This window comes from Asterias rubens, chromosome 7 (genome assembly GCF_902459465.1).
Source record: "Asterias rubens chromosome 7, eAstRub1.3, whole genome shotgun sequence".
NCBI classification, from domain to species: Eukaryota; Metazoa; Echinodermata; class Asteroidea; order Forcipulatida; family Asteriidae; genus Asterias; species Asterias rubens.
Genome location: NC_047068.1, coordinates 4,130,306 through 4,202,394, shown reverse-complemented (window position 1 = coordinate 4,202,394; position 72,089 = coordinate 4,130,306). Strand labels below are relative to the sequence as shown.

Below are 72,089 nucleotides of genomic sequence, written 5' to 3'. Positions count from 1 at the left end.
GTTGTGACTGACTCGTCGACGTCATTAGTCATTCTAAAAAAAAAATTAAAGTATGTATTGCTTTATTATTATTATTAACTTGATATAGAAAATAATTTGTTAACACGAGAAAAAAAGAAAATAATATTAAACTTTCTTTATAAAACATCTTAATAAAAGTCATTTATTTGTTAATAAAATGTTTAATTGTTTACCCCCCCCCCCCTGTGTGTTTGTGGTGTTGTACCTATAGTTTAAGAAATATTGATATCGGCAGACTGACCGGTCTTGCGTTCTTCATATATTTTTATATCTCTTTTGTATGTCATTTTTGTTAACTTGTGGAGAGAAATAGAAAACTAATAATAATATGATATACCCTCCGGGATATGTCTTTTTTTAATTGGTACAAATTTGTGTTTCATCTATTTATTGTATGTATTACTTTACTATTTTCCCTATTTTATCTTGTCTGGCTGTTTGGTGTTTCTGCTTACATTTTGGGACCTTAGTTTTAATACAGTGGTTCTTGATGTGTACTGCTTTTACTATAGCCATATTTTGTTTTAATTTTCTCTACAATTTTAGATTTCTGTATTGTAGCAGGCTTAGGCCATATAAATGAATTTTACTCTTTTTTTATGAGCAAGGTCTGGGAGGGCACATCTTTTTTATGACATTTTTGTTTTACTTTTGCCTTTTCCCGGACGGCCTTTGCTTGTGAGAATAATTATTGTATTGTCCAACGAATTAAAATAAAATAAATAAACGCCCATTATTTACTCTGACGCTCGAGGAGTAATTGTTTTGAAAGTAATGAGTCATTTTAATCTCACTTTTGAATACAGATTTTGTCCAAAGACAGTGTGACTGTTACTGTTGACGCTGTGGTGTACTTCCGCGTGTCCGATCCCACCATGGCGGTGCTTAACGTGGAGAACTACAAGCGGTCAACAGAGCTCTTGGCTGCTACCACGCTGCGTAACGTCTTGGGTACCAAGACCCTAGCCGAGGTGTTGAGCCAAAGAGATGTGATCAGCAGCACTCTTCAGAATCTACTTGATGATGCGACGGACCCTTGGGGAATCAAAGTGGAACGGGTTGAGATGTAAGTTTGTTGCTCGGTATTTTAAACTTCTCACCTTTATACCGTGTCATTGTTATGATCAAGTCCCAACCATGCCTGGCATTTCTATCAACTGAGTTATGCTCGGCAAATAATAACCAGTTTTTATATCGTGATTTACACACCCGGAAGGCGTCTTAAAGCGCTTCCAACATTATTACCCCTGATCACTGCCGGTCCATTTAATTCATTACTTAAACCCATCTCAGCTCACTCAGGAGTATACAGCAAAAATCTTATTATTATGGAAACATCACACCAACTTCTTCTTTTTTGAGAAGACAATGAAGATGTGTGGGAGGAACACCCCTATAGGGAAAATCCACGCAGACAGTAACTGATAACCCCAAATTAAAGCCATTATACACTTTCGGAACAGAAACACACAACTAGTTCACAGATTTACAAATAACTTACAGGGTTTACAGAAGAAGGACTTCTCTTGAAATATTATTCCATGAAATGCTTTACTTTTTGAGAAAACATTTAAACAACTATAAATTATCGATATCGAGAATTACGGATTTATTTTAAACACGTCATGACACGGCGAAAGGATAGGTTTTCCCGTTATTTTCTCCCGACTCCGATGACCAATTGAACCGAAATTTTCACAGGTTTGTTATTTTATATATAAGCTGTGATAAACGAAGTGTGGGCCTTGGACAATACTGTTTACCGAAAGTATCAAATGGCTTTAAGGCTCTAGCCTGGGCTCGAACCGGGGTCCACAGAGATGAAGGGCATGCTCGAGAGAAAATCATTGTACTGAGCAAAAGGTACTGCCCGATTTTGGGTCATATTCACATAAAAACTGTTGTCTATACTTTCTACCTATTTTGTTTGTGATGCCCCACTTAAAGAAGGAAAACAAGATGATATTTTGCTCTTTCATTAATCAGATAAATTTTGTGTTTTTTTTCTTGGCTACAGTAAGGATGTGCGTTTGCCAACCCAGATGCAGCGAGCGATGGCTGCTGAGGCTGAAGCTTCCAGGGAGGCACGTGCTAAGGTAACCAATTTATTTATTTATTTTCATAAAATAATATTGATTGTGCTATTAATGTTTAATTTTTATTTATCAGCACTGTTATTTTTCTAACTGTTCTGTTTTTGGCTTTTTTTTTTTTTTTTTTGCCTGAACTTATCTGTTTGATATTACCTTGTATATTATGCACTCTAGTATGCTGTGTTTTTGACATAATGGGAAATAAATTTGAATTTAATTGAATTGACAAATATTTATGTTGACAGAATTATGTTTATTTGAATTGATTATTTTGAGTTTATGTTTCTGTACGGTAAAAACTATTTGTTCAGTAAGGGCAATTGTTAATTATATTTCTCTTGTAATATTTATCTTCACCAGGTGATTGCCGCTGAGGGAGAGCAGAATGCCTCCCGGGCCCTCAAGGAGGCAGCTGACATCATCGCTGAGTCTCCCAACGCCCTCCAGCTCCGCTACCTCCAGACTCTTAACTCCATCTCGGCTGAGAAGAACTCCACCATCATCTTCCCGCTGCCCATCGACATCCTGTCAGGGTTCATGAAGAAGTAGTGGGTCCCGAGATTTAGTGGGCAAAATGCTTAACAATTCTTGTATTTGAATGTCGTTCTTATGGCACGCGACACGTTTGATAATATTGTCAAAGACCAGTTTTCTCACTTAAGTTGGTGAATCCCAACAAAATCATACAATAATCAACTTGTGGAAATTTTGACTCAATTGGTCATCGCAGTTGCAAGAATAATGAAAGACTATAGAAAAAAAACTGGCATAAATTTATGTGCTTTCAGATGCACACAAAATGCTTTCCCGCTGAAGTCTTTTATTATTTTAGTGAAAAATGTTCTATATCTCAAAAACTACTTTCCTTCTGTATGCCAACAGATATTTTGATAAATTACCGACTGTGCCCAGGTTTCCAAAGCAACCTGTCAGAAGATCAACGAAATCAATATTATGTCTGACGTTTCTGTTAACTGGGGGCCCAATTTCATAAAGTTGTTTAGCAGAAAATTCTGCCTTGCAAGTTCAATAAGCTTAGCAAGAAATGACTTGGATGCAGTCACAGCAATTTACGGTATTTTTATTGATAACTTTGCTGAGCAGAATTTCTTTTTTGCTAAGAAAGTTTTTGTGCATGAACATTCTTGATGAAACTGGGCCTAGATGGCCCAAATGGCGTGGCTTCGTAAATTAATGGGCGCACAATGTGTGTGTGTGCGTGATTTCATAGGCTACCAAGTATAAGCGACCAAACGCTGAATGAAAACGGCAAGCCTGTTTTGATGTGGGGGTGCGTCTCTACCCTTATATCGAGGATCTTAAGAATTCATCGATTTCATTTTGAGTTGTTTCATCGTTAGTTTGCTGTCATTAATTTATTTTGTTTCAGTTAGGCAATATCATTTTTTTTCTCTTTATACCACCACAATAAATATCTGGAAAAAAATAATGTAGATTACGGTAACCCTAACATTTCGTTATTTTAATTTTAATATAATTTTTTAAATATACCGAAACCAGTCAGTTATATTTTACTTAATATTTTGTAATCAATATATAAAATTAACTTTTGTAAATATTCTGCATCAGTTTTAAAGGCACTTTAAACCTTTGGTAATTGTCAAAGACCAGTCTTCTCACGGTGTATCTCAACATAGCTTAAGATAACAAACCTGTGAAAAATTGCACTCAATTGGTCGTCGACGTTGCGAGGGAATAATGGAAGAAAAAACACCATTGTCTCACAAGTTGTTTGCTTTCATATGTCTTGAATTCGAGACCTCAGCTGAGGTATCGAATTCAATCCAAATATTTTCATGAGAAATTACTTCTTTCTTAAAAAAATACTCCTCACAATGTTTTGAACATCAACATCTCGCCATTTCTCGTTACCAAGTAAACTGTTATGCTAACAATTATTTTTGAGTAGTAACCAATAGTGTCAATGTCCTTAGCCGCTTCTTGGTCATTTGACACGATTCTTCTGGTCAGCTTGACCCAGAATGGGTCAGGTACGGAATCCTGGTCAACTCTGTCTCAGACAATCCTATATAGAGTGTGCTATTATTATTATTTGTTGTATTTGTTATACGTTGTACTTGTACTACATTGTCATTAAATTAACCAAGTGTTTCCGTGTACAATTTTATATTATTGCCTTTTGGCTTACAATTTTGTTCTACTGTTTGGATTGCCATCCTATTTTTGTGTGTGCTAAATTTGGTTAAGGATTCCTTTTTGAATCAGTTTAGAAGAAAACAGTTTCACTGTGGCAATTTCGTAGTGCCGAAATGAAAAGAAAAATTTGCACTGATAACTGGGGGGGGGGGGTCCCTGTCTTTCTTAAAGAATCGAAGTGTTCAGGTTGGCTGGGTTGGGGTTTCGTCAAATTTCTGCTCCTCTCGCCAGAGCTCCAGTAAAATTGAAACTAATTAGGCTACATTCATTCTGATAGTTCTATTGAGAAATTAAAGTCAACTTAGTGTATCAATTAATGCAGAGTGAATAATTTTGAACCAGTGTACCCAGTTGGTACATCGGGTGAATAAATTAATGACAAACTTCTGGAAATGTTCGCTCATTGGTGATCAAAGTTGCCCCATAGAAATAACAAACGGAAAGCACCCTCAGTTCATACGAATGAACGGTTGGGAAAAGATTAATCACGAGCCTTTCTAAAAAAAAAAAAAAAAAACACGACTGATTTAACCTTAAAAGGTCGACCTGTAACACTATTGGTCACAATTGTCAAAGACTAGCCTTCACAGTTGGTGTATCTCAATATATGCATAAAATAACGAACCTGTGAAAATTTGAGCTCAATCGGTCATCGAAGTTGAGAGATAACAATGGGGAAAAACCATCCCTGTCACACGAAGTTGTGTGCTTTCAGATGCTTGATTTCGGGACCTCAAAATCTTATTCAGAGGTCTCGAAATCAAATTCGTGGAAAATTACTTCTTTCTCAAAAGCTATGGCACTTCAGAGGGAGCCGTTTCTCACAATGTTTTTTACCATCAATCTCTCCCCATTACTCGTCACCAAGAAAAGTGTTATGCCCATAATTTTTTTGAGTAATTACCAATAGTGTCCACTGCCTTTAATGACTATTTTTCTCGTCTTCGGTTTTTTTTTTTTTTGGGGGGGGGGCGGGGGGCTCATACACGTTTTATGTCTTGCGATTACCGATTGCGGATGAGACCTATAACAATAGTTACCTCCGCGTGACTGTGACAGGTAGTAGGCCTATTGTTATGCCGTTGTTATTGCACAAAGTCGGTTTCTATCCTACACAACCGGTCCGCTGATGTCGATCGATAAAGTCGTGTGTACTTGTGTACAAACAATATTGTGTATGTACATGTACGCAGTGTATGTACATGTATGTTTGACCTTTTGACTGCGCAACCTGATGCCTAGCTAGCTGCACAAACGTAATTATTAACGCTACATACCGCGCCGTGTAAGTACCCCTCTAACCTCCGGTCGGTGAGGTACGTGGCGACACAACCAGCTTTACTCCGTCCGAGCTGCAATAACAAACATTGTCTCTCTAAAAGATTGCCAACACTTTCGCCATGGGGAAGACGTCAGGAAATCAAGTTGAAATGGAAAGGATTGACCAGCGATATGGTGGCCAAAGTAAGTAAAGTAGAAAGTGAGCTGTCAAAGTGAGCTGGTGGAGGAGCATCTTGGAGGTGGAGGTAGGACCTCCATGCTGGGTGGAGCAATGTCTTCAACTTCAATTCAGTTTTCAGGGGCCTCAATTCAAGTCAATCCAACCATTTCTACCTCCATGATCCAACCATCCAACGGAGGTTGATTGTTTTACCATCGATTGGAGGAAGGAAAATGGAGCAAAGCTGCATGGTTTTACCATAGAGTACCATGGTCCATGGATTTTATAGATTTTACCGTATTCCGATTCTGACAATACTAAAATATAGCTGTGTTACTGTATTTAAGTCTGGTGCATGTAGACATTACATTATTAGCATCTTTCGTATAAAAACTACGTATGTACATGCAATGAAAGGGACAAGCTCAAGCTAGAGTCGATTATTCGCTGATCTGATATCTACCTCCATGATCTGACAGTTATGACACTCATAAATAACACTCGGGTCAAATTGGAAAAGGCACTACTTTCTTAATGGTCTATTTCGTGGGGCTGTTATTATAAACAACAGAAGGCAAATTTCCATCATTTTCTATATAATTATTTGTGAGTGTGGAGTCCCTCCCAGCATGCCCAAGTCAAGTCATAAACATCGATTATGTCAACAGACCAATGTGACTTGAGTGATTGAGTCCGAGTCCAAGTCTGAGTCGTTGACCAGCATGACTTTAGTCCGAGTCCAAGTCAGAATTATAATTGACCATCGTGACTGAATTGAGTCGAGAAGCTTGTCCAAGTCAGAATTATTGACCATCGTGACTGAGTCCGAGTGCAACTTCAAGTCTGAATTACTGACCATTGTGACTTGAGCATCGTGACTTGAGTCCGAGTCCAAGTCTGAATTATTGACCATCGTGACTTGAGTCCCAGTCCAAGTCTGAATTATTGACCATCGTGACTTGAGTCACAGTCCAAGTCTGAATTATTGACCATCGTGACTTGAGTCACAGTCCAACTCTGGTATATTGACCATCGTGACTTGAGTCCCAGTCCAACTCTGAATTATTGACCATCGTGACTTGAGTCACAGTCCAACTCTGGTATATTGACCATCGTGACTTGAGTCCCAGTCCAAGTCTGAGTCATTGACCATCATCACTTAATTCCCAGTCCAAGTCTGAATTATTGAACATCGTGACTTGAGTCCAAATCCAAGTCCATTATTGACCCTTACAGCCCTCATGACCCAAGTCAGAGTTCATTTCTGAGTCTTTGACCATTGTGACTTGAGTCTGAGTTCAAGTGGGGGGGTCTGAGTGATTGTGAATTGAGTCTGAGTTTAAATCTGAGTTTGACCTTGTGACTTGAGTCTGAGTCCGACTCCAAGCCTACATGTAAGTCATTGTGACTTGAGTCCAAGTCCAAGCTCGAGTCAATGACCATGGCAACTCAAGTCTGAGTCCAAGTCAGTGGGATGGACTAATCATTGTGACTCAAGTCTGAGTCCAAGTCCGTGGGATAGACCAATCATTGTGATTCAAGTTCTAGTCCAAGTTCAGGGCGGGGATAGACCAATCATTGTGACTCAAGTCTGAGTCCAAGTCCGTGGGATAGACCAATCATTGTGACTCAAGTCTGAGTCCAAGTCCAGGGGATAGACCAATCATTGTGACTCAAGTCTGAGTCCAAGTCGGTGGGATAGACCAATCATTGTGATTCAAGTCCGAGTCCAAGTCGGTGGGATAGACCAATCATTGTGACTCAAGTCTGAGTCCAAGTCCGAGGGATAGACCAATCATTGTTACTCAAGTCTGAGTCCAAGTCCGTTATTGACCATCGTAAACCCAAGTCCTAGTCATCAAAACTGTGATCATGGGTTGGACTCAAGTCAGAGTTTTAGTCATGGGTCCCACAACTCTGCATACAATGAGCCACCCATGCTCTTGTTTGAGATTGACATTGTTGATTAAACTTGATAGGCTCTACTGAACAGATTTTCTTGTTTCTTTCTCTGCATATTAGATAAAGTGGATCCGAGCCTTGGATCGGATGTCTACTGTGCAATGTTCATATCAGGCTTCATACTATTTATGACATTTCCTCTGACTATCTGGTTCTGTTTTAAGGTATAGTTACTGGTTTGTTATCTTATCTATTGTGATTTTTATTCTTATTGTTTGTCAACAAAACTGTAAAATTAAACAAGCATTTAACTATTCATAATAACAGGAACTGAAAACATCAACCAAGGAACTGTTGTCTTTGAGGAGAAAAAAAGGAGAACAAAATGTATCTCAAATATTGACTGTATGGCTCTGCCTTGACAGTGATACCCTGGCCAAATTCTAGTCTTATTTAAACACCTGCAAGGGCCAGTCAACTCCAAGTTGTTTCAAATGGCTTTAATTTTAAAAAGCATCACTTCGGGCTGATGTAAGCTGATTTGGACTAATGAAGTGACAATCTGCTGGGTAGTCGCAGGACAAATTTAGGGCAAACCATAGGTTAATTTAAACATGAAAACAAAACATTTCAAATCATTGGATATAGTTGAAAAAAAGTCCTGTTATTTTTTTATTTGCAAATGACCAATACATATGCGCAAGGGCCAAAATCATGATTAATTATCAGGCCTGTATGCTTCGCTTTTGAAAGGGCAAGGGCACCAAGGCATTTTTTTCTTGGTAAAGGGCACCCTATGAGGAAATTGTAAATTTCTACTGGAACGCTTCAAGGGCACCAAGGCAATGACCAGGGGGCACAGAGGCAGTCACCTTCGTTGCCTCCGTGAAGTATCAGGCCTGAATTATTATTACATTATTTTGGTAAATTATATTTGGTTTGTGGTTACACCATGTGTTTTTACTTGCGAGTAAATTTGGTTCTTTAGAAAACTTTGTTGCTATAGTTTTCTTGAAGAGACAGGCATGTCAGTGTGCCCATGTGACATGCCCGCTCTTCACAATGTAAAAATGCTTGTATCTTTGTGAAAACGGTGACGTCAATGTGTAGATACCAGTTGGTTCTGAAGCACCTTAGTATGTTGGGTGATCATTGTCTTAGGTATAATCCTATTGACCATCTCCACATCCACAGTATACACCATTAAAGTCTCACGTTTTTACCCTTCTTCAAGACGGTTGCAGAGTATGAGCGAGCCATTATCTTCAGAGCCGGCCGTCTGTTACCCGGTGGACCTAAGGGACCCGGTCTGTTCTTCATCTTCCCGTGCATCGATGAGTTCAGAGTCATTGATCTCCGGACACTGTCTTTTGATGTTCCACCTCAAGAGGTTGGTCCTATCTTTTTTTTTATTCATGAGTAATTGCTTTTAGCTATGGGTTGAGCAAAGAAGAAATTTACGAGAGCAGGATTTGTCTCCTAAAGTCCCCCTATTTAACCAACATCTATCTTCACAAGTACACAACAACAATTCGCATCAGTTGACTTTTACTGAACTCCAGCAATACATTCACTGATAAAACAACTCTGTGACGTCAAAACTCGTATCACATTTGCATTCTTAAGAAGTAGAACCAGGCTTAAAATGTGGGGTTGAAATTCATCTCATGTTCTTTCCTCAGATCTTGTCCAAAGATAGTGTGACAGTGACAGTTGACGCTGTGGTCTACTTCCGTGTGAGTGATCCTTCCATGGCCGTGCTGAACGTAGAGAACTACTCGCGATCTACGGAGCTTCTAGCTGCCACCACCCTGCGTAATATCCTGGGCACCAAGACCCTGGCCGAGGTGCTGAGCCAAAGGGACGAGGTCAGCGGCAGCCTTCAGACCCTGTTGGATGATGCCACTGACCCATGGGGAATCAAGGTGGAACGGGTGGAAATGTAAGTCTCCCATCTAAAGGAAAACCTATCCAATACTCTCAAGTTACACATGTTTCCATTTGCTGCCAATTTATTGGTTTTTAAGTAACTCAATGTTATAATTTCTCAATTGATTTGCAGTGGTTCTAAAAAAGAACTGATGGAGTATTATACCAACCCAACTCTTTGAAGATTGATTTTTTAGTGGGGAGGGGCACCCCTTCATAGCAGAATTGAATAGTACTGATCCGATATCCAAAGAACCATTCCAGAAGTTATTTACAAGGGTACAGGGCTAAAAATTCATGGCTCTGCTTACTGCCAAATTCTGCGCTAACGATCACCATGCTCCGATTGCAGGGCAAGCACTGAATTTCTGCACTAGCTGTGTAAGCAGAGAATGACTAGATGTAGTGACGTGGAGTACGCACGCGCACAAGTCGAAATTCCCTGCTCACCCGTGAAATACGCTTGGTGTAAGCAAAAAATTCCCTGCTTCCGCAAGCGCAGTTTTTTTCCTTACGTTAAGCAGATCTAGCCATGATAGGTAACCAAAATTTAATTAACACCTGACCAGTAAATTGTGTAGCTTTGTACATTTAAAGTAACTTGAAGAAAAATCCTCCTCCAGGGGAGATAAATTAAAAAAAATCCTGACCTTTTTCAGAATTCGTGAAAATTATTTGTCCCTTTGCTGTCATTACAGTAAGGACGTCAGTTTGCCTAGGCAGATGCAGCGAGCAATGGCCGCTGAGGCTGAAGCCTCCAGGGAGGCCCGAGCTAAGGTAAGCCCATTATTTGATGATAACGCACCTTTGGTGAGAGTTGAACCGTCTGAATTTGTTTTTCAAGCGGCATACAAACACAAATTTGTTTCCTCCCTGCTGAGTTGAATGTAAATACCTCCCTCATTATTGCACAAAATCTACAAGATGCAAACGGCAGCTCTGCTTTAAAGGGTTGTGATACCTTTTGTAGATCAGGTTTTTGGCCATGACATAATCTGTAGATGTTTTTGAGAAAAAAAAGGTGAAAATCACGGTCGATGTTTACAGAAGAGCCGTTAAATCCATTGTACATAATTGTTCGTCTCACTTCAAAAAAAAATATTTCCTTAAATTGTTCATTTCTCAAAAACTACAGTACCTCAGCAGGTAATAAAAGGGAAGCTTTCTACCACCATTATCTTAAAATAGTGTATTAGGGTAAATCTGTGGACGTATGTGTTTTGTGTCTTACAAAAAGTACCCAAACCCTTGATAACACAAATCAGAGTGGGATGTGAAAAAGGCTTTTAATTAACCTTGTTCAATCAAGAATCAAGCTGCGCAAATATAAAATGTGTTTTATATTTGTTTGTTTTCTGAACAGGTGATTGCCGCTGAGGGAGAGCAGAATGCCTCCCGGGCCCTCAAGGAGGCAGCTGACATCATCGCTGAGTCTCCCAACGCCCTCCAGCTCCGCTACCTCCAGACTCTTAACTCCATCTCGGCTGAGAAGAACTCCACCATCATCTTCCCTCTGCCCATCGACATCCTGGCCGGCTTCATGAAGAAATGACAATCAACGTCCACTACAGGCAAGCCTCGTGTGCAGAAGGATGAAGGTATGCCAATGCTTGACATGTAAGTATTATTTGGTAGTTTGGAAGTTTCTACTACTGTTTGTTATGTTTGAGCATTTTATGAATTGTTTTTCACTGTTTTAAAGCTCTGGACACGCTTGGTAATTGTCAAAGACCAGTATTCTCACTAGGGGGGCGTTTCTCACAAAGTTTTGTACTATAAACAGCTCTCTATTGCTCATTACCAAGTGAGTTTTTATGCTAACAATTATTTTGAGTAATTACCAATAGTGTCTAGTGCCTTTCTTAGTAGACCAGTTGGCTGTGATTTATTAGTGTGGAATCAGATTGAATTATTAACATAAAAACATGAAAATGCAACCAGAGCTCTCCCAAGGCTTTTTCAAAACTGTGGTTCATTCTGGACCCAACTTTTGGAAGTTTGTCCGAAGCACGCTGAATTGAAACAAGGTTCTTGGAATGAGTGCTTCTTGGTATTTAGCTTGGTTTTTAAATACCCCACTGTGTAATCTGCAGCATTCTTAGTGGTTTTTCTTGAAGATTTCTTTAAATTGTATATTAGGTCAACAAGGTTTGTTTTATATATATTTTTATGACGTACATGTGTTGGCCGTTATTTGTGCGTATCGGCACACAATTTGCATCGGCCTGATCAATAGCTTGTACATTGGGAGAGCCCTAGCCACTTTTCGATCTTATTAATCATTACGATAACGAATAACTGACTTGGGAAATTTATAAATTATAGAATATTCAGTTCCAGTTACACCAAACAACAGCATCAGAATAGTGGCTTGTTTTAAATAATGACCAAAAAACACAGATTTTAAGAGTGTAAAAATTGTTAAATAAAAATAAAATGTTCTTACCAAAAGTTTGAAATCATACAGTGATAGTTTTTCATCTCTGCATCAAAAGCACATGAATAGACATCCAATATGTTGAAGGCACTCTGGGGGCTTTTCCAAGGTGTAATGAATGTTACAGGATTCAGATTGGTAGAGCTGACAAAAGAAGGCCTAAATAAAATCTTCATGTCTAGTTGGTACATGTGTGCCACACTGCTCTAGACTTGCAAAAATTGAGTAATATGCCTGTGATTTTTTTTCACAGAACCCAGTAAAGTACTGAGTATACACATTGGTGTAAAACAAACATAGGCCCTATGGGTCAAACCAAAATGAATCTTTCTCCCTGATGGAAATTAAACAAATATATTAACTTCATGTTTGTTAATAACGCAGAGATGGAAAATTATCTTTCTTTTGATGAGTGTTTGCTGAGGAACTTTTTGATGGTTTTCGATTCTTTGTTCATGTTGTTATTTATATAGGCTATGCAAGAGATACAATATACATGTTATACATCTATATCTGTATTTGATTTGTTACCGAATGCTTACATTTTTCCTAGTACAATTTTTGTTCTACATGTGCTACATTTATTGTGATTGTAGAAGTAAGCTTCTAGCCATGATTTAAGCCTGGTTCATACTTTAATGGAATGCGACATGTTTGACGTCGCAGGTTGATATATTGGCAGTGAATGTTCCGCAAGAGTTGAGCACATTTAAACATTTCGGTAAATTGTTCATTTTGAATCTGTGAAATGAAATGCGTTGCGCATTTTCACAAAGTATGATCCAGGTTTCACTCCGTCCAATCTTATTTTGTTCAATAAGTATTTAGAGAAGGGCAGGTTTTAACAAGAGCACATTTAGATTTTTGCTTGTGTACATATAATTATTTCCAAACTGGGTAGGTGTTTTGGGTAGGTCCCAGCAATACAGTTCAGGGATGGGATTCGCACCATGATAATTTTTATTTAGGGAGGTGTCTTCATTAGGCTCCACCCAGTTTTCAGGGTCGATTGTAGGTTTCTAACCAGTATATTTATACCAGGGTAGATTTATACCTTGGAAGATTCCATCTGGGTACATTTTAGGTGTCCCTAATGAGTCTCCACCCAGTCATTTATTTTTCTTCACAAAAGTGGATTTCAATCAATAAGAGTTCCGATGTCGGATTCCATTGGGGTAGGTTTCTACCCAGGTGGGTTTCCACCCAGGTAGGTTTCTACCCAGGTTGGTTTCTACCCAGGTTGGTTTCTACCCAGGTAGGTTTCTACCCAGGTAGGTTTCTACCCAGGTAGGTTTCTACCAAGGTAGGTTTCTACCCAGGTGGGTTTCCACCCAGGTAGGTTTCCACCCAGGTAGGTTTCTACCCAGGTAGGTTTCTACCAAGGTAGGTTTCTACCAAGGTAGGTTTCTACCAAGGTAGGTTTCTACCCAGGTAGGTTTCTACCCAGGTAGGTTTCTACCCAGGTAGGTTTCTACCCAGGTAGGTTTCTACCCAGGTTGGTTTCTACCCAGGTAGGTTTCTATCAAGGTAGGTTTCTACCAAGGTAGGTTTCTACCCAGGTTGGTTTCTACCCAGGTTGGTTTCTACCCAGGTAGGTTTCTACCAAGGTAGGTTTCTACCAAGGTAGGTTTCTACCAAGGTAGGTTTCTACCAAGGTTGGTTTCTACCTAGGTGGGTTTCTACCCAGGTTGGTTTCTACCAAGGTTGGTTTCTACCAAGGTTGGTTTCTACCAAGGTTGGTTTCTACCAAGGTTGGTTTCTACCTAGGTTGGTTTCTACCCAGGTTGGTTTCTACCTAGGTAGGTTTCTTCCAAGGTTGGTTTCTACCGAGGTTGGTTTCTACCAAGGTTGGTTTCTACCAAGGTTGGTTTCTACCAAGGTTGGTTTCTACCCAGGTTGGTTTCTACCCAGGTTGGTTTCTACCCAGGTTGGTTTCTACCTAGGTAGGTTTCTTCCAAGGTTGGTTTCTACCGAGGTTGGTTTCCACCAAGGTAGGTTTCCACCCAGGTAGGTTTCTACCAAGGTTGGTTTCTACCAAGGTTGGTTTCTACCCAGGTTGGTTTCTACCTAGGTAGGTTTCTACCAAGGTTGGTTTCTACCTAGGTTGGTTTCCTCCCAGGGTGGGTTTACACCCAGGTTTTTTTTGAGGGTATAGTTTTATTCCATCTGGGTAGGTCTCATTGGTAGGTCTCACAGTTAAGTTTTTACAAGGGTGTTTTTTCACCTGAGTGCCTTGCAATATTAAGTTATTGTCATAGAAATTCTTCCTATGTTATAAAGAATCAACATAGTTGTATTTTGACACATTCCTATTTCAAGTTTCAACCGTTGAAAGTATAAATTTCTTTTCAATATTATAAGAAATAATAAAGTGTTTCTGTTTTAAACAAAGATTTCTGATCAGTCTCAAAATTATTGTTAATTATTTTTAAATTACCTTTTGAAATACCAGGTTTCGTCTTTCTTGGGCCTTTGTACTGTGCCACAGCTATGTCAATTGAAATAGGAGATAAAAACTCAATTAAATTGTAGGAATGCTGTTTCAGGGTCTGATTTCATTACAATGCTAAAATGGAAATTAGTGCTTAAAATATTTCTGCTAAACAAGGGTAAGACGGATACCAGTGCTTCAAGTGAAGTAGTATTTTAGCTGGTAATCTTTTTGCTGGTAAGCATATTTTTGGTATGCTTAGCTAGCTTTTAAGCAGCTCTATGAAATTTGGGCCCTGATATTATGGAAGGTTGCCACTCCTTGTCAAATTGAGGATCGCTACTTGAATACTGCCTAACAAACTTATTTTGCTAAGCAAAAATTGAGTCGGACACCAACCAACAATGCAAACTAATGTAATTTGGGCTGGTAACCTTATTCTGCTAAGCAATACTATTCTGTGTTTGCTTACAGGCTTTATGAAATTTGGCTCTTGCTAAATTAATCACGTCAAACCAGCAGATGTGAGCGCCGTATAATTATGTATATTTTTAATAATGGGTTGTCGGTTTTTCTAAGTTATTTATGGACATATCAGTTCATGCGGGTTCTTTTGAAAGCTAACAGGAAAGCGGTCATCTAATATGATTTAGATTAATGATAATGGACTGCTTTTTGGAGAAAGCTCTCAAGCTATCAGCGTATCATGAAGCGTCATGTACCTTGCCTCAATCATTAGCCCTTTGTTTGCCAATCAATCAGTCAATCAATCAAAATCAATCAATTTATAAAGTGCTCAAAGGTTTGCTAAAAGGCGTCAAGAAAACTTGTAAACGCTCATTTAAAACTTGTGCTTTAATTTCGTTTTATATAGTTAACAGAATTGGGAAAGTGTAATGTCACAGTACAAATCATTATGGTGATACTGACAAGTTGTCTCACAATTGATCTTATTGCTTGTAAAATCAAGCCCAGAAGAAAGAAATAAGTCATTGATAGTAGGCCTCCTGAACCAAAGGGCTTTCGGAGTGTCCTGAATGTGTTGAAGGAGGATGTGTCCTTGCTGTAAGTTTATTCCAGAGTTTGGGTCCATATACTGAGAAGGCTCTATCGGCAAAAAATTATGTGGCTTGTATTTGGCACAACAAAATATGTTTAACTTGAGCTATTAGATCGAAGGTATCTCTTGGCAGAACCATTACAAACAGAGTATAATGTTCACATCTCGTCAGATTTACTAATAATTCAACATCACAGTTCAATTAGCGTCATCTCATTTTCATCATCTCCATAGAGTAAATTAATTCCTGGTCGAATGAAGTAGGCTACGTCAATTGCCGCATTATGTGTAAGCCATACCACCATGTATCATCATTAAGCCATATGTACTTCAGTGCTCTTTCTGTTTTGCTGGGGGAAGAACAAAAAAAGTGGTTTTTATATAAAAAAATAGTTGATCTGTTGTTTCAATCCTAGCAAAGTCTTTCTCAAAAGCTTGAAAGCCTAGAAAGCTCACTTTAAAGCCATTGGACACTTTCGGAACAGAATTTTTTTTTAAGTTCACAGATTTACAAACAACTTACAGGGTTTACAGAATGTATAAGTGAGTTGTGATACACGGAGTGTGGGCCTTGGACAATACTGTTTACCAAAAGTGTCAAATGGCTTTTAAAAAAAGTTGTTAACTGTAGTTATTGGTCTTCAAACTTGTTTTTATCAGATACTGTAAAATCATCCTGTCCAGTGTTGACCTTAATTACAAATGCGTGGGATATAACCTGTACTATTAAAAATGTATGTGTATTAAAAAAAGGGAAAAAAAGTAATAATAGCTGCTTCTTACATAGCGCTCATTTCTTTCACTCAGTGTTCAGTGACGCTCAAGGCACTTCATTACTCAGTATTTTTCTGCAAGGTATATGGGACCCTGTTTGAATTTATGAGACCTACTCCTTTTACATAGCACCATGTAATGGTTTACAAGGCTCTGTGGCGCAATACATACAGTATGTATACAGCCAATAAAACCAGGAGCACTTTCTCTACTCGATAACTGCACTGGGTTCTTTTACGTGCGTTGCACAACACACGGGACCACTGGCTTTACGTCTCATCGAAGGACGAAGCATCATGGTTAAGTGTCTTGCTTAAGGACACAGGTGTCACGTCTGGGACTCCAAACACTCTGCTGAACAGAAACACCAGAGTCTGATGCTCTTAGCCAGGTCCCTTTTTTGGCGTGATGAGAATCCATGGCAGAAATCATTAATGCTGTAGTACACGGGGGACCTGACAAAGATGGCGGCAGTATATGTAGGAGACAAGACTACAGAGGTAATTTATTCCTTGGTGTGATTTGGAAGCAAGAATTCCCCACCTTTCTTCTTATATTTTGTTCCAACGTTCCTCTGGTAAAGGGGCACTTCTATCTGTGAGGAAAATTTAAATTTGTATTCTATCTTTGGAAATGCACTGCAAAAGTACAGGGCACCAGGGCACTTGCTGTTGGTGCTTTGGGGTATTTCAAGGCCTGCACATACACCAAAACATGAGTGCTCAACTATATTATAAATGTACATAACATTATCGCAGTAACTTGCAACATAGAAAGTTTCCAAAAAGCACAACTTTTTGACTGGAGACTTCTCCAGAAACAAAAGCAATAAATAAATGAAAGCTTGTTATGAAAATCATAATTTAAAATTGAATGATATCAAATGTCTTTGAGTTAGTGGTTCGGAACATTTGCTGTCGGGTGAGAACAATTGATTGATGTCATGAGATGACGATTTGATTAATTTGATTGCGTTGGGCAGTAACTCAAGCATAATTCCTGAATGAAGTTGCTCTTTCCAAAAACTATTGCCTGTGTTTTATGAAGCTTAAAGGCACTGGACACTATTGGTGGTTGTCAAAGACCAGTATTCTGACTTGGTGTATCCCAACATAGATGCATAAAATAACAAACCTGTGAAAATTTGGACTCAATTGGTCATCAAAGTTGCAAGAGAATAATGAAAAAGACACCCTTGTTGCATTGTTTTGTGTGCTTTCAGATGCATAATAAAAGGCTTCGTTCTCAAAAATTATGTTAATTTAGAGGGAGTTGTTTCTCACAATGTTTTAAACTATCAACAACTCCCCATTGCTCATTACCAAGTAAGTTTCTATTGTGAGTAATTACCAATACTGTCCAGTGCCTTTAACGTATGAGATATAATACTTTGATTTAGTTTTAATTTCTCCACTGAAGTCTGACGTTACTTCTATTATTATTAATATATTACTTATCTCAACAATGCCAAGTACATATTAATTTGATGTAGGTGTCAGTTACCTGTTGAATAACCTTTCTTCTTTTTCTTTTCTTGTCATGAGGGGGTGGTTCAATTCCTCCCCCCCCCCCCCAGAAGCGATGGGTATACCTTGTAAAGAGTCACTGCATATCTCCTCACTTTGATGTGCGGCAGCGATAAACGTAAGTTCCCATGAGGTATGTTAATTTGTGTAGTTGTACATAGGCTTTTTCATTTGGACTTTAAAAACATATTGTAGTGCGACATTGGACTTAAGACATCCCTTGAATCCCTTGCATCCCTTGCATCCCTTGCATCCCTTGCATGGAGAAAAACCTGGGTGTGAGTTTTTTTATGCACATTAAAATTGCCATCCTGAACAATATTCCGGATGATTGTTTTCTTAAGGTTCTCATTTTTTAACCAAATTGGAAAAAACGAAATTCCCAACTGGAAAGCACTACGACTGGTAATTTCGTTTTGCAAAAGAAAAAAAGTTACAGGCTGGCTCAAATGCGGCGATTCACTGCAACATGTTTTGTTGTCACGACATCAGGGGTCGATTTAACAAAAAGTTAAGTCTAGTCCTAACTTAGGACTTGTCCTAGGAGATATTAGAAACGTATGGCTAGTCCTAAGTTAGGCTGAGTAACTCGTCCTAACTCTTTGTGAATTCCACCCCTGTACCCGGAGCTTGTGCCAGTTTTAACTTTGCTTGCTAACTTTACTTCATACAGGCTTGAGATTGTACTTTCAAGAGAAGGCCTTCGTCAAAGCTCATGGCATCTACCACTGAAATGGAAATGATGAATTCTGGAGAATCAAGAGAGATCAGCTTTGCACCTGAGAAGGATTTTAAAGGTAAGAAATGTTTTAATGCTTGGTACCTTTGAAAAGCAGTATTGTCTATGAAATGTTTCCCAACGGTAAGTTAGAAATATGTAGCACAAAATAAGAATGGTTTTCAAGCGATTTTTTTAGGACCTGAGTTGGCAAATATTGCCCCCATAATGATTGATTTGTGTACTGGCAAAAGTCTGCAGGCCAAATATTGTAAAACCGTTGAAGAGGGGCCCAAGTTTTGTGGCGCTTTCATTTGCAAAGTTTTGTGATGCTCTTAAGTTTGTGGTTCTCTTACTTCACAGTTTTTCAAGGACTCATTTTGTTGTGTCTGTTTTTTACTTTTGTCATCAGACTAAATACTTAAAATGTGTATTTTAAGTACTTGAATCAGTACTTTCCAGTTTTCCATTGGTGCAAGGGCGAAATATTAATTGTTCTGTATACCGACCCAACGAAAACGAATATCTATCAAATGCATTTTGGAAAATCATTTTGTAGTCGTCAAACTGACATTCGCTCCAGACTTTCGGCGATGCTCTCGAACACTTGACCACCTTTGAAATGAAATTTTCACAAGTTTTATTATATACATCTACATGTACATCTCCATTTACATAGGACTACAACAATCGAACAGTCAAATAAAACAAAGGTATATTTTGGTGTAAAACAAGTGTCTGATCGCCCTCTGGAAAAAACACATTGTGAACGAGCGCTGTCGTAGAATTGTTGATAAATTGGGGATAATTTTTACCTTTTTTCCGAAATTCACAGTCCCGCTGTCGACTGAAATCTCTGATGAGGCAGAAGCCCTCCTGAGGGCGCATGTTATTGGCAGATCATCGATCGACACCAAAAGTAAACATGATCAATGATAATGATACTGAACAAAATGTAACCATATTTAAAAGGAGGCTATTTTGTTTTGTTTTTGAATTTGTCTCACCATTAACAATCCAATAGATGGAAATTTGCATTGGGGATAAAGATAAACATGTATTTGTTTTGGTTTTTACCCAATACATACACCAAGTGTTAGCACTATATACTCAATACTTTCTAGAGCTCAGTGAAAATATGACAGGCATATTACCCAGGTGGGATTTGAACCCACAATCCAGTTTAAAGAAATTCTTTATACACTTGAAGTTAGTGGTTCAAAATATGTTATGAATGTTGAAGGGTGTTTAGGGTTTTAAAGAAAAAAGTATTTTAACTTGTTTTTTATTTTTGATATGCCAACTAAAGTGGATGCACAGAATATAGGTACGGTTTTGTCAATTATTTGAATTTTAAATTATTTAAATCAATCAGTCATTCAATATCCTTTCAGACGGGCATCTTTGAATGTTTCACAGATAAAGCGCGCCTTATAAGTGCTGTGATGTTATTATTATTTATATCCTATTTTTGCATAGAACCCTTGCATAAGACAAGTAGTGCTTAAATAGTGTCCTCACTGAGGTCCATAAAGATCTATTATTTGCTGAGAGTATGGGTTTGATTCCTGATCATGATGCTTGTGTTCTTGGGTAAGACTCAGAGAATTGCTTCTCATCATCCAGGAGTTATTACCTGTGAGGGTAGAAATTGAAACATATAAATGATTCGCAACCTGAGAGCCCATTTTGCTGCCGATGCTGCATACTCCTAAGGAGTTGAGATGGTTTTAGGAATGCTTGAGGTCCAATAAACATGGGGCAGTAATAGTGTAAGGCACTTTGATAATATGTTTATTTCATATTTCAGTTGATTATTATTACTATTAAACATTCTTCTGAAGACGATTCGAGCATACTGATCAAATTGTTTATTTGTTATAACCACCTGTTCTTTTTAGAACCAACACTACTCAAAAAGAGATATTCACTTCGTCTTACCACAAATCTCTCTTAGTAAAGCCTAGTTCGTACTTCCTGCGAATGCAAAGGTTGACGACACATGGCTGTTTTTGCTGAGAATGTTTCGCAGGAGTTGAGCCCACTTCAACAGGAAGAATGAACCGGGCTTAATACTTCCACCTATTAAAGTTTCAAATCCTACTTATTAAACTAATGTTATTTTTGACAGAGAAAAAGCAGCCAGGTACTTGGTGCTCGTACATCTTGCTGCTGTTCGCTCTATTTCTTGTAATCTGTACTTGTCCACTCACCATCTGGTTCTGCTTCAAAGTAAGTCTTTCCAGTCATGCAGGGGGTGTCGTGGCTGAGCGGATAAGAGCACCGAACTTAAGCTCTGGTGTTTCTGTTCGGCAGAGCGTGGGTTTGAATCCCGGTCATGACACTTGTGTCCCTGAGCAAGACACTTAACCATAATTGCTTCTCACCACCCAGGGGTAAATGGGTACCTGTGAGGGCAGAGATGGTTCTTGTGGTTGGCTTAGCTTAGTGCGCTACATATTTGGCGGCACAGGCTGTATACTCCCGAGGGAGCTGAGATGGTTTAAGGAATTATTTAAGTGACCGGGGGTAATAATCTGGAAGCGCTTTGAGACATGGTGTATAAAGCGCTATATAAAAAACAGATTATTATTATTATGCAACTTTAAATAGCTGATCAGCTGATTTTCTTTTTTACTTTTCAAAACAGTGCCGTACTTTTTACAATTAGAAAGTTGCATGTCTGTCTATCGAATAACTCATTTTTAAGTTGGATTTGAATAATATCTGTTACCATCACTGGCTAGTCATGAGCTCCAAAGAAGATCGGTGTATCACCTCTGCTGATGTTAAAAAGACAATGGACGTTATCATGGTTATTACTTAAACGAGTGAATTTCTCACTCAAATAATAAAAGACTTCAAGCCTGAAGCATTTTATTATGCATCTGAAGCAAACAAATTTGTGCAACAAGGGTGTTTTTCTTTCATTATTTTCGATGATCAAATGAGCCCAAATGGGTATCAAATTAAACAAACATTTTCTCATCATGGTAGTTGACTTTCTGTTTTCTTGGTTGATTGCAGACAGTCGCTGAGTATGAGAGAGCAATCATCTTCAGGATGGGCCGTCTACTTGGCGATGGACCTAAAGGACCTGGCTTGTTCTTCATTATCCCCTGTATTGATGATGTACAAGTCGTGGATCTCCGGACTCTGTCGTTTGATGTGCCACCTCAGGAGGTGAGTATTGTAGTGTGTCGTGGTTGAGCTGTCAAGCTCTGGTGTTTCTGATCAGCTGAGTGTGGGTTCAGGTCCTGGTCTTGATGGCAGGACTCCAGTCGTAGCATTTACTAAAAGTGGTTTATTCATTACCTATGACCTCATCATACAGCAAGGCTATGGTGGCCTATCAAAGCAATTCCATAGCGGGTAGGATCCAGGGATTGGTTCAGGGTGTCTGGACTTCTCACTTCTCTCTATGATTCTGTGGCCAGTTTCTTGATCATGGCTTCAGCTATTTTAATTCCAGCAGTTACACTTCTCTTCGCAATAAGTGTAAATCCCTTTTCACAAGTGAGACAAAGACCAAGGTCCCTTGTTAAGGTTGTGGGCGCCAGTTGTCTCTCCCAAAGATTGTTTGCGATTTCATAACAAACATTCACATTCATTTACTGGGATCAGATGCTCGTCAGTTGTTTTTTAAAACATATAGGCAGACGGCGCAAAAGTCAAAGCCTCCGTTATATAGGAAAGAAGCGTAGAATGTTAAGCAGAGCCGCGAAGCTGGGCTCAGATGTCTCAACTTCGAGACCACCAAGCTTGCTTAGATTCATTTCTGCCTTCGCTCTCATCAAGTTCCCACCCTCCATACTATTTTAATCAAATCAAAGCTCTCCTCAAATCTTTATATATACATGTAGATCCTTTCAAAAGACAGTGTGACTGTCACTGTGGACGCAGTGGTCTACTTCAGGGTTTCCAACCCTACCATGGCTATCATTAAAATAGAGAACTACACGAAGTCCACAGAACTCCTGGCCGCAACAACGCTGCGCAACGTTCTTGGAACCACGACCCTGGCTGAGATGTTGAGCCATCGTGAGGAGATCAGCAAGACTCTTCAGACACTCCTTGATGATGCGACGGATCCCTGGGGCGTCAAGGTGGAACGTGTGGAAATGTGAGTCAAAATATAGCTGGGAAAATGGAATTAATAGATGTTATATTTGCATCGGGATGAAGAATATTCATCTTGTTTTTACCCAAATACACCAATATGTGTCAGCACTGTATACTCAGTACTTTCTCGAGGTATGTGAAAAAAATCACAGGCATATTACTCTAAAAAAGAATTAGCTGTTGCAAACTGCTTACCAACCAAAAGGACATATGGTATAAATGCAAAAAATAGTTCATGGCCTGATGTTTTGACCCTAGTAGAGTCTTTCTCGGAGGCTAAATTTAACTATTTTTTGCTTTATTCAAACTATAGTCTTGAATGGTTCTCAGGGCACAACAACATTTACTTCCACCATCTGTAAAAAGGTTGTTGGTCAGGGCGCGTTTGGCTATAGCGGTCCACACGTATAGAACAAACTTCCTCCAGAAATCCGCCAGTCTGACTCGATCATGACATTAAAAAAACTGTTCAAGACTTAACTGTTCAGAGCTCACTTATTTGTAAATGGTAAATTCTTTTTGCTCAGCGCCTTGATCTAGTGTTTAGGATATGTGCGCTTTATAAGAACTCTGTACTATAGTTTATGTTATTATTGACTCCTTTTATGACTGTAGAAAATATTTAGTATTCAATAGTTTGTGGAAACCATTTTGTGTTTGCAGCAAGGATGTGCGTTTGCCACAGCAGATGCAGCGTGTAATGGCCGCTGAGGCTGAAGCCACCAGGGAGTCTAATGCCAAGGTAAAACTAAATTGCATTGATGTCTGCAGAATGGCATTCTCATTTTTAAGTGTTTTTTCCTTAAAACTGAAATGAAGCAAACAGCTGGGCAAATTTGCCTCAAGTTAATTTGACTCTGAAAATTTAGGGTTTTCCAGACCATTCGGTTTTCCTCTCTCTGGAAAAATATAGCACTTTTGATCTCTGGCTGTGCTGCGTGGTCATAATAGGTTGATGTTGCTGGCTGCCAAAGGCCCCTTGCATGCCTGCTTCTCGAACATGTGTAGCCACGTCCTTTGCAATTCAGCTCTTAGGTACGAGTAAGGATGATTAGCCTCCCAAATTATTATTATACGTAAGTTTTGTGTTTGTTCTCTCACTCTCTCTTGCTACAGGTGATTATAGCGCAGGGTGAGCAGAACGCCTCGTATGCCCTCAAGGAAGCAGCGGACATCATCTCCCAGAACCCTGTTGCCATCAAGATCCGCTACCTCCAGACTCTCAACACCATCTCCGCTGAGAAGAACTCCACCATCATCTTCCCGATGCCAATCGACATGTTATCTGCTATAATGGACAAGAAATAAAATGTATGTTCGGTTTTGTTGACGCTTTGATTACTCAGATTTGTATGGGAAAAAATTTGTTTTTGCATCAGGGGCAAATATCATAGAGCTGCTTTAGCACAAAATGTTGTAAAATAATGCTTACAAATTTTCTGCTGAGCAAAAACAAGCAGAGTACCAGTCATAGATTGTACATGAGAAATGGCATTTTGGCTGGTAGTCATGTACGGGTAAGCATAAATTTGTTGTGCTTAGCTACTTTTTGTGCTTTAATACTACAAATCTGGTAAGTGTGAGTTCAGTTTATGCTGGGAACAAGACCTAAATAATGCCTTTGCTTTTAAAACCAAATCAACATGATGAGTCTCTGTAGATATCAAAAAGAGCTAGGATTGATCTTAACATCTGGTCAATCTTTAGCTGCTAAGCAAAGTATGATGCCACAATAGAAAATGCACAGGCTATTTCATTTTTGACAACACTTTTTTAAGATCATACTTAGTGCTTTGTGAAATCGAGCCCCTGCTTTGAGTTATGATAAGGGACAAGATATTACTACATGCACATAGTGCTTTATCTATTTTACTTCAAAATTTTAAGGATTAGTATCACTTGCAGAATTTATCAAGGCCCAATTTCATAGAGCTGCTTAAGTGAAACATTCTGCTTAAACATAATTATTTGCTTAGTAGTAAAACCAGCAGGATACCAGCCACAGATAGTGCTTGTGATATGGTATTTTGTTTGGTAACTTTATTCTGGGAAGCACGATTATTTTGTGCTTAGCTACTTTTGGGTTAAAGCAGCTCAATGATTGGCCCCAGTACTTGTGCTTTAAATTTTCTGATAACTTTTGTTACATTACAGTTTTAGGCAAGTAGAAACTTCCATTTTCATTATATTTTTAAAAAGCATTACTGGTGCGACATAAGATTTTGATATTTTCCAGGTTGATGTTGATTGACTCACTGTGACATGTTTCCTGATTTAATAAATGTTAATTTGCATCGTGGACAAAGACTATTCATTTTAGTTTCTAACATTATACACTGATGTTAATCCAGAATTACCTTGTATGTCTGGCTCCAGTGATGTAGGAAATCTGACAACCAGCTAATTAAAAGAGAAAGATTTATGGGTTTGTCTTGGGCAGAAATTAGAGTGATTTAGGTTTGATGCAAGACATTAATGATACTCATTTAATTAGTCTCTGCTTCATGGAAAGATTAGGTTTCCAGTAACTATAGCCCCCACTCCCCCACCTGCCCTGAAATGCCATTGTTTGTTTTGTCTTGTTGGGTTTTTTTGTTTTTTTTTGGGGGGGGGGGTTGCACTTATCAAATTGACTTGAGTTGAATTGAGGGATTGATGTATTAATTGCATCCTATACAAAGGATAATTATTATTTTATTTTTTAAGCAGTAGCCTAAACAGAAGGGTTGGGACGGGGGTGGGGGTAGATGTCTGTAATGGTTTCATATAACGTGTCCAATGCAGAGAAGAGTACATCCATATAAGTTACACATCAAACAGCAATCTTTATTTATCCACCGACAGCAGACAATAACACTTTTTTTCGTGGTTGAGAACTGGGGTTGTTTTATTAAGTTAAGTAATAATGGCAATTTGCCACCTTAGAATAAATCGTGGAACCCCGTTTAGAACCTGGTATATTTTTTTGCAAAATTTAACTTTTTGGGGGTATGTTGTTGCTGTTGCTTTTGTTTTGGGTCCCCCCCCCCTTTTTTTTAATCTTTGGTTGTTATTATTACTACTACATGATAGTAATATTTGGTGAACTATAATGCACATTGTACAAAGGTGCATTGTCAGATGTTTCGAAAACCAAAACATATGAATTCATTTTATTTTAATACATTTTGTCCTTAGTTTGTGACAAATAACAATGTATGAAATTGTAATATTTGGTGACCAATGCTACGCATCCTACAGGCGCATCCGCCGATTAAAAAAAAAAAATATATATATATATATATATATATATCAAATAATAAACCACAAGGGAAACTGACTGGGAACATTTTTAAATGATTTTGGATTGAACAAAGAAAAATTGACTAGAGCGGGATTTGAACCAACGACCTCCGGTTTAACGTGCCGGCGCTCTACCAACTGAGCTATCTAGCCCTATGTTGGTGGTCTCCCAATTTTGTCAATATCTTTGTTCGTGGGTGCCTGTCAGAAGCCATTAAACCGCAAACTGCCGTGTAGCCAGGGATCACACCCGGGTAACGATACAACCTGGGAAGCGGCAGACAGGGGATCACCTTAAGGGGATGCGACTTTTTATATCAGATATCAAATAATAAACCACAAGGGAAACTGACTGGGAACATTTTTAAATGATTTTGGATTGAACAAAGAAAAATTGACTAGAGCGGGATTTGAACCAACGACCTCCGGTTTAACGTGCCGGCGCTCTACCAACTGAGCTATCTAGCCCTATGTTGGTGGTCTCCCAATTTTGTCAATATCTTTGTTCGTGGGTGCCTGTCAGAAGCCATTAAACCGCAAACTGCCGTGTAGCCAGGGATCACACCCGGGTAACGATACAACCTGGGAAGCGGCAGACAGGGGATCACCTTAAGGGGATGCGACTTTTTATATCAGATATCAAATAATAAACCACAAGGGAAACTGACTGGGAACATTTTTAAATGATTTTGGATTGAACAAAGAAAAATTGACTAGAGCGGGATTTGAACCAACGACCTCCGGTTTAACGTGCCGGCGCTCTACCAACTGAGCTATCTAGCCCTATGTTATATATATATATATAAATAAATACAAATTTAATTAGCTACATTTCTTCCAAAGTGTGTGCAAAACCACAATATATGAAACTGTAATAGCCTATCTCATTAATGTAAGTTTTTGAAGTTTGAAAGTTTTACAAAAGTTTTACAAAAATGTTTTTGCAAGAATAGAAATTTTCTTCCATGATGATCAAACATTATATATGTACTCTTACACACAGTCATGTACTCACAGTCATAAACTTCGTGCAAGGGAGTCGAAAACGAAGCCGTACGCGCATGCAGGCACGTGTATGCATGTGCCACGTGCAAAAGAACCAAAATTTTAAACATGTCAGTTAAAACATGGCTGTCACGAGAGATAGTCAGAGATAGTCAGTGAGATAGTGTGGAGATTCGGTAAAAAGTCTTTATCCACGACGAATCATTGATGTGGTTTTCGTTCAAAGTCTGAAATCAACTATATTTTTTGCCTTACAAATTGTTAGAATTATGGCAATTAGGTTCGTAAATTTGACTATATTTATTTTTGTTTTGTTTAATTTATATTTCTTTTTAATTGTATTTATTTAGTCAATGGATACTAAAATCAATCAAATGGGCGTTACTATTCGGACCTCTTGATGATAATTTTTTTCAGGAGATATTCTCCATCTATCACATCTTCAAGTAAAAAAATAAACAAGAACATGTGTCGGTTTTCGTTGTTCGTTTTTTAGTTGAAAGTAATTATTTTGGTTAGTATTTTGAAATAATATTTTTTTTTAAGATTTAGTAGAGGTAAACAAAAAGAGTCAACAAATACCTGAAATAAGTTGAATGTGTTTTAAATACCAGCTTGAACGAGCATCAAAACAAGTTGCTGAAAATAATTTTGAACATTTTCAATCAATATTTACATTTTAATAACAACAAATTTAATTATTTTGAACACTTTTCCCCAGTGCTTTTCAGAAAGATTCTCGAAAGGCCTTGTTTGGTCATCACACAGAATTATTCCTTCATTTGTTGCAATATGGAGGTATAACTTAACCTCCCACAAATGACGTGGTCATTTTGACGCGCCGCCGTTAAAGGCAATGGTGCAGCTAATTATTTTTTTCAAAGCCATGATTTTTAGCTCTAATGTATCGATCGATACTTGGGAAACATTCAGATGTATCAAACTATCAAAATTACAATAAATTAATGGCAAACAAGTAAACAAAATTATTCAATTTGTCGCTCAATCAAGTTGTTTAAACATTAAATTATTTTCTGAGTGTTGGTGCGAGAAGTTCAAGACATTTTCAAATGTTTTAATTTGTTATATTAGTTTATCCCTTTTTGAACCTCTTTATATATAAGATGTTTGTTGTTTTATTTATCAAAGCATGTATTTTAATCTATTATGCCTATATTTATCTTTATTGAATCTAAATTAAATATACTACGCAGAATGATGCACGTGCAAACTAAGAAATAGAGTGCCTTTGAAAAATTGACGGAGTTTTGGGAACTTTTTTCTGTTTTGTTTTGCGACATTGCATTTTTGCCATCGTTGCTTGTTGTTGTTGTTGTTGTTGTTGTTGTTGAGGAGGAAGATCGATGCTTTATTGTTCTGCACCGAAGAAGAAGGAAATAAACAAAGAACATTTGGGACCCATTCAGTGAAAATGAGTCAGAATGTCGCACTATGTATTATTATGAACAGTTTAATGTGGAAAATAGAGAAACCTTTAGAACACTTACTTATAGGCAATAAAGATGTGAATGCAACATTTTTGTGATCATACTTAATTTGTATCCTTTTGCGCGAAATGGTAGTTTAAAACATCACTTTACTTGTAATTAAATTTTCACAAATAATGATGTATTGGCTAATTTCAAACGGGAGTAACTCAGCAACGCAATACACCCCAAAACTTAGACAAAGTCACATATTATACCAAATAACTGCTGCTGGTGGTTTCTTTCCAGCCATGCATCCAACTCAATTCTTGAAATTGTCAACATCTGACTCATCATTTCACAGAGCGGGTCAAATTTAGCCATTGCATCAAAATTAAATAACATAAACAAATTAACTATTCAAAGAGAAAAAAATCGTTTTACACCGGGGTAAAGCTAGAAGATTCATCTGAAGAAATATTCATTTGTTAAAACATAAAATATTTATTAGAAACAAGAAAGGTGGTAGTTTGTGGTGGACTGGAATTCGATAATTTTGCCGGACGTTAAGACTTTCAACTTAAGGATACGAGCTGGGTAAAAAACGGTGCAATTCATTGGCTGCAAGTTTGCTCTAAATGGTTGCCTCCAAAAATCCACGTGAACAAAGTGACTCACTCCTTCCCTAATCGATTTAGTATCGCATGCCCCCCCCCCCCTCGGTCACGCGGAAATGAAGTCGATAAGCTGTGGTGAATGAGAATAAAGGAGGGGTGTGACAGGGAATTCTACCAGTAAATTTCCATCGAAAAAAACAAATGCCCTCTTCCATTCTTCATTATTTAGGGAGAATATTTACTAGACAAAATTTACTTCTTTATTTTCATTTTATTTACCTTAGGCTAATTATTGGTTGTTTATGAGTTTACAGCTTTTATACAAAGCTCACCCCCCCCCCCCATGTGTGTTCGGGTGTGTAGAGAGAGCTTACAAAATAATCATCATCAACTACGCGCTCGCCAGTACATTTCCAACTGTGTGTTATACGCAAAAAATGGTCGCACGGTACAAAATCCAGCTCTGTGTGTGTTACGTGTGTTGAATAATATAGTGCATGTCATATTATGCGGGTGTGTTTGTCGTTGTTGGTTTTTACTTACTCTCAAAATATAGTCTAAAAGGAGGCTTGGATTGTATATTTCTGTGCACTTATATCGACAAGAAAGGGAGCACATTTTGAAGGGAAAATGTCACGATCTGGTGCAGAAATAGACAGTTGTGATCAGACACAACTTCAGAGAGTACAAAACGGTAAGTACAATTTATCCTACATGTAGTCCTAGAACTACTTCGGTTTCTCAGAGAGTAGAAAACGGCAGGTACATTGGTATACACATAATGAATGTTTATGAGTGCAATGGTGCGAATATGTTCATGAGTTGAAAGATGGAATGTTCTATTCAACGAGGCGGAGCCGAGTTGAATGGAACATTCCAGCTTTCAACGAATGAACATATTCGCACCATTGCACGAATGAAAAACATTCATTATTTGTTTTATATAACATCCAAGTAGAACTTTGTAATTTTGATTGAAAGAAACAACTTTCAAAACAAACAATTTCAACTGTAGAAGCCGAATGCTAGTAATTTTACTATGCCATCTTTGCAGTAACACCTGCTGCGTTACCAAAGACACGCGCACGCAGTGATGTTTTTACTCAGCTTTTTCGTTCCATCCGAAAAGTACCATTGCACGCTGGCAGCGTGCCAGCGTGCAATTGTACTTTTCGGATGGAACGAAAAAGCACGGCGAGTGACTCAGCGTGCAATGGTACTTTTATTTGCTATCACGTGACGGACAATCCTCCAATCAAATGGCAAGGATCTGCTTGGGTGTTATATAATACATATTATTTACAGTTTAAAATGATTTCGGTGCATATGACTCTTGTGCATATATTTAACGGTTGACTTGTGCTCAAATGTTCTGTTAAAGTGCATTTTAAAAGTGTTGTCGTGAGTTGTCGTGAGTTGTCGGTATTTAGTGCGACCGTACCGCTGGGATGGCCGACACACAGTCACAAGGGTTTTTAGCAATCATTGCTGCATTGTATCTTGTGATTGGTATTTGGTTTAGATGACATGGGTCATGGGATGGGAGCGGATGGAAACTGTGCTGATTGACAGTTGACACTGATACTTAGTGATAGTGATTAGACTTATATAACACTGCAGGGTATGGTCCAGTGGGAATATGGTAATTATGTATGCATGCTTTTGTAATTGTATATTGATTAGTGTGACTTTGAGTGGTTTCTTGATCTATGAGCATACACAGGCTAGAGCAAGCTGAATATAAATCCTGCACTTACATAGGAGTTGGAGTGGACACTAAAAACAAGGAATCAGAATTTCATGATAGATCCTCAATAGATCTGCAGCTACTGTCTGACTGTCTGTGTAAATGAGATCATAGACTTAGAAATATTAAAATTTGAAATTAATTGAAAAAAATGATTGTAAAACTTGTAATCTGTTGTTTAAAATCATACTCCAGAAAAATCTTTGTGACCGGGCGCGGGTGCGTGTGTGCCTTTCTGATGGCAGGATTATTTAATATATAAATATAAAAATATGTAAATTTATTTATGTTTAGAATTCACATTTAAAAATTCACAAATCTGCCTTGTATGTTGTTTATTTTGACATTAAATTGAGCAATCATTTAGTTCACACAATTTGTAAAGTTTGTAATGCGCGCTTCTCATACTTAGCCCTGCTACTATCACTCGCATTATAAAAGAGCAACTTCTTACATAATTATAAATTAAACTTGTATATTTTTGACCCTGATCCTTGCTCTGTGACACTAACAGTAACACTATTATATTAGTAAGCCTAAGTGATAGTCTGAAACTGTCATCTGAAAATATCTGAATGAAATTGATCTGGTCTCCTTCGGCATAGAAAGCGTTATTTATATCAATGTACAAAACTAAATGAAATCAAGTGTTATGCCATGTTGGAAGTTGGCAATTACGTGAGAAACGTGACTACATGTTTTCATGTGTATGCATCGGAATGAACTATACAGAAACATACGTGTATTTACTGTTTTAAACACATCTCTTTAAAAAACCAAAAGCTGGAGGAATTCAAAAGATTTAGGACTAAAGCCAGGCACCATGATATCTTGAACATGTATGTAACTTGTAAGGGTTAACCCTGGTATTTCTGGTTCACTTGCAATCATGTAGCAAACGCCTTTGTTATATACACACCTCCCTCAGGCTTGCGAGATACAGTGAAGTTGACTTATGAGGCAAGCTTGGTTTTTGCTACTAGAAATTTGTAAATTAGTAACACCAACTAAAACCAATAACATGGATCCAAACCAAAGTCCAAACACGGTGGTTACATAAGGGTGGTTTATAGATTGATTAGTTCTCCTGTATACATGTAGGTAATTGTAATCATTCATAAAAATAACCGGATCTAATTTAAATATGGCGAGCAAAAATGGTGTTTGTGGTTACGGTTAGGAAAAGCTATTCGCCATTAATCAGATATTTGAATTATTCACCCAGGCCTACTACGTATACCATCGGTTTTCAGGCAATCTTTTGAACACATTCGGAAATCAAAAGTTACACAGGATCTGTCTCAGATCCTAGGCCAGCAGTGATTGTAGCATGGGGTCAGTAAGCTACACAAGAACGGACAAGTCCGATGAAGTGTTTTTTGAATGAAAGTTGAATAAAAAATATCTCACTGAGACTGAGACTGAAACTAAATGAGGATTCACCCACACCTCTGACAAAGGTGCGATTGCTGAGGGGTACATGTACATGTACAATCATTGAGTTGCTAGATTTCATCATTACTATGACTGATTTCTCAAGGGAACACACTAAGGGCACAACAAATTGGCAATTACACAAATTTCTTAAGTAGCGCTGTCACACCCGAGGGCACTTCAAAGTGCTTATTACTTTTTAATACTACAAAGATTGCGAAGCTACAATGTATGTTTGAAATAATTATAATATATTCTGGCTGTTTGACGTGTACAGTGGACAGCAGTCCTACTAGGCCCCTACTATTTTTGTATCCACAATTGCACAGGAGTAACATGTTTTTCCCCCACGCATGCAGTAACACTAGTCACTTCCCTATACATATGAATTTACCGGCATGTAATTTCATCCTTGAGAGGGCAAGCCCGTTTCCATTTTGCCTTGGGCACTTGCACACAGTTTGTGGCAAATCTTAAAGTCAAATTGGATTTTGTAGGGTAGGGGGCACCAAGGCCAACACCAGTGATACAAAAGACCCTCACTCGGCCACCACGAAACTAGTGTCAGCATATTTGTGTGAGTAACACAACAGTCTTGAAGATGTACATGTATTGAACTCAATCTGCCCACCTATTCAGAACAGTGTAGAGGGTGGTCAGTGTAGAGCGACTGTTGTTATTGGTTCAGTTGTTTAGGCACAGTGTTGTTGAATGTGTACATAGCAACTATACCACTGTGCTATCACTACATATGTGTACACATAATTATGTAGGACTGTGAACCCAAAATAAAATACATTCCTAGGTTTAACAATAGGTGACTTTTGAGACACTGGTGGCAACAGACATACAGTCTTGTGTTGCGGCTCTGAGGTTGATTGAAAAAAAGGGAGACCAAACCTTAGTTGGAGTGCAAGTCTTTTGTGTAATGGAACTTTTGTTGGCCTGACCTGAGCATTGCTTCAATGTGAGACGGAAACAAAATTGCGCTTGTTTCAGCCTGATAGGTCTAGACCGTGTAAGTTTTGGGATGTGAGATGGCCAGTTACTGATCAAGGTCAACTTACATTGTCATGGTTGATGTTTTTTTCGATTGGCATAATACATTAATGTACACGTAATAGATCCACACCTTTCACTCAGCTACTCAGGAAATGATATGATCCATCAATTTTGCATTTTAGGTCTGAGGTACATCGGCAAAATAAATAATGCAACTAACTTGACTGAACATTGTGCAGACTGGCAATTGAGAACAAATAATAATTTGTGTGTAGCGACTCATGAACTTGGTGTGTATGCTGTGTCCATGTAATATAAGGAAAACTGCTCACCGATTGATAAATACATTCTTCTGGCCAGCAAACTAATCAATTTGTGAACAGCAACTGAATGTATACATTTGTACACTGTATACTAGCACATAAAAAATGTACTGGGAAATTATTCACTAAAACTGTCATTAAATATCTGGTGCGTATTTATAATACTTTATTAAATTACCCGGCCGGACAATTTAAATACTGGTTGCAGGCCGTGCAGCAATCTTTTCCTCCTGAATACCCGCAAGCCCTACTTACATTTGATTAGGACACATCAAGTTTCATTGGTCTGTTAAATATCATACAAGTACGTAGGCCCTATTGGATAAATTCTGTTGCTGTGATCAGGGACCAATTTCACTGAGTGACTTCAGCACAAAATGTGGCTGAGCATGTATGTTTACCATGATATAAGTTAAAGTTATCAGCCAAAATACCATGTCAGATGTACCTTTTGAGACTGGTATCCCGCTGTATTTTGCTTAGCAGAAACTATTTTTAAGCATAATTTTATTTTATATGCTTTTAAAAGCAGCTCAGCATGAAAATGGGCTTAGAACTGACACATAGTTGTTGTACAGTGTAGTCTGTCATGGTGTATTATCAATGAACTGGATGCGTTTGGTAAAATGTCAACTTGACCAGTACTGTATGTATTCTCACTTGGTGTATCCCAAAATATGCATTATAAAAGATTAAACCTGTCAAAAATGTGGGCTCAAATGGTCGTCGAATTTGCAAGAAATTAATGAAAGAAAAAACACCCTTGTTGTATTACTTTGTGTGCTTTCAGTATGCAAAATAAAAGGCTTATAACAGCTGAAGTCTTGTATTGTTTGAGTAAAATTGTTTATCTTTCTCAAAAACAACGTTACTTCAGAGGGAGTGGTTCTCATAATGTTTTACATGTATCCATTGCCCATTCTCAAGTAAGTTTTTTATGCTAACAATTATTTTAGGAAGAAATTGCAGTACTTTTGACTGGTGTTTGCCTTACAGCTAATGGCGTAACTAGAGTGAGAGGGCAGGGGTGTGGAAGCCATGAGGCCTCCCCCAAAACTCTTTGGTTTGAACCCATGCCCCTCCCATTAAGATCCTGAAAATGTTCAATTATGGTTATAAGAGATGTTAAATTTTCATCGGGGATTAAGCATATTAATTTTTGGTTAGTTTGATACCCCCCTAGCAAAATAATGTATTTTCCCCCTGCTTGCACTAAGAGAAAATGTCTAGTTACTCCATTTATGCTAGGTTAGTGACTAAATAGGTTTTAGACCTGTGCTTTAAGACTTAAGATTTAAGACTTGGACATGTTTTCTGACCACAGATTTAAAAAAACACATTGCTTGCTTTAATCACCAGCTACCCATGCCATTATAATCAAATCACAACTGAATGGGATTTAATCTTTGAGAGGGCAAGTCCGTTTACTTTTTTGCAAAGGGAAGTCTAAAGCCCGGTTCATACTTCATGCGAATGTGAAGCGAATTTCAAGTGAATTTGACGCCACAACCATCCTTTCGCAGCGGTATTCGCAAGTGAGTTGAGCAGAGTTGAACTGCTGCAAATTTTCGTTGTGAATTTGTGATGTCAACATTCTTATCGCATACGTGCATTCGCAGGAAGTATGAACCGGGCTTTAATGTGTTTTAAAACACTTGATGGGGCATCAAAGGCCAAGACCAGGGCAACAGACATGACAGAGGCCATGCGCTCTGTGGCCTCAATGTAATTACAGGCTTGTCACAACATACTGTACATCTTCCCTCAACACATAAAAAATTGGTGAATGTTCAGGGGAATGGATAAAGGAATACTGATGACAACAACTCTCTGTATGGTGGAACTATTGATCATAGCATTTGGTGGTGGGGCAAAGCATTCCTTTCTGATCATGTGATTTGATTGTGGGTCCAAACGATCGTCATGAGAATTCAGCTTTATGTAGGTCAAGCTATTGTTGACATTTAACATGTACTCTAATGTAAGTCTAGTACAGTACATGTGTAGTAGGAAGCGTCGGTATTTGACAATGGTGGTTTACACACATACCTACCCGCATCACAAGAATTCAGTTTTAGGTCATGCAAGTTTTGATATTGTAGTAAAAACAAAGGCAATTTCGTTCTGTGAAAAAAAATATGTATTTCCTCTGAAGTGAAGTCATATTTGAGAAAACTATCTGAAAACCTTTAAAAGGGCAATCACAGGTTTTTCACTGTTTTCTCCTTACTCACACTGGAGATCAAGCCAAAATTGTACATGTAATTCATAATGGAAACCACACTACACATTGTTGTCATTTATGAACCTCACATTTATAGGCAAGTACGATCAAGGACCATAGTTTATCTGACTCCCATAGAACACACGCTAGTCAACGATGGTTAATGGACTACTCTGGTCTATGATCTGTGACCAGCCTATTGAGTAAGCATTTTAATAGCACAGTGTAGAGTATCCAGATCTGACTTGAAATTATTGTTACAACCGTACTCAAATAATGAATTTGTTTTGTTTATTTTTCTAATTAATGAACATGGAGTGAGTATACAGTGCTAGCATGCATCAGTGTAAATGGGTAAAAGCAAAATGGATTATTCTTCAACCCCATGATGCAAATTTAACATCTATTGAAGAGTACTGTGTAGTCTACAAAAGAGGGGTTGCACTAAGCGTCGTTGACCGTCATATTTGGTGATAAACAATGGAAAAGTGCACGCATGTCACGCTACGCTAAACTCTCAGCCAAAGATAGCCTTGCCTGCGTGCACATTTCATCAAATATAGCAGTCGATGACACTTGCAATCCATCTATTGTCTGCGGCACACATTATCACTTAAAGGCAGTGGACACTATTGGTAATTTCTCAAAATAATTATTAGCATAAAACCTTACTTGGTCACGAGTAATGGGGAGCTGTTGCTAGTATAAAACATTGTGAGAAACGGCTCCCTATGAAGTAACATAGTTTACGAGAAAGAAAGAAAATTGATTTCGAAACCTCAGAATTAGATTTTGAGGTCTCGATGTCAAGCATCTGAAAGCACACAACTTCATGTGACAAGGGTGTTTTTTCTTTCATTATTATCTCGCAACTCCTAGGACCAATTGAGCTCAAATTTTCACAGGTTTGTTATTTCATGCATTTGTTGAGATACACCAAGTGAGAAGACTGGTCTTTGACAATTACCAATAGTGTCCAGTGTCTTTAAATGTTAATAACTGAATGAGCTGCAAAGCTTAAAGGTGAGACAGCTTAGCAAAGTTCAAAACAAAAGTGGCTTCTGATAGCGCGCATATCCATCACTCGGTGATGCTCAAGGAGCTTTAACATTCGGTATTTTCCTGCAAGGTATGTGGGACTACGTTTATGTTATGAGACCTACTCCTTTTACATAGCACCATGTAGTGGTTTACAGGGTGCTGTGGCGCAGTATGCTGCCAATCATCATTCAGTGATAAAACTGTGAAGCTTGTTGAAGTAAATATTTGTTTTCTTTTCTCTTTAAGAACCCAATCAGGACCTGTCATGTTGCACCTATGTGCTGTGGTTCTTCTCAATAGTAATCATCGGTCTGACGTTCCCGTTTACCATCTGGTTTTGTTTTAAGGTGAGATTTCTACAATTATTAAAGGGAAGGTACATGTTTGGTAATTACTCAAAACAAATATTAACTTAAAAACTGACTTGGTAGCGAGCATTGGAGAGCTGTTGATAGTATAAAACATTGTGAAAAACGGCTCTCTCTGAAGTACATGTAGCATAGATTTTGAGGAAGAGGTAATTTCTCACTAAAATAATAAAAAACTTCTAGCTAGAAGTCTTTTATTCCTATCTGAAAGCACACCAATTCGTCCAACAAGGGTGTTTTTTCTTTCATCATTTTCTCGCAACTTCAATGACCGGTTGAGCCCAAATTTTCGCAGGCTTGTTATTTTATGCATATGATGGGATACACCAAGTGAGAAGACTAGTCTTTGACAATTACCAAATGTTTACCTTCCCTTTAAGGGTAAAATTCTGATTGATCAGTGAATAGGGTGCCCTCATCTACCAATGAATGTTTTGTTGAGTTTGTACCACCCTCTTGAACCCATCCTCTAGCCTTGAAATTTCATATTCATAATATGGGTGATTTCATTTTGCAAAGGGCACAAATCTGAAAATCTATTGGGTGCGTTCGATTAGCTTCCCTGTGTCGACCCCACGGTGCTCACTCGGGTGAGCCCCTGACAAGAGCTAATCGAGGGATTACACTCACCCTCTCGCGGTGACGTCATGCACCTCGGGTCACCCCCAAGTGACCCACTCCACAAGCAGGGCACTGGGGGCTGACCTGGGTGAGCCCCTGGAATGACGTCAAAGCTATTCGAACGTACCGGGGCAGACCGGGGTCGACCCAAGGAAGCTAAACGAACTCACCCATTGGGAACCTTTAAAGCAGGGTCCAATACCAGTTCAACGGCCTTTGCGTTGTTTCAGAACTAATCTTCATCGAATGAGCAGGGCCACAGTTAATAGAGCTACATGTACTGAAGCTCAAACATTAGCTAAGCCAAAAGACAATGAGCCATTTTGAGAATGGTTGACACATTACTAGAGTATTATTTGGTTTAAGTATAGTTTTTCTGTTTGCACCCAAACCACTACACTAGTGTTGACCATACCTCAAACAGGGTTATTCTGTATATCAGAGAAAAGGGTGACCAGCATAAATGTTAACCCATAGTGTTTGCATATGGTTGTCTGCTTATTGGGTTTTTTATGCAGAAACTCATTTGCAGTCATTATTTGCTTTTAAAGGGTATATGTACTTTTTCCTAACAAAATACACAATGTCCACAGATATACATTAAACTTACACAGTTTGAAGATTATGATAGTAGAAAGCTTCCCTTGAAATTTTACTTACTGAGGTGCTGTAGTTTTTGAGAAATGAGTAAAAGTAATAATTTTCGTCTCAGTTTTAGCATGTAAAAACGTATTAACCAGTTATGCTACGGTTTTGGTATAATATCACAACTGGTTAAGGGGATTTTACATGCTAAAATAATTTAGGTCTCATAAGACCAAAACTATTTTGTGACTTGTTTTACTCATGTCTAAAAAACTACACAACCTTAGTTAGTAATATTTGAGGGGAAGCTTTCCACTATTATTATCTTCAAACCCTGTAAGTTTAATGTAAATCTGTGGACATTTTGAAAGCAGCTGTATATATAGGGCCAAGATGGCAATGTCACCATAATTTGGTTGGTCAAACAGTCTCTGTGCTTTTCCTCATCCCATTCTAAAACAATTTTTCATTTTAGTTTCAAGTTCAACAAGCCTTCAGTACCCCCCCCCTCCCCAGGGATTAGATCAGATAATATTACCTCTTAATTACATTTGTTTTACTTTTAACAGACGGTAGCGGAATATGAGCGAGCTATTATCTTTAGAGTGGGCCGCCTCCTTCCCGGGGGTCCCAAGGGACCTGGTTTGTTCTTCATCATTCCGTGTATTGACGACATCAATGTGGTTGATCTGAGGACGCTTTCCTTTGATGTTCCACCTCAGGAGGTAGGCTTTTATGACTATCCCCATTAGATGGACTCCACCTTTAATAATAATTTTAATGATAATAATAACTAGACATGATTGCATTTGTGCACAAATGCCGAGCTGTTTCGCCAACAATTTTTTCAAAAAATTACTCGTCTCAATATGAAAATCTTTTTATATTTCAAGCAGTTATGGCGTATCAAGCCTGTTTTAAAAAAAAGAATTTGGATTATACCATGATCAGTTAGCAATTTATCACTTGAAGGTGCAAACAAAAATTAAAAATCATAACATTGTTCGGGATGACGTCATTTTATAATTGACAGGAACTTCCCATTATCTAACAACCTACCAAGTTTCAACATGATCGCACCAATTCTTCGGGAGTTATACAACTTCAAAAGTGCACCTTTAATGCCACGTCAAGTGGCCCCTTATGGCGTCATTGATCTGAAACTTCACACATATGATGGCTGCCTGATGATCCACATGTGTGTAAATATCAAAGTGATTACACAAAACTTGACCGCACACATCTTCAAAACGTTAATTTTGAACTGTTTTCAACCTGCCACTAGAGGGCGCTGTTTTGTGATAACATCAGAATTTTTTGTTATACTGCCTACTCTTGCCTGACACATCGTGAAAAGCAACTTCATAACTTTTGCCATTTTTGAATTACAAGGCCCTCCGAGTTGACCAGAAGTAGAGGTCATGTGAGGTCATGCACACAAAATAAAATGAAGATCTAATTTGTCCCTACCCAATCCCTCAAACAGAAACCTCTGGCTGTGGCTGATTTGATATAGATTTTCTAATATTTGATATAGAAACCTTTAGGATGAAGTCACTTGACGGTGGACGATGTCATCATGACATTGTTTAAGGATCTTTAATGCACCAATACCTCTCAATGGCTTTTTGTATGAAAAGTACAAATTAAAATTAAAGGTACAAAATATGAAAAAAATCATGTAAGTTCATGTGATAACGTCATCATGACGCCATTTTCCAATTTACAAGAACCAGCCACTATAAAACATCCTACCAAGTTTCAACATCATCGCACCAATACTTCTGGAGTCAATGTCTTCAAAAGGTTCACCTTTAATGCCACATCACGTGACCCCCGATGACGTCATTGATCTGAATTTACCAAATAGCTAATAACCTAATTTATAGTGCATTTTTACAATAACGTCTCAATGCCCTTTACATTAGTGCCCTGGTCATTTTGCCAATAACGTTCCTTTAATCTTTCTCAGCTTCCTGGGGAGTTTACAGCCCTGAGCTGCCGTAGCGCTCCAGTGTCTTTTTCATATACACTACCCTCACAGGTACCCCTGAGACACAAGTGTCATGACCGGGATTCAAACCCACACCGTACTCCCTTGACCACTCGGCCATGACACCTATATTTTTCCGTATTCCACAAGTGCGAGTGTGATCTGGCAGCCTCATTAAATCAATGAGGTTAGGTTATATTTTGCACGCGCAAAGTTTAGAATGTAATTTTTGCACTGATCGTACGCAGAGAGTGACGCATTGACACTCAGAATATGCAGAGTGCAATATAAAAACTGGGAGTAGGTTATCGTCTGATATTCGCACTCTGGTTCGAGCATCTAATTGGAGGGTTAGGGCATACTGGAAGATAGTCGTCAATGTATAAGTGGCGATTTCAACCCAAGTATGTTTATTGATTTTTGCCTTTTGTCACAGATTCTCTCCAAAGACAGTGTGACCGTCACTGTGGATGCAGTGGTCTACTTCCGTGTGTCTGATCCCACCATGGCTATTATCAACGTAGAGAACTACAAGCGATCCACGGAGCTTCTGGCTGCTACCACGCTGCGTAACGTACTTGGAACCAAGACCCTGGCCGAGGTACTGAGCCACCGTGAGGAAATCAGCAACACCCTGCAAAGTCTTCTGGATGATGCAACCGACCCATGGGGAGTCAAGGTGGAACGAGTCGAAATGTAGGAATGAATTTATTCTATAATAATAATATTAATAGTGATAATGGGGGCTTCTTATAGCACCCTATATTCGTCACTCATTGCACTCACGGCACTTCAACATTCATTGGGTGCGTTCGATTAGCTTTCCCGGGTCAACCCTGATCTGCCCCCGGTACGTTCTAATAGCTGTGTCGTCATCCCAGGGGCTCACCCAGGTCAGCCCCAAGTGCCCTTCTTGTGGAACGGGTCACTTGGGGCTGGCATGAGGTGCATGACATCACCACGAGTGATCGTGCGATTAGCTCTTGTCAGGGGCTCACCCGAATGATTGCATCTTGTTCACTATTTATGTAAATGTTATGTTGCTTTTGTTACTATGATCTATATTGCTCTGTATGGACCATGAGCAATTCCTTTTTGCTTGTTTGTGTGCATTATAAATGTTCTGAGTCAGGCTGTACTTAGCATGCATTTTACAGGACTTTATGCCTCATTTTTGTAAAGGCAAGGGCATCGAGGCATTTTCTTTTTGGTACTTCCATGAGGAAGTTGTAAATTTCTGTTGAACATTTCAAGGGGCACCAACTCAATGACCGGGGCCAACTATGACATTTGCCTGTGTTGCCTCTGTAAAGTGTTGGGCCTAATTTTATCTAATCATATTTTTCTTTAATCTCTAATCCTAATTTTAGTGAGTTTGTTTAACACATTTTTATGTAGCAATTCTTTTATTATACATATTTTATATTTATACTTAATTAATTTCTCAGGTAGATAATACTAATGCACATTAGTTAAGTAATAACAAAAAGTAACAAAATATGTAACCCCAAATTGTCTGCCCTTTTCAGAAAATTTAAATGTCTGTCTTTTCTGGTTATTAGAATGAACAATGCTAGCCACTGTTGTGTCCCTTCAATTTGGTTTTAATACTCTGTTGCTTTTCATTACAGTAAGGATGTGCGTTTGCCGAAGCAGATGCAGCGAGCAATGGCCGCTGAGGCTGAAGCCTCCAGGGAGGCCCGAGCTAAGGTAAGCAGCTTAAAAGAAGAAAACATTTCTGCAACTATCTTCATTATTGTAATGCAGAGATAGACTCGGAACACCTTGGGTAATTGTCAAAGACCAGTCATCTCACTTAGTGTATCTCAACATATGCACAAAATAACATCCTGTGGTAATTTTTAACTCAATTGGTCGTTGAAGTTGCGAGATAATAATGAAAGAAACAATACCCTTGTCACACGAAGTTGTGTGCTTCCAGATGCTTGATTTCGAGACCTCGAAATCTAGTTGTTATGTCTCGAAATTGTTCTGACGCCCCTTTACCAACATGATTGTTGGTTGTTTAAAGGCAGTGGACACTATTGGTAATTACTCAATATATGTGTTTGCATAATATCTTAGTGGGTAACAAGCAATGGAGAGCTGTTGATAGTATCAAACGTTGTGAGAAACGGCTCCCTCTGAAATTATGTATATTTCAAGAAAGAAGTAATTTTCCACGAATTTGAGATTTTGATATTGAGGTGTACAAGGGCATTTTTTCTTCCATTATTATCTAGCAACTTTGTCGACCAATTGAGTTCAAATTTTCACAGGTTTGTTATTTTATACATAATGTTGAGATACACCAAATGAGAAGACTGGCCTTTGACAATTACCAATAGTGTCTAGTGTCTTTAAGTGTGCTTCAATATCCAAGAAACGTAACAATAATGGACTTGTATGATTGGCTTCATCTGAATTTCTCTATCTCTCTTCACCAGGTGATCGCCGCTGAGGGAGAGCAGAATGCCTCCCGGGCCCTCAAGGAGGCAGCTGACATCATCGCTGAGTCTCCCAACGCCCTCCAGCTCCGCTACCTTCAAACTCTTAACTCCATCTCGGCTGAGAAGAACTCCACCATCATCTTCCCTCTGCCCATCGACATAATGGCCGGCTTCATGAAGAAATAAAAAATGTAATGCATCGTTTTTTGAACAAAAGCTGGGATATATACAGCATAGATTTATACTGGCGTAAACTGTTTTCGTACAAAACATTTTTGCATGCCAATCGATGCCTTTTACGGTTAACTTATAATTCTTAGTTGAATAATTTTAACAACAATTATTACTACTAAGATTGTACTGGCAAATTTTAATCAGTCAAAGCAATGCACTCAACTTGACCCAATATTACTTTCAGAAAATAACACACAACTCTGAATTGCATTCCTTTATGTAAATATATTGGTAGGGTAATTGTTTAATTCACTATATAAAAAACTAGTAATTATTATTCTGTTTACTCAAGGAAAATCATGTTCTTGAACACTGCATAAAACACTGTGGACGTGTGTACGTCCTTACATTATGTGGAGTTCTTTCTGTCTCAGGTCCACACCTTGTATGTTGCGTTAAAGCCAATGGACCCATTCGGTAAACAGTGTTGTCCAAGGCCCACACTTTGTGTACCACAACTTCTATATCAAAAAACAAACCTGTGAAAATTTAGGCTCAATCGGTCATCGGAGTCGGGAGAAAACAACGGAAAAACCCACCCTTGTTTCCGCGCGTTTCGCCGTGTCATGACATGTGTTTAAAATAAATCCGTAATTCTCGTTAACGAGAATTTATATTGTTTTGCTGTTTTCTCAAAAAGTAAAGCATTTCATGGAATAATATTTCAAGAGAAGTCTTTCACCATTGCCTTTTGTAAACCCTGTAAGTTATTTGTAAATCTGTGAACTTTTTATTTTTTTTCTGAACCGAAAGGGTCCAATGGCTTTAAAACACAGCTCTGTGTTGCTGCACACTCTGTGGACATTCTTTTGTTCTGTGCATGCACTTACACAAAACATATTCTACAACACTATTAAAGGACACTGTGTGGACGTGTGTAAGTCCACAATGTAGTGTTCTAAGTCCCTACATTATGTGGGTTTCTTTCTGTCTCTGGTCCACACCACGTATGTTGCGTTAAAACACAGCTCTGTGTTGCTGCACACTCTGTGGACATTCTTTTGTTCGGTGCATGCACTTACACAAAAACATATCCTACAAAACTACTAAAGGACACTCTGTGGACGTACGTGTGTACGGAAAGTTTCACAGACCAGGGGCCGATTTCACAAAGATCTAAAATTGATCGTAACTGCAAATCAATCGCAGCTGCTTAGTAAAGTGTTATGTCACAATACAAATCACTATGGTGATACTGAAAATTTGTCTTGCGATGAATTTTATTGCTTTGTGAAATCGGCCCCAGGTAGGAAAATTTTCTTCAAAAAAATTGTGAATTACATATAATTATGCAGATAAAGAAACAATGTAAATAGTGATTGTAAGTGTTGGTCTACAGCCGGAAGGGTCATGGCTGTGTGATAAAGCACCAGGCTTGAAATCAAAAGCAAGGCCGGTTATCTCATGGTCACAACCGTACAAGGTTTAAACAGTCATTACTCTTTTTATTCCTATTCATAAATACCCTTTTGGGTTAAAAATGTAAAAAATAATGGTAAAACTGTCATTGAAATTGTCTTGTTTTGTAAACTTTTTCACTTTGAAGTAAAATTGCATGCGACACTCAAGGTTGTGTCGAAATAGATTTTGCATTGAGTACGGCCTTAATGATTGGGTTACATGTTATGAGAGCCAGCATAAGCCTGCTCGTCAACATTCGTTATTATACGAGCGCCAAATATGCTTTAGACAACCAGTTTTAAACAGCTCCAGTTATGTCTTTATCCAACCTTGTTCCTTGTGGTGTATGATCTTGCCGCGCCATCTTCTTTTCGTTTCAAGAATGCGTCGATCCTAACCTCCTGAAAGTGTGACTTGAAAGTATCCAAATATGTGATATATTTAAATTTGTTTTGTGGTTGAGCGCCTCCATTCTGAGTAGGCCGTTAATCAGGCCGGATGCGAATATGTACATCTTTATGAATAAGCACGCGTTTTGGCATAAACAACTTTTTGCAGACTTGCAGCGTCTTCAAATTTGGCGCAGATATGATTGCCAATCAAAGACACGGATCAAAATTCCCTTCAGGAGTTAGGGATAAATGCAGAGTTAGTGGGCGATGCGGCACTGCCCACGGTAGTGAGGCTGTTCTTGATCAGCTTAATAGTCAATATTATTGAGATGAGTGACTTTTCTATGTCAGTTACCTTATTTGATACAATTAATTCTTGTTACCATGTTCTGGTTGGGTATGATAATATTATTGAATATTTGAACATTACTCTTTTTTGTATATAAAGATTTTATTATACAAATTTCTCAAGATGAACTACAGGGCACTTCTTATTTTAGTACACATAGCATTAGAGAGTGACTCTGAAGGACTTTTTTTTTTGTAGTAGTAAGAGCCCCACAAAACAATAGAACTTGAGTTGTAATCTCATGAAAGTATATTAGAAGAGTTGAATCTGAAAGTTCCTTTTCTCCCTAAAAACTAATACCGGAATCAATTTTCATAGGAAACATTTATGTACCAGGCCTGGAATTTCATCTTTCAAAGGGCATGGCCATTTTCATTTTGCAAAGGGCACTTTTGCTGGAAAATATTAACGTCTATAAGAAACTTTTGATGGGGCACAAAATTACATGTGTGAGAAGACAGATTTTTAAATCTTAAAAAAGGACACAAACTAAAATAGTAAAACGACCAACAAAATAATTGCAATTTTTGTTTCCCCTATTTTTTTCCTAAAGGATCTATATTAATTTTATCAAATTTCCACAAGTTTGTTATAGTCAGTTTAGATGATTAGTTAGAATAATTTTACTCTAAAGCAACGGTGCATTATATCTTTTAATTTATACAAATAGTGCACTTTTAATTTCTGATGAAAAAATAGAGGGGGTGATCCCAGTGGTTAGGCCGTGTACAAAAAGATACATGTTTAGCGTCCGGGTTTCTGAAAAAAAGGGACAGAGGGGCTTTTTATTTTTATTTTTTATTTTCAAGATTTAAAAAAAAAAAAAAAAGGGAGAGGACCCTTTTTCTTCAATGACTGCCCGAAACATTTTTAAAGTAAAGTATTTTTTTGATGAGACCGTTAAAATACATCCCTTTTTTTTCATTTACAAAAAAAATCATATAAAAAATAAATTTAAAAAAAGGAGGAGGCGGCCTCTGAAAAAGGAAGCGGGCGGGGACGCTAAACATGTTTTTTTTTTTTTTTTTTTTACTTGGCCTTAGTTGATATGTTGAGGGTGGGCTTGGTAGGTAAGAGGCCTATAGGACTGGGCAGCCACTAACCAGTAAAGGGTGTGTTTCATTTCATTTATTAATTTCACAGGCAAACATTCAAGGACAGACAATAACAACAGTAAGAAAACAAAACAAGAACATACAATACAATAACAAAAAAAGCAGCACCCCTGAAGGATCTTAAAAAAGTAAACTAAATTACTATCGAGTTAATCTCCTGATGCCACAATTTACGAAGAGACAAAAAGGGACATTACAGATGGACATTATTAAAACATGGCATACAGTATAAAACTATAGAACTATACAAGCAGTAAAAACTATTAAAGCACTAATGGGCTTTAAAAAAAAAACTCAGCCAAAAGCTTACTCAGTCTTTTTTATTTTGTTTTATCTTTTGTAATTAAATTATTGGGATCTGCTTTAACCTGTCGCCCAGAGAAACGGTGCGTTTAAGAATTTAATTAATTTCATTTTCGTTTTGGCATAATTACTGCAGATAGTGATCTTGCATACTAATTGGTAAGAGTGAATTATGGTTTTTAATTTTTAAGCGGACTATGAAATTTCAACTAAAATGGAGATAATTTAGTTAATTTGAGCTCAAATGCTCTGTACTAATTACCTCTGGTTAAACCCTCTGTCATTAAAGTTTACTGATTTTATTCATTTGAATGTTTGTTTTGTTATTGTTTTTTATTGTTTCCCTCGTTATAAAAATTATTTCAACATGAGAAATCGTCCCGAGAAAAATCTTGGAATTTGTTGACAGTATCCTTGTCGGCGCTACACGATCTTTGGCACTGTACGGCGAGCACGAAGACCAATGAATGCGCCTTCAAAATAGAATAATTAAATACAAGTGCGATAGTGTCAATAGAGGGCGACATATTGTTACTGCGGACTCAATCGTTGGTGTCGTATGTAGTTCTGTGTATAGGGAGTAGGGTATAAATGGGATTATGTGATTTTGAATCAAAACGGGGCCAATAAACTTAGGCAACAGTTATCGTCTACCAAGCCACACACCATAAAGACGATCAATTAAATAGGTATAGCTAGGGAAAGAGAACTAAATTAGCAAAATGTTTGTCCATCACCTCCAAGCTCCTTATAGTCGTACTTTGATATTGCTTTTAATTTAGTCCCGAATAACGGTCCGTCATTATAGCTGAACGGTTCTTTTCGTCATGCATTATCGAATACATTATTAGTGAAAATGGCACTTGTGCCCGATATAGCAAGGCAATCAACCATAATTGCTTCGTTCACAATTTACGTGAACTTGCCGATATCTAACGACCTACCAAGTTTCAACATGATCGCATTATTACTTCGGGATTTAACAAAAACAAGAGCTGTTTCGCTGCGCTGCGCTAAGAAACAGCTAAAAATCAAGTTTACAGAATAAGTAGCAGACACCTCATTTGTTGTATTTCTTTGGTTTTTAGTTAAATTCACATTGCCTGGTACTCAACACAAAAATTGTACTCTAACCTACATAAGAATGTAGGTTCGGTTTCATCACACATTTTTGTAAATTCCTACCCTTCCAAATACATCGTGTAGACAAATCATCATTAGCCATACCGGTGGTACCACATAAAACGCACTGGACACTATTGGTAATTACTCATAATAATTGTAAGCATAAAAACTAATTTAACAACCAATGGAGAGCTATTGGTAGTAAAAACCATTGTAAGAAACGGCTCCCTCAGAAGTAACGTATTTTTCAAGGAAGAAGTAATTTTTCACTAAAAACGTTTGAATTTGAATTAGATTTTGAGGTCCAGAAATCAAGCATCTGAAAGCACAGAACTTTGTGTGACAAGGGTGTTTTTTTGTGTGTTTTTTTTCATTATGATCTCGCAACTTCGACGCCAATTGAGTTCAAGTTTTCACAGATTTGTTATTTTGTGCATAAATGTTGAGATACACCAAGTGAGAAGACTGGTCAGTGACAATTACCATGAAAGGTTTCCATTGTATTTAGGACAAGAGGGCATGTCTCCTACACTATGTACCACTAATATCATCTATCTCATCATGCAAATTGTGGTGATCAATAGGTGAAACGAACTAAACTCAAAAATTGAATGTGTAGTTTTAGATTGTTTATGACATAATGAGATCCCCAGCTGTGACATTTGTGTCCTTAAGGTGTCCTTAAGCAAGACACCTAACTATTACTCCGTCCTTCGGATGGGACGTTAAGCCGTTGGACCATGTGTTGTGTGACGCATGTAACAGAACCCAGTGCACTAATCGTAAAGAGAAGGGGTTCGCCCCAGTGTTCCTGTCTGTGGCTGCTGTATGCGCTGTAGCACCTTGTAAACCCCTATAGGGTGCTTAATAATTGGGTCTCAGGATTCATCACTTCAATAACCTATCTTTCTGAAAGTGTGTATAATAGGTACACGTGCGCTATATAAGACTTCAATATTATCATTATTATTATTATTATTATTATTATGCAAAGCAAACGTGCTAAACATCCGTGTTATTTTGTCTAATTCTAAAGGGTTTAAAATGTACATTAGTTTTGAGGCATTGCATGATGAGGTTTATGTCAATTACATTTACACGACGGCTCTTGGAGTGTAGCGCCCTCTATTGTCGGTAACAGAAAACCGTGGTTTAGCTTAAAAGATGGCGGCGTCCTTAAACCGAATTTGATTGCCAACAACAACCTACTGTACATTCACATTGGACTGCAGCAATAGCCACATTATCTGAAATTGTGGTTTATCTACAGATACGTTCCCCTGTAGACCACACCTCAGTGGAAACATGAACTCAGGCAAGTAAATAGATTAGAAGTGAGTTATTCCTCGTAAGAACTCTTTGAAAGTTTGAATTAATTGTCACGATCGATTGTTGTCATGGACTCATGTGGTCATGACATAATATGATGATAATGGCATGATTGATGATGGTTGTTGAATTGAAATTTGAACACTGTTGAATGGAATTTACTTTATTTTTCCTCCACTTCAAGTTCACACTTCCATCCACCAGATCAAAATAAATTAATTTCTTTCTAAAGTCATCAATCAATCAATACAACACAGGCACAGACCAAGTGTAAATAACTGGGGCGCTGTATTACTATATTAGTGTATTCCTTTATAGAAATTTTGACATTATCGGTCATTGTACATGTATTTGTACTATTGTTTGTAGGCCTAAGCCTATTTGGATAACTTTCCATATGGCGCCACCACTTTTTCACTCATTTTTACAAAAAGGGATATCTTATAATAATATTGAGGTAAATTAGATACTATTATTTCATATCGAATGAAAAAGTGGTGGCGTGTGATACAGAAACTTTTCCCTATACAATCATCTAGGCCTACAAGTCAACTCTTCTACCCTTTCTACTGAACACAGACTCAGAACACGGTCCATCATGAAGTTTTTCACTGATCAAATTGAGATACAAAAAACCTAAAGTTTATTCTGGCTATTAAATAAAGAATTAAAAACAAAATTAAGGAACATTGAAAAAGTTACCAATACGATCGAGTGACTCAATCGCTCAACGTTTTGTGTAACTGTAAAATATGTAGACCATGGATATATCCAAGTAGGAACCTTCAGCTTTTCAGTTTCAGGAGGTGAAATAATTTTTTAATGGAAAACCAACTTTTTATGCTGAGAACGAGATGCTACCCAAGTTATTTTGAAACACCCCCAAAAAAGTTCACACTAAAACAGAAATGAATATATTCTAGGCATTGCATGGCAAGCCGAGGTATCAATTTATGTTTGGTTTGCTGTAACACCATGTGTGGGTATCTACTTGCCAGGTAGAGTTTGTTCTTAGAGAACTGTCTTTCTGTATACATACTACTATCGCGGAGGAGAATTATTATTATCATTATTATAATTAGTATTTATTCGACCAAGATACAAGACAATAACGTTCACAAAGGTACAGTATACTAATACAAAACAAGTAAACAGAATCAGGAAAACTAACAAATACAATAACATGAATAAATCAAAAAATGTCAAATAAAATAAATAAAATATTGACAAGAAATTATTATTACAAAACGCAGTTGGAAGAAAAGAGTGGGGAAGAGAGGGGGTGGTTGGGCAACCAAGTAAGACAATGGGGAGAAAAACAAAACAGAGACAACAACAATAGGGACAACAACAACAAGAGGGACAACAACAGCAACAGGGACAACAACAGCAACAACAACCCAAAGAAAAATAAAAAAATAAAATTAAAATAAAACAACAACAACAAATCAACAACACAAAAAACCAAAAGAAAAACAACACAACAACACAAAAAACAAAGAACATCTCCAGACATATTATTAAAAGACAAAAAATATGACAAAACAACATGATCAGACAAAAACAGGAACCAATAAACAACATAACCAACTTAAGCCGGCCAGGATAGACAAAAGTGTACCAAAACACTGTGACCCGAAGGCCTGTCTATCCAAATTGGATTGTTCAGGAGACTTCTCGTTTCTCTGTCCTGCTTCTTAACTATACCCGGGCGGAAGATAGGAAATTGGCAGGGACTACGTGTACTTTAGCTTACAGGAGTGTTATTAACTGCGCTACCGCGGAGTCAGTTCTTAAATCGGTCTCAACATTTGGACTACCTTGCTCTAGTCATCCATCGTCAGGAGACTGGAGTTATTAATTTGACATTAATCAATGTGATCACTTTCTTCTTTTGCAGCTTGTGGGTTTGAAAGCAGAGTTATTCCGGAAACAAGAGGCACTCGGCAAAGAACAACTTCAAGAGAACTCTACTACAGTCAAGGCTAAACCTGTTCCTAAGGTAGGCTGGACCTGGGATGAACTGATATGAGACTCTGTCTGAAAAGGTGGTTATTTACCATGTTCACCTATGTTTGACACCCCCGGCCCCATGGAAGTGTCGTGGCCAAGCGGTACAGAGCACTGAATTCAAACTTTGTTGTTTCTGATCAGCAGAGTGTGGGTTTGAATCCCTAGCCGTGACACTTGTGTTCTTAAGCAAGACACTTCACCATTGCTTCGTCCTTCGAAAGGGGCGTAAAGCTGTTGGTCCCATGTGTTGTGTAACGCATGTAAAAGAACCAATTGCACTTGTCACACTTTTTTATCGCAAATAATATGAGTAAAACCTGAGTCACAAAAATAATCTTCGTCTCAGTGAGACGAAAATTATTTCAGCATGTAAAAACGTATTAAAAACCAGTTATGATAAAAATGCAATTTTGCTGTAAAAAGTATTAAAATACTTTTTACGGCAAAAACTGAGACAAACATTATTTTTTTGTGGCATTGTTTTACTCATTTCTCTAAAACTGCAGAACCTCAGCAAGTTAGTAATTATTTTAAGGAAATCTTTCTACTATCATTATCTTCAAACAGTGTATGTAAGTTAATCTAAATCTGTGGACTTCGTGTTTTGTGTTACAAAAAGTACCCAGACCCTTAAAGCAATCAAACTCAAGTTAAAGGCAGTGGACACTATTGGTAATTACTCAAAATAACTATTAGCGTAAAACCTCTCTTGGTGACGAGTAATGGGGAGAGGTTAATGGTATAAAACATTGTGAGAAATGGCTCCCTCTGAAATGCCATAGTTTTCGAGAAAGAAGTAATTTTCCACGAATTTGATTTCGAGACCTCAAGTTTAGAACTTGAGGTCTCAAAATCAACTATCTAAACGCACACAACTTTGTGTGACAAGGGTGTTTTTTCTTTCATTATTATCTCGCAACTTCGACGACCGATTGATATCAAATTTTCACAGGTTTGTTATTTTATGCATGTTGAGATACACCAACTGTGAAGGCTAGTTTTTGACTATTGCCAATAGTGTCCACTGTCTTTAACATTTCAAGTTCCAATCAAAATTATTCAAAACTTTATTACCCTGTCAGTTTCCTTATGGTTATTGGTATTTTTTATTTTTTTTATTTTTTTTATACAGAAAGCAAGTATCTGGACCAAGAAGAATGACGGAGTTCAGTCCCGAGCTGAGAAGGATAAAGTCCTTACAGCAGAAGAAGAAAATGCATTGGATAAACCAAGGTAAATAATGTAAGATGCATGTTTCATTCCCTAAAAAAGTTTTGAAGGTAGTGCATTTTGCTCCACCAGCCATGCTCCTAGTGGATGATCCTTACAGACTTTGAAGGGGGTAACCCTGTTTCAGCCCTAGGAGTAGGTGGCTCCTAGTGGATGACACCCATGCCTACATCCTTAGGGACTGTGAAGGGGGTAACCCTGTTTCAGCCCTAGGAGTAGGTGGCTCCTAGTGGATGATACCCATGCTTACATCCTTAGGGACTGTGAAGGGGGTAACCCTGTTTCAGCCCTAGGAATAGGTGGCTCCTAGTGGATGATCCTTACAGACTTTGAAGGGGGTAACCCTGTTTCAGCCCTAAGAGTAGGTGGCTTTTGTGGATGATGCCCATGCCTACATCCTTAGGGACTGTGAAGGGGGTAACCCTTTTTCAGCCCAAGGAGTAGATGGCTCCTAGTGGATGATACCCATGCCTACATCCTTACAGACTGTGAAGGGGGTAAGTCTGTTTCAGCCCTAGGAGTAGGTGGCTCCTAGTGGATGATACCCATGCCTACATCCTTAGGGACTGTGAAGGGGGTAACCCTGTTTCAGCCCTAGGAGTAGGTGGCTCCTAGTGGATGGTACCCATGCCTACATCCTTATGGACTGTGAAGTGGGTTTCCTGTTTCAAAACAGCTAAAACTTAAAGTCACCTGGAAATTGTTTTTTTTTTCTCCAAACATAAGAGTATAATGTTGATAAACAATAACATATTTTTTTTAGTAATTGTTTGTCACGATTTATATGTTAAAAAAATACATAAATTGTTTATGGGGGTGACTCCGCCTACCCCTTTTGTGACGTCAATCGAGGCAGACCTTGCCTTGATCGAACATCGAACACATGTGGAAGTACATGCAAGTCCTAGTCGTGAGTTTGTACGTTTCGAAAAAAAAAATTTTCTTGCATTTTTCCGGCAATGCCGACCAGGTGTATTGCTGCTAAATGCAGTAAAACAACTTTAGATTGGGTCAGTTTGCAAAGTGGTCGGTCCATTGTCTTTTTTCAGCGCTGTGCAGCGAACACTTTGAACCGTTGTGCTTCGAATCCGGAAAACAATACACCACACATTTGACATGAAAAGAAAAGGTATTCTGAAACATGACACCATCCCAACAATTTTTCTTGCTAGTGGGACGTCGAAGAAGGTACCTGAAAGACGTGATGAACTTAAAGGAGCATTTGCCTGATGAGAAAACAATTTGGGTAATGTTTCAACTTTGAGGGCATGTTTTTAGCTTACACCAATCGTCAAGCGCCAAGCTATCTTGTGTTGGCACTGCATGCATTGTCCGTGCAGGGTAATCCGAGTGGACCGTCCGCACAGCAGCCATAGTGCGTGCAGACATGGTTCGTGACCATAGTTCTGTACGTATGCATCATACCGATCAGGTACCCAGTATACGAGGCCAGACTACACATTTTCTCTTCAACTATCGTGCCTCGATTGACGTCATGGACAGCGCCCTCTCGGGTCGGGCCTAACTCTCAAATTTATAAAAAAATATAAAAAAATTGTTTGGAACCTTAGTTAACTATTTATTCATATTCTACTCATCAAAACACATATTTTTATTGTTGACAAAAGCTTTATTTTGAAAAAATACCACTTCCAGGTGACTTTAAGAAAAGTTTGTTTTAACTATAATATATTCCAGGTTTTGCATCGGAGATAAATAATATAATTTGTTTACACCGATGTGTATGAAAGCACTGTATACTCAGTACTTTCCCAAGTTATACATGTGTCTGCTCTAGCAATGCAAAGGTCATGGGTTCAAATCCCACCTGAGTGATTTGCCTGTGATAGTTCTGATAAAACAGTGAGTATACAATGCCCAACACACATCTGTGTTAAAGACTCTGGACACTATCGGGTATTGTCAAAGACTAGTCTTCACATTTGGTGTATCTCAACATATGCATAAAGTAACAAACCTGTGAAAATTTGAGCTAAATCGGTCGTTGAAGTTGCGGGATATTAATGAAAGAAAATACACCCTTTTCGCACCATGGTCACACGAAGTTTTGTGCTTTGAGATGCATGATTTCGAGACGTCCAATTCTAAATCTGAGGTCTCAAAATCAAATTCGTGGAAAATTACTTCTTTCTCCAAAACTGCCTCACTTCAGAGGGAGCTGTTTCTCACAATATTTTATACTATCAACCTCTCCCCATTACTCGTAATCAAGAAAGGTTTTATGATAATAATTATTTTGAGTAATTACCAAACTGCCTTTAAAGGAACGTTACAGAAATGGTAAGAAACAAAAATCATGAAGATCACAGATTTACATAAAACTTACACGGTCTAATGATGATGATAGTAGAAAACATCCTTGAAATATTTCTGTCTGAAATGGCATATTTGATGAGAAATAAATATTCTAACTTCGCGTTTGGAGTTTATCGCTCAGTGAGCGTTTTATTCATTTTAATTTTGGCATCGATGCAATGCAAAATTTGTAATCGTTTTTTCGCTATTCTCTCATGACCCAGATGGCCGATCGATCTCAAACTTCTACAGGTTTGTCAGTTTATGTATTGATGGTGGATTACATAAAGTGCTTACACTGCCAGCAACTGTTCTGTTAGCAAAAACCAATTCTGTAATGTTCCTTCCCAAAAGAAGTAAATACCAGGTAACGATAGTATGTTTTAGTGTTTCAAGACTTGATTTTTTTGTTGTGTTTTCAGGGCAGCCTTAGAGGCCAAGTTAAAGCTCTAGGAGGAGATGTCAAAAGGAGCCATTCTGACAGCAGGTAAAGAGTTGTGCCCTTGCGCTTATTTTCCTAAAGGGTTAAACAGAACCTGTGACTGTTTTTTTTAACCATCAACTTTCTCTACTGATTCGAAGCAGACCTACACATGTATGAGCCCATCTTTAAAGGAACACGTTGCCTTGGATCAGGCCAGTTGGCCATTTATGGGAATCAAATTTTTGACTCCCTTAATTAGATTGGTGACCGTGTTTTAGTCCACGGCATACAAGGAAAACACTTTCGAGGCATGTTTGTGTGGATCATTATATTCAACTTTTAAAATATCTTTCTAATCATATGCATTTCATCGTCCGATCCAAGGTCAACGTTTTCCTTTACAGCCATTGGACCCTTTCGGTAAACAGTATTGCCCAAGGCCCACACTTCGTGTATCACAACTTCTATATCAAATAACAAACCTGTGAAAATTTAGGCTCAATCGGTCATCAGCGTCAGGAGAAAATAACGGGAAAACCCACCCTTGTATCCGCGCGTTTCGTCGTGTCATGACATGTGTTTAAAATAAATCCGTAATTCTCGCTATCGAGAATTGATATTGTTTTAACTTTATTTTCAAAAAGTAAAGCATTTCATGGAATAATATTTCAAGAGAAATCTTTTACCACTACCTTCTGTAAACCCTGTAAGTTATTTGTAAATCTGTGAACTTATAAACAAATGTTTTGTAGTATTTGGGCTCACATCCCTGTCCTTACAGAGACATTTCTATAAAAGAAAGTACAGAATTAATAGTACACAACACATTGCAATTCGATTGAATAGCTAAAAAACACAAATCATCATGCAGATGGACTAGCATTCAGGAAACTGATAAACAAACATATAATTTTACAAACATGTTAACTTCCTTTGGGGAGATACAGTTACATGACATTACAAAAATGCCTCTATGGAATTGACGCATCAAAGCATTCCATTCAAGCTGATATTTCTCAAAATCCAATAGTGTTTTTCCTAAAATTAACCTGATTTTATGTTATATTATGATAGAAGTATACTGGAGAAGGTATCCTTGTAGTACTGATACAACACTGAAACACATACAACAGCTTGGTGCAAGGAGGCATGTTCTTTTCAGTGTATGTCATCCTTTCCAGCATCCACTTAAACCCTATACTATAACATGTACAGAGTCATCTAAATCAAAAATCATATACTGTCACATTGCAAAGAAGTCCACTGGGTAGTAGACATTTTGACGATTAGGTCCATTTTTAACTTACTATTTTCATTTTTGGGGGGTTTAAGACTTTTCTTGAAGTTGGTTTTAAACGTTTAAACTCCTGTTGTTCCCAAATAAAATATTGCTGGAAAAGCAAAGTAAGAGTCTGGTGTACTTGGCCAAAATTAAAACAGTCTTTTGACTTAAGCTTTGTTGTTTAGCAAAACAATTTGCCTCAGTTTGTACTCCAAACTATGATTGCTAATATCGAAGATACGCACACCTTTCATGAATGATTCATTGCTGGGAATCGTCCTAGCTGACACACAAAAATAAAGTAGTAGTCTATACTTGTGGATTGAGCGGTAATAATGAATAAAGAGATATTTGTGTTTTCCTTGTTCTTCACAGCCAGCTGAAAAGAGAGGGGTGGATTGTTTTATCAATGGAGGGGATACATATGTTGTTGTCCTTTGTTTCGGAATCTTACTATCGTCTTCTTGTGTGCAATTTGTCCGTGTGTGTACAGACGCGACTAACAATGCGTTATACTGCCAACAAACAAACAAACTGGAATTTATTTTTTCAATTGTTAGCCTACAACAGTTAGATTGGTTCGTCAACTGTGGAGAATACTTTCTAAAACGGGGGAGGATTGTAATCGAAAAATGAGTTACTTTAAAATCCTCTAAAATCAAATTTTTTGACTGGTAAGATAATTTCAAGCCATGAGTGTGAACACTAAAAGCTAACCTATCCAAAAACAGGGAGCACTGAAAAGTTGATATACGATACAATTTTATGTATCATTGTTGAGTCTAGACTACACCTGGTAGGCCTACCTGTTTAAGTAGTGTAGGCCTACATAAGAGAAAATAATCAACAGTTTGTGCTTTTAACAACAGAGAAATTATGTTCAACTAATAAATAACTCTTTATTAGAAAAAACACGAACTCAAATACTTTCAAATGACATTGAAAGCACCTGTTGGTCCCTCTGAAAGTGCAATTTGGTTGTAGATCTATCCAGTACAATCGAAAGTTTGTTACGGATTCCTGACCTGCACCCGGTTACCTGCCCTGTGTGGTATCCTGACAACATTAATATGGAACCACAGCAGAACCTGACTATTTTTCACGTGAGAAGTCTGTTGTCTGCTTGGTTTTCTGTATTGTTTTAAATTTGATTTTTCAGGGTGAAGGACTAAACATTAGCCTTGGTATTCATCATTTTCAGATTCAGCACCCCCAAATTAGTTAAATCAGGTATGTTACCAACTTTTACTCAAAAATGCCGCTCACTTCCTTAACTAGAGCCCTTTTTGGAAATCTGGTCTAGACTAATAGACCCTTTGAAGGATTAAAAACAGAACACTGTAACCCAGTCTTTACTTATTTTGGTTTACACCAGCGGGACTTGAACCTGTGACCTCTGAATTAACTTCCCGTCTTGGTTCAGGGCAAGCTTTTGTATAGCAACCTCCAGTTGAGCAAACTCCCGTACCATTGTGCCATGCACTCTCATTGAATGTTGGGCCATTCGGGACTGAAATTTTTGCCAAAGGACACTAAAAATGGAAACAAGGTCGTCGGAATGGGGTTTTTTTTACTTGGTGTTTATCTTGGTGTCAGGAGCATTAACAATTGTTTTATCCAGAGGATTTTTGTAAAATTAGTAAATACAAAACTAAGTATCATGATTTTTTTTCTTTTTTCAAATCGGTTGTATTTGCGCTTATTGACTCGCAATTCCCGAGTATCGACCCGAACCCTGCATCTCTTACTAACTATGCAAACACTTGCCCTGAAACATTTGATGTAGCAACTGTCTCAATTGTCATAGAACTTTCAATTTAAGAAAACACCTTGTGGCTAAGCATGTCATTGTACCAGACATTGTTCAAATCTAACTTTCAAATGGCTGATCACTAATACTGAAGTCATCTTGTCACATTCCGTCTTACCCAGGGGACGATGTTGCAGATCACTTCCTGGTGGACTATGAGAAGAAGGCCATCAGTGACATGAAGGAGAAGAGAAGACTCGAGGAGGAGGAAGAGGAGGCAGCAAGGGCGGGGCAAGAGTATGAGATGGGGGCTACGGATGTACCTGGCCCAGTCGACCCTCAAGACCAATGGTAAGGAAATTCATCTAGAGGGGGGGGGGGGGGGGGGGGGGGGGGGAAGAGGAGGCAGCAAAGGGCGGGGCCAGAGTATGAGATGGGGGCCACGGATGTACCTGGCCCTGTCAACCCTCTAGACCAATGGTAAGGAAATCATCCAGGGAGGGGAAGGGGGAAAACAGGAGGCAGCAAGGGCGGGGCTGGAGTACGAGATGGGGGCCTCAGATGTACCTGGCCCTGTTGACCCTCTAGACCAATGGTAAGGAAGTCATCCAGGGAGGGGAAGGGGGAAAACAGGAGGCAGCAAGGGCGGGGCCGGAGTATGAGATGGGGGCCTCAGATGTACCTGGCCCTGTCGACCCTCTAGACCAATGGTAAGGAAATCATCCAGGGAGGGGAAGGGGGAAAACAGGAGGCAGCAAGGGCGGGGCTGGAGTACGAGATGGGGGCCTCAGATGTACCTGGCCCTGTTGACCCTCTAGACCAATGGTAAGGAAGTCATCCAGGGAGGGGAAGGGGGAAAACAGGAGGCAGTAAGGGCGGGGCTGGAGTATGAGATGGGGGCCTCAGATGTACCTGGCCCTGTCAATCCTCTAGACCAATGGTGAGGAAATCAATCGAGGGGAAAATCGAGCTAAAAATCCCATCTCATTTGCTTATTTTTGCTTTGTAGAAAATGTTTAGGTGCTTTGTCCACTTAAAGGCAGTATTAGTACTTTCGGCAATCCTCACTTGGTATATCTCTAAGTAAGTATTTATAACCATGTTTTTAAGACCAATGTCAAATCCGTCCACGTTTAGTGTTTAGTGTGGATAGTGACAGCACATTTGTCTACATTGGGTAATTAAATTGTCAAAGACAAGTATTCTCAGTTGGTGTATCCCAACATATGAATCAAATACAAATCTGTGAAAACTTTTAAAACAATCGAAGTAGCGAGAGAGTAATTAAAGAAAAAACACCATCATTGCCCAAATTTGTGTGCTTTTAGAAGCCTGAGAAAGGCTTCAGGCCTGAATGTCTTTAATTACTTGGGTGAAAAGTTGCCCCTTTCTCAAAAACTATGTTACTTCAAAGGGAGCTGTTTCTCGCAATGTTTTATACTATCAAATCAACAGCTCTCCATTGCTAGTTATTAAGTAAGTGTTTATGCTAACAATTGCTTTGAGTAATTACCATGGTGTTCAGTGGATTTTAAAGTCATACTTTCCTTGTTTTCTCTTCTTCTTTGACAGTTGAACATTCAAGGTTGGAAATATTTGTTTTAAAAACTTTGTGACACGTGGAAGCCAGCTGGTCATAAACACTGGTCATTATCAACCATTCATAAATACCCCAGACAGTTTCTCTACTCCTATTGGTGGAGAGTGCGTCACGTGGGGGTGTTTAAACGGTTGATAAAGACACAGCTGAAGCTGTTTAAGACTGGCTGGCTTCCGCAAGTCGGGCGCGCGCGCGCAAGATTATCATGCGGAACGCAAATCATAGCTATACAGCGCGTAATATATGTAAGCGCGCGCGTAATCTTTTTATAAGCGCGCGCGCGTACACACAACCCACGCGCATCAAACAGATTCTTCACAAAGTTTTTGAAAAAAATATTTCAAACCTCAAATTTTCAATTGTCAAAGTGTCTATAATTGTATTTTGTTTAAAGTTTTTTAACAAAAGGGCATTTATGAATGGGAATAAAAGAATAGTGACTCGTTCTTAAACGTCCGTTAAAAACCTTGCAGGGTCGTTGCCGTGCGATAAAGGCCCGAGCCTGCCGGTTTTAAACGGCCGTTTAAGAACTCGCCGCTACACTTTTATTCCCTTATTTAAACACCCCGCACTTGACGCGCTCTCCACCAATAGGAGTAGAGAAACTGTCCGGAGTATTTATGAATCTACATTTAAAGTCTGTACTTTCCTTGTTTTTCTCTTCTTCTCAGAATGGATTTTGTGGACACCTTAGGACGATCCAGACGCTGTATGAAGAAAGATCTTCCTGAGCTCATCAACATTGATAAACGTCTTAATCCTCAGGCATTTAGGTAAGTCCAGATTATCACCGGATATAAATGATTGGTCTCCGCGCTCGCTATTTGATTCATAATAATAATAATATAATAATAAACGAGACTTATAAAGCGCATTTTACAAAATTCAATGCGCTGGAAGAGTGCTACGGAAAAGACGATTATGAGAATAGATATGTTTTTAATTTACTCTTGAGTGTCTGGAGTGTGTTGGTGTTCCGAATATGACTTGGTAGGGCGTTCCAGCACCGTGGACCAGCGACTGAAAAGGACCGGTCCCCTGCCATTTTGTGTGTGCGAGGGATTGTTAGATTCTGGCCGGAGCAGAGCCCACTCCGGCCAGGTTTGTTGAAATTTAGCGACTCTGTAAGGTATTGTGGAAGTACGTTAGAGAGTGCTTTGTGCATGTTCACTGATGTTTTGAAGGTGATGCGTTGTTTAACTGGTAACCAGTGTAATTGTTCGAGAAGAGTGGATGCGTGTGTGTATTTGGGTTGCAAGAAAATGATACGTGCAGCATTGTTTTGGAGCCTTTGTAGACGGTCAATGTCAGCTTGCTTAATACCATTGAGGAGAGAGTTACAATAATCCAGTCTAGACAACACAAGGGCTCTGGCAGCAGCGTGGCATGTGTTTGTGTCAATATATTTGCGTATTTTGGAGATGTTTCTGATGTGATAGTTGATGGACTTGCATGTACGTGTGACGTGTGTGCTCATTGTCATGGAGCTGTCGAAAAAGACGCCTAAATTTCGCACTGTTTGAGATGGCTTAAATGTTGTGTTGTTCACGTTCACAGTCAAGTGGCTGAGAACTTTCTGGTGATGAGGGAAGCAGCAATGAAAAATTCAGTTTTGTCTTTGTTCAGAAGAAGTTTGTTTGCGATTAACCAGTTTTGAACATCAGTGATGCAGTTTGACAATCTGAAAAGAGCACATTCTGCGTCGTTGGGAATGGAGGGGTCGAAATCCATATAAATTTGGATATCATCAGCATATGTATGGTATTTGATGCTGTGTTGGCGAATAATATCACCCACAGGGCTTAAGTACATGGTAAAGGTAAGAGGACCAATAACAGAGCCCTGTGGGACGCCCAAGTGAATGTGGCTCACATCAGAGTCAGCCCCAGAAACTGTGACATGACTCGTCCTGTCATTGAAGTAGGATGTGAACCACTTCAGGGCAGTATTATGGATGCCAAACTGATTTTGGAGACGACGCAGCATTGTGCTATGATCAAGGGTGTCAAACGCAGCAGCTTTAAAAGCGGCAGCAGCTCAGACAGCGCCCTCATAGTTTGTAAAAGCACACAATTTGTGCAACATTTTGGTTTAGGAGGCCGAAAAAAATACAACTCCAAAGAAGTCACTCATACAGAGAGAACTTGGTCAACTATTCTGGTAATGAAATAAGTAGTAATAGTAATAATGAAAACTTGTAAAGCGCACTAATCCATCCTCATGGCGCTAAAAAAGTTACCCTTAAAAAGTGACTAGCACTGTGACCCTGAAGGTAGCTGTGTAGAGAAGATGATGAAGAAATTTCAGTTTTAGATGTTGGAGGAAAACCCAAACAGTTTATGTGTACAGTTCAGATTTATCCAAGTTCATGGTCTGGGTCTTGGTGTCAGACATTGGGGTCATGGTCTTGGTTCTGGAGGGACAGTCTTCTTCTTGGCCTCACAGAGGAGGTCTTGGTCTTGGTCTCCCCCTAGGAGGTTAGGTCTTTGTCTTGTCTCAGTCTTGGAGGGAAGGTCTCGGTTTTAAAGAGATGGCCTTGGTTTAAATGTTAGGAGGGAGGTCTCTTGGTCTCGAACTTGAACATGAGTTCTTGAACTTGATCTCAATTTCTTGGTCACGATCTCAGTGCGGAGGTCTTGGTCTTGATTTTAAGCTACAAGGGAAGGTCTTGTTTTTTTTTAAGAAATGAGGAGCCGAGGTCCTGGGCCTCTTCACTACCAGAACCTCAAGTTTGATGGTAAGGTGTAAGATAGGGTTCTTAAAGGCACTGGACACCTTTGGTAATTGTTAAAGACCAGTCTTCTCACTTGTTGTATCTCAACATATGCATAAAATAACAAACCTGTGAAAATTTGAGCTCAATAGGTCGTCGAAGTTGCCAGATAAGAATGAAAGAAAAAACGCCTTTGTCGCATAAGTTGTGTCCTTTCAGATGCTTGATTTCGAGACCTCAAATTCTAAATCTTAGGTCTCGAAATGAAATTTCTCAAAAACTACTCAACTTCAGAGGGAGCCGTTTCTCACAATGTTGTATACTATCAACCCTTACCCATTTCTCTTTACCAAGTGAGGTTTTATGCTAATAATTATTTTGAGTAATTATCCTTTAAATGCCCCAGGCGGCCCTCATGCCTTCCTTTTGTTACGCAGCACCAGGCGGTTTCTCTGACTCCACTCACACCTGTGTACTCACTGCATGCACTCCCTCTCTCATTTATATTTTTAGGACTCACTCCTGGATGAGGCAGTAGGTTAAAGCCATTGGACCCTTTCGGTACAGATAAAAAAATTAAAGTTCACAGATTTTCAAATAACTGACAGGGTTTACAGAAGGTAGTGGTGAAAGACTACTCTTGAAATATTATTCCATGAAATGCTTTACTTTTTCACTTGAGAAAACAGTAAAACAGTATCAATTCTCGATAACGAGAATTACTGATTTATTTTAAACACATGTCGTGACATGGCGAAACAGGTGGATACAAGGGTGGGTTTTCTCGTTATTTTCTCCCGACTCCGATGACCGATTGAGCCTAAATTTTCACAGGGTTTGTTATTTGATATCGAAGTTGTGATACATGAAGTGTGGGCCTTGGACAATACTGTTTACCAAAAGGGTCCAATGGCTTTAAAGGCAGTGTACACTATTGGTAATTACTCAAAATAATTATTGGCATCAAACCTTTCTTGGTGACGAGTAATAGGGAGAGGTTGATGGTATAAATCATTGTGAGACGTCTCCCTCTGAAGAGCCATAGTTTTCGAGAAAGAAGTAATTTTCCACGAATTCGATTTTGAGACCTTAGGTTTAGAACTTGAGGTCTCAACCGTCATATGTTGAGGTTCACAATCTGTGAAGGCTAGTCTTTGACAATTACCAATAGTGTCCACTGCCTTTAACCATCACCAGAATGTGTGTATAATGAGTGCCACATAGCGACTCTTATCTGTTAGAGAGGACAATTCAATTCAGCACTTACATTACTTTATTGGGACTCTTGGTGCTGTGGTGTACTGGGCCTAATTTCATAGAGCTGCTAAGCACAAAAATTTGCTTAGCATGAAATTTCTTCCTTTATAAAAACAAGATTACCAACCAAATTTCCACATGATTTTCAGGATAAGCAAACAACAGCTGAATACCAGTAACAAGAAATATGCAACAATGGAAATTATTCCCATCTGAAAGCACACAAATTCGTCCAACAAGGGTGTTGTTTCTTTCATCATTTTCTCGCAACTTCGTTGACCGATTGAGCCCAAATTTTCACAAGCTTGTTATTTTATGCTTTTGTTGGGATACACCAAGTGAGAAGACTGTTCTTTGACAATTACCAAATGTGTACCTTCCCTTTAAAGGCAGTGGACACTGTTGGAATTGTTGATTGTATAAAACATTATGAGAAACGGCTCCCTCTGAAGTAACGTAGTTTTTGAGAATTTTTTTTTTCCATGAGTTTGATTTCGAGACCTCATATTAGATTTTGAGGTCTCAAAATCAAGCATCTGAAAGCACCCAATTTTGTGTGACAAGGGTGTTTTCTGTCATTATTATCTTGCAACTTCGATGACCAATTGAGCTCAAATTTTAACATGTTTGTTATTTCATGCATATGTTGAGATACACTCAGTGAGAAGACTGGTCTTTGACAAACACCAAAAGTGTCCAGAGTCTTTAATGCCAGTTTTGTTTCTGTTCAGAGGTGAGAGAGATGGGTGTCGGCTGCTTTGACTTCTCAAAGGATGAGGGAGAGAGACAGAGTCAGATGGAGATGTTGAGTCATCTTAGAGACGAGGTAAGAAGATAACATGATTTTTGTGTTGATTAAGGGCAGTGGACACTATTGGTAATTGTCAAAGACTAGCCTTCACAGTTGGTTTATCTCAACATATACATAAAATAACAAACCTGTGAAAATTTGAGCTCAATCGGTCATCGAACTTGCGAGATATGAATGAAAGAAAAAAAACACCCTTGTCCCACGAAGTTGTGTGCGTTTAGATGGTTGATTTCGAGACATTAAGTTCTAAATCTGAGGTCTCAAAACCAAATTCGTGGAAAATTACTTCTTTCTCGGACACTATGGCACTTCAGAGGGTGCCGTTTCTCACAATGTTTTATACCATCAACCTCTCCCTATTACTTGTCACCAAGAAAGGTTTTGTGCTAACAATTATGTTGACACCAATAGTGTCCACTGCCTTTAAAGACCAGCATTCTCACTTGGTGTATCCCAATATTTGCATACAATAACAAACCTGTGAAAATTTGGGCTCAGTTGGTCTTCGAAGTTACAAGAAAATAATGAAAGAAAAAACACTCTTGTTGCACAACTTTCAGTTGCATAACCTCTTTCTCAAAAACTACGTTACTTCAGAGGAAAACTATGGGAAAACAGTTAAGGAGATGTTTTCTCTGCAACCTTACTAGTTTTTACGGTACTTGTAGTTTAGCACTTGGATAAGCATAGCCTGAACATCTGACGCCACACTTCGTGGCTCGCAAATAACACCAGAGACCGGCATCAAAAACTGGCGTGTGTTTTGACTTTTGTATTTCACATAGAGATACGCAGTCAAATTCCATTGCGGACTTGACAGTAGTGTACTGTTTGGGCATAATGGGTGCACGTTTATCCAATATCATTGTATCCAATGGAATCACTGGATCTAGCGGCATGGACCTGAAAGACAGACCCCCAGTCTAGGATAGGCATCACAACCAGCCCTCAACCCACAACCCGCATAATAATAATAATAATAATAATAATAATAACCTGTTTTTATATATCGCTTCTCACACCCGGAAGGCGTCCCAAAGCACTTCACATTATTACCATGGTCACTGGGCCTTAAATCACTCCTTAAACCATCTCAGCTCCCTGGTGGGGAGTATGCAGCCTGTGCAACATCAATATGCGCTACTCGGCTAAATCAATCACAAGAACCATCTCTGCCCTCACAGGTACCCATTTACCCCTGGGTGGAGAGAAGCAATTTTAGTTAAGTGTCTTACTCAGGGACACAAGTGTCACGACCGGGATTCGACCCACACTCTGCTGAACAGAAGTATCAGAGCTCGGCCATGACACCCATACATGTATATCACAACCCATAACCCACCTCGACAACCCAACAACCTACAGCAACATACCAAAGTACAACTCACTACCAACACCTCAGAACCCACAACCCTCCTCTTGCAACTTCGATGAGTAATTGAGTCCAAACATTCACAGACTTGTTATTTTATGCATATGTTGGGATACACCAAGTGAGAAGACGGGTCTTTGACAATTACCAATAGTGTCCAGTACCATGGTTAGTTTTGCGATAGCACCATGTTTAAATAAGGGAATCAATGTGTGGTGAAGAGAATTCCAACTAGTGGTTTAATCCCAACGAGGCTTGGTTCTTGATAATTTTACCGAGACGAAGTCGAGGTAAATTATAGAGAACCAGGCCTCGGCGGGTTTAAACCACTAGTTGAAAACCTATTCAACACACTTTGATTCCCATTCATAAATACCTTTTCGGTCAAAAACATCATCACTTTTTTGTCAAAAAGTAAAATAAATGCAAACATTTTAATTTTTAAAAGATTTCTTTCAACACAACACCCCTCTAGCTATGAAATGGTAAAGCCCTCCGCCCCCCTCGGGTAAACAACTCTTTATAAGGGAATGTTGTGCGCGTATCGCGTGATGTAGCACATCTGTTTCAGCCATTGTTCTCTACCAATAGGAGTGAAGAAACTGCCTTATAAGAACAGGTGCAAGGTCGCGTGCCACGCCCATGAATTAACACTTTTTACCGGTCATAAACAAAGGTTTATACACACCCACGTGACGCGCTCTCCACCAATAGGAATAGCAAAACTGTCTGAGGTATTTATGAATCTCTTTTTGAGTAGAGTTGGTTCTGAGAAGAACCGTTGGTTGACAACTCAACGATTGTCAACCACCAGTTCTTTTCAAAACTACTACTCTCATTGAGATTTACACAAGCCTCCCCTCATGAAATAAAAATTGTGATGCGATCTAAACCCATCACAAGGTGATGAAAGTATTCATTTCTGAGTTAATTTATATACATGAAATTTAAGGGGACACTCCACTCTATTCGTATCTACCTCTACCTCCATGGTAGGACCAAGGGTGGATTTCACAAAGAGTTAAGACTTGTCTTATCTCGAGTTAGGACGAGTTACTCGTCAGTTTGTAATATCTTCTAGGACTATAGTCCTAAGTTAGGAATAGTCCTAACCCTTTGTGAAATTGACCCAGTTGGCCTTGGTTTGAGAAATCAAGCTTTAAAGTTCCAAATGCACATTGATACAGATGTTTTTCAAGAATACAGTTGGAATATCGTTTTATGCGATCGTTTCTTTTTTCAGACGCTTGGTCAGAGAACCAAGAGTGACCAGCTTAAAGCGAAACGCAAAGCGGCCCTCAAGGCCCGACTAGATAAAGTGAAGCAGCGTAACCGAGCCAAGGGGGAGATAGTTGAGGAGGAGGGCGATAAGGACCATCAGGAGGAGGAGGAAGATGCGAGGATGAAGGAGGAGTCAGAGTCAGCGAGACGGAGACAGAAGGAGGAGGATGAGAAGAGATTAGCAGAGAGGCTGAGCAGAATGGCGCCGGCGAGACCTTGGGATATTGGAAAAGGTAGGGTACCCTTCTTCATCTTCTTGTTCTTTTTAGGGCGTTTGTGTCGTTTTCTTGATGCGGAAGGCTCTAGCAAAGTATTAGACTCAAGGTACATTAAAGCCATGTTCCCATTGGACTTTTCCTTCAGCTGTCACGTGGAAATTTACCGTGACTGGCTTTTGCGTAATTCTACAGTGCGTTCCCACCTAGACTTATATTCCGCAGCGTTTGCAAAGTTTTTTACAGCGTGGTCGCGGTAGGTTTACAGCAAGGAGCTGTTCCCGTTGCACTTTCTAGATAAGTTACAGTGGCTGTGCCGAAGTCTTCTGCGCCCTCTTTCCGCTTGTTAGTTTTACATCACAGTTGCGGTAAATTGACAGGGTCAGTTTACCATGCGTCCCCTTGGATTGTATTGTCATTCTACAGAGAAGTTGCAGTATTTAAACCAAAAACAGTCCATTTGGGAACACGTTTTTGTAAACATACATCAATTTTTCGCTATCTTTGTGAGGACTTTCCTTTGTCCCTCTAACTAAACACTCTCCATAAGAGCATGAGAAAATGTGAGGATGTAAAAATACAAAGGAGTCTAGTGCGAGGACAGCATTGCTCGTTTTGAGTTCCTTTGTTCTACTGTCCCCTCTCTTCCGATGAAACCATGTCATCGAATTCAATGAATTAAAACTCTGGTGTTTCTGATCAGCAGAGTGTGGGTTCGAATCCCCAGCCGTGACACTTGTGTCCTTAAGCAAGACACTTAACCATTGCTTCGTCCTTCGGATGGGACGTAAAGCCGTTGGTCCCATGTGTTGTGTAACGCATGTAAAAGAACCTAGTGCACTCATCGAAAAGAGAAGGGGTTCGCCCCGATGTTCCTGGCTGTGGTTGCTTAATGCGCCGTAGCACCTTGTAAACCCTTATAAGGTGCTAACTAATTGGGTCTCAACACTCATCACTGCAATAGCCTATCTTTCTGAAAGTTTGTATATACTCAGCGCCTTGAGTACCTCGTTAGGTGGATACGTGCGCTATATAAGACTTCGATATTATTATTATGTATTGTATGTTGATAAACCTTGTAAACATGGTAAAAGAAGAACATGCACTAAACCTTGTGGAGAGTTAGGATTTCAGAGTCTTGTTGTGATTAAAGGGGCTGTTTCATGATCAAAGCAGATCTGTGGCTGTACATAGTATCATGAACTCTCACCTGCATGTTTGCGTGTACTCGCCTTAGATATGATACCGAGGGAGGGCACATGTGTGACCTGTCACAACAAAATGAGCTAAAAGTCGGAATTTAAAATAAATTAGCTATTCACATCTCTGAATTCTGCAGATCAAGAGCTTTCCAATCAAGAGCTTTCCAATGTTATAAGCCTACATGCCATGCTGCTGTTAGAGCCCTTGTAACGTCTCGTCTCGATTATGCTAACTCTCTTCTCTATGGAATATCATCTGTTGACTGTCAACGCCTTCAACGGCTCCAACCGTATCAACTTCAAAATACTTACCCTAGTCTTCAAATGTCTCAATACCGCCTCTGCGCCTTCATACCTAACGGATCTCATTCAGTTGTACAAACCTAACAGATACCTCCGGTCATCTACTGACACCAGACTACTTGTCATCCCCAAAACACGCACCACTATTGGGGAAAAAAGCTTCCACGCTGCTGCCCCCAAACTCTGGAATGATTTACCTCGCAGCATCCGCCACTCTAGCTCACTAGCAGCCTTCAAGAAATCTCTCAAAACCCACCTGTTCAACTGATTTGCTTGCTTTTATTTATTCTTTGCTTTTTGTTATTTTGTGTGTACAGCGCTGTGGTACTTTCCCCTGTTAGTAAGAGCGCTTTATAAATACCTTGTATTATTATTATACAACACTTGGGGTGACAATAATCCTCCAAGTCGACAGAGCTTGTGGAAACTTGAGAGTTCTCACTTATCTAATGAGAAAGATTTGACTTTGACCGTCTGTAATGGGAAATGGCACAATGCGACTTATAGCTCATTTCGTTGTGACAGGTCACATATATGTACAGTAATTCATGAATCCGTTTAAAGCTACAGGCCTGTTGAGTATAACACAGCCCCTTGGAACCTAACCTTCCTAAAACCTTCTACATCCTCTTTGCTGAAATAAACGATTCAGAAGGACTTTACACCGCAATAACAATATTGTACCAGGGCTGTGTTTTGAGAACGTTGCATGGAGGGAGGTTTTGTCTTCTTGGTCACGTTGCATGCTGAACCAAATTGTTAGTCCAAATGTAGCACATATCAATGCGCAGTTCAATCTGGCACCGCGTGTGCGCACATGTTTTTGTTTTTAAAGGCAGTGGACACTATTGGCAATTACTCAAAATAATTACTATCATAAAACCTTACTTGATTACGAGTAATGGGGAGAGGTTGATAGTATAAAACATTGTGAGAAACAGCTCCCTCTGAAGTGACGTAGTTTTCGAGAAAGAAGTAATTTTCCGCGAGTTTGATTTCGGGACCTCAGATTTAGAATTTGCGGTCTCGAAATCAAGCATCTGAAAGCACACAACTTCGTGTGACCATGGTGCGACAAGGGTGTGTTTTTCTCTCATTAATATCTCGCAACTTTGACGATAGATTGAGCTGAAATTTTCACAGGTTTGTTATTTTATGCATTATAATGTTGAGATACACCAACTGTGAAGACTAGTCTTTGACAGTTATCAATAGTGTCCAGTGTCTTTAAAATGGCTGCAAATTACTAGTACATATAGGTTTGCGGTAACGCCATGTGTGTATCTGCTTGCCGGTTAGAGTTTGTTCTTAGAGAACTGTCTTGCTTAATTCTACTTCCGTGGAGTAGATTGATCGGGAGACTTCCCAGTTCAATCTGGCACCGTGTGTGCGCACATGTTTTTGTTTTTAGCAAAATGGCTTCATAAGTACTCGCAACACAAATCAGGTATCAGTTGCAATCGCCAAAACGCACCCCTGATGTCAACTGAAGATATTGAAGACTTTGTTAAACTTTTATAATCAGGTAGCTGTCATTTAAACTAACAATTTGTTTACAATTCTTATTTATAAACAGAAGAGTCGCAATGGGACAGGGTGAAGAAGCAAGTACATGAAGAGCGCCCTCAAGAGTTTGCTCCTCCACAGCAGTACAACTGGATGATGCCATCGATGAGACAAACTCCAAAGAAGAAGAGCAAGTTTGCGTCCACAGAAAGTTGCGACGACACGCTTAACACGTCAAAACAGCCGCAGGAGTTCGCTCCTCCTAGTAATTCTGCAAAGTGGAACATGAGACAGGGTTTGTCTGCAAGTACTTCGTTAGAGGCCAAGAATTCTAAGGATCAAGGCAGCAGGCTGGGGAATTGAACCAAGAACCGCAAAGAACTGAAGAAGATTTCTGCCGTGGAGGTAGCCTGATCATCTGACGTCATTCTTCAAGGCTCGTGAATAACACCAGAGAGTGGCCAAAAACCGGCGTGTAGTTGACCTCTGACCTCTGTCGTTTCACATATAGATACGCAGTCAAATTACATTGCGGACTTGAGAGCAGTGACTATTTGGACATTATGTCACTGCATGTGAATTGTATCCAATGGGAATCACTGGATCTAGCGGCAGCGACCTGTCTTTATCCTTGCGGATAAAGACAGGGGCCCAGTCTACCATGGAGGGATCGGAGCTAAGGTAGTTGGTGCGGACTCTATAGCACAAGCTTTGTTTTTCTTCCGTAGTAAGGCAAAGAAGTAGGACTCAATAGAGGCCACAATTTGACAATATTTGATAAAGGAAAACACTAGTCGAAAAGTAACACTGAATTTTCAGGTTGTATTATTAAAACCTCAGAAATTTACAAAGGGTTCCCCCATGGCAGATTCTTTTCCAAAGTGTAAGTCTACGTTTATTGAGGGCAAAAATTTACAAAATCTCAAACATATTTATCAATTTTGGGCTAAAAATTGAAGGAAAACAAATCTCAAGGGGTCATAAGTCCAGTTGTATTATCAAATTTTAGCCAAACATTAAAAAAACGACAAGGGGTAAAGTCCTGTTGTTTTATCTTGATAACTTAGCCTTGTGAACTTTGCGCTCGAAATAAAATCACAAGACTATAGCCTTGTAAATTTTTCGCTCTAAAAAAATCATAAGGCCTTGTAATCTTTTCGCTCAAAAAGAAATTACAAAGCTATATATATATAGCCTTGCAAAAAAGAGCAGAGTCTTTCTCGAAGGCTAAATTACTATAATTCGGCCAACTAAAAAAAATAAGTAAAAAAAACATAACGTGCAAGAATGTTGTGATTGTTGTTATAAATTTGTCTATTATTGTTACGCAATAAACCAGTCGGGCGTGACCGGTGGCTGGGCAGCATCCTGCGGCCTGGCCATGCGGCAGTCCGTTGCCCACCAGTCTTCGTCGTTGTGGTATAATTCTTAGCTCTCGTGTCGACCAGTCCAACAGGACTCTAAAAAAATCATAAGGCTATAGCTTTGTTAACTTTTCGCTCGAAAAAAATCATAAGGCCTTGTGAACTTTTTGCCCTGAAAAATTTCATAAGGCTATATATAGCCTTTAAACTTTATGCAAAAAAAAAATCATAAGGCCTTGTGAACTTTTCGCTCTTTAAAAATCCATAACTTTTCGCTTGTGAACCTTTTGCTCCAAACGAAATCACCGGGCTATTATTAACCTTGTTAACTTTAACCTTGTTAAATCATAAGGCCTTGTGAACTTTTCGCTCTAAAAAAATCATAAGGCCTTGTGAACTCTTCGCTTGAAAATAAAATCACCAGGCCTTGTGAGCTTTTCGCTCGAAAAAA

General features: G+C 38.8%; 3 protein-coding genes and 2 pseudogenes across 4 annotated transcripts; all 5 read left to right on the top strand.

Moving 5' to 3' along the window:
* The window catches only part of LOC117292347, an 8,596-nt pseudogene extending 5,933 nt beyond the window's left edge, over positions 1-2,663 (top strand).
* Positions 2,664-5,546: 2,883 nt separating this feature from the next.
* On the top strand, positions 5,547-11,321 carry LOC117292417 (mechanosensory protein 2-like). Its single transcript, XM_033774448.1, has 6 exons — positions 5,547-5,756; positions 7,756-7,859; positions 8,870-9,025; positions 9,318-9,577; positions 10,263-10,341; positions 10,928-11,321. The coding sequence occupies exons 1-6, from the start codon at positions 5,693-5,695 to the stop codon at positions 11,114-11,116; spliced, it is 852 nt and encodes a 283-aa protein (XP_033630339.1). The 5' UTR covers positions 5,547-5,692; the 3' UTR covers positions 11,117-11,321.
* Positions 11,322-17,844: 6,523 nt separating this feature from the next.
* On the top strand, positions 17,845-25,923 carry LOC117292592 (stomatin-4-like). Of its 2 annotated transcripts, none has more exons than XM_033774702.1 (7): positions 17,845-17,910; positions 18,466-18,589; positions 20,642-20,742; positions 21,538-21,693; positions 22,374-22,633; positions 23,296-23,374; positions 23,749-25,923. In XM_033774702.1, exons 2-7 carry the CDS (start codon positions 18,508-18,510, stop codon positions 23,938-23,940), a joined length of 870 nt encoding a protein of 289 aa, XP_033630593.1. In that variant the 5' UTR covers positions 17,845-17,910; positions 18,466-18,507; the 3' UTR covers positions 23,941-25,923. The 2 variants fall into 2 exon arrangements, with proteins under 2 accessions (XP_033630593.1, XP_033630592.1); XM_033774701.1 differs by lacking the exon at positions 17,845-17,910 and adding an exon at positions 17,994-18,070.
* A 3,479-nt stretch (positions 25,924-29,402) lies between these two features.
* On the top strand, positions 29,403-43,474 carry LOC117292591 (band 7 protein AGAP004871-like). Its single transcript, XM_033774700.1, has 6 exons — positions 29,403-29,657; positions 36,981-37,081; positions 38,878-39,033; positions 40,738-40,997; positions 41,933-42,011; positions 42,749-43,474. The coding sequence occupies exons 1-6, from the start codon at positions 29,594-29,596 to the stop codon at positions 42,935-42,937; spliced, it is 849 nt and encodes a 282-aa protein (XP_033630591.1). The 5' UTR covers positions 29,403-29,593; the 3' UTR covers positions 42,938-43,474.
* Positions 43,475-44,974: 1,500 nt separating this feature from the next.
* LOC117292346 lies at positions 44,975-70,767 on the top strand (annotated as a pseudogene).
* Positions 70,768-72,089: the final 1,322 nt, after the last annotated feature.

Excerpts from the sequence above, each read along its gene's own strand:
- LOC117292417 (XM_033774448.1), top strand. The coding sequence starts at position 5,693 with ATGGGGAAGACGTCAGGAAATCAAGTTGAAATGGAAAGGATTGACCAG. Across the intron at positions 9,578-10,262 it reads AAGGTGGAACGGGTGGAAAT|TAAGGACGTCAGTTTGCCTA; the intron begins GTAAGTCTCCCA and ends CTGTCATTACAG. Across the intron at positions 10,342-10,927 it reads CCAGGGAGGCCCGAGCTAAG|GTGATTGCCGCTGAGGGAGA; the intron begins GTAAGCCCATTA and ends TTTTCTGAACAG.
- LOC117292592 (XM_033774702.1), top strand. The coding sequence starts at position 18,508 with ATGGCATCTACCACTGAAATGGAAATGATGAATTCTGGAGAATCAAGA. Across the intron at positions 18,590-20,641 it reads ACCTGAGAAGGATTTTAAAG|AGAAAAAGCAGCCAGGTACT; the intron begins GTAAGAAATGTT and ends TATTTTTGACAG. Across the intron at positions 22,634-23,295 it reads AAGGTGGAACGTGTGGAAAT|CAAGGATGTGCGTTTGCCAC; the intron begins GTGAGTCAAAAT and ends TTGTGTTTGCAG.
- LOC117292591 (XM_033774700.1), top strand. The coding sequence starts at position 29,594 with ATGTCACGATCTGGTGCAGAAATAGACAGTTGTGATCAGACACAACTT. Across the intron at positions 29,658-36,980 it reads ACTTCAGAGAGTACAAAACG|AACCCAATCAGGACCTGTCA; the intron begins GTAAGTACAATT and ends TTTCTCTTTAAG. Across the intron at positions 37,082-38,877 it reads CCATCTGGTTTTGTTTTAAG|ACGGTAGCGGAATATGAGCG; the intron begins GTGAGATTTCTA and ends TACTTTTAACAG.